At 60.9% G+C, this 67,828-nt stretch overlaps 1 protein-coding gene and 2 long non-coding RNA genes across 4 annotated transcripts; 1 reads left to right on the top strand and 2 right to left on the bottom strand.

Moving 5' to 3' along the window:
- Positions 1-20,435: 20,435 nt before the first annotated feature.
- ANKRD10 (ankyrin repeat domain 10) lies at positions 20,436-46,798 on the bottom strand. Of its 2 annotated transcripts, XM_070048377.2 has the most exons (6): positions 46,433-46,798; positions 44,983-45,135; positions 41,400-41,491; positions 31,347-31,582; positions 23,771-23,866; positions 20,436-21,850 (listed from the first exon to the last, which is right to left on the bottom strand). In XM_070048377.2, exons 1-6 carry the CDS (start codon positions 46,640-46,642, stop codon positions 21,381-21,383), a joined length of 1,257 nt encoding a protein of 418 aa, XP_069904478.2. In that variant the 5' UTR covers positions 46,643-46,798; the 3' UTR covers positions 20,436-21,380. The 2 variants fall into 2 exon arrangements, with proteins under 2 accessions (XP_069904478.2, XP_089159523.1); XM_089303397.1 differs by lacking the exons at positions 20,436-21,850; positions 31,347-31,582 and having other exon boundaries at positions 23,208-23,866; positions 46,433-46,792.
- On the bottom strand, positions 36,865-40,599 carry LOC149124495 (uncharacterized). Its single transcript, XR_016212671.1, has 3 exons — positions 40,461-40,599; positions 40,336-40,371; positions 36,865-37,025 (listed from the first exon to the last, which is right to left on the bottom strand). It is a non-coding gene; the product is annotated as an uncharacterized LOC149124495 (long non-coding RNA).
- A 449-nt stretch (positions 46,799-47,247) lies between the features above and the next one.
- Positions 47,248-49,968, top strand: LOC138843672 (uncharacterized). The gene is made up of 3 exons (XR_016212670.1): positions 47,248-47,355; positions 48,713-49,332; positions 49,374-49,968. It is a non-coding gene; the product is annotated as an uncharacterized LOC138843672 (long non-coding RNA).
- The last annotated feature ends 17,860 nt before the right edge of the window (positions 49,969-67,828 follow it).

Below are 67,828 nucleotides of genomic sequence, written 5' to 3'. Positions count from 1 at the left end.
GCCCCGGCGTCCTGAGGGTCCACCACGTGAACGTGCACAGGTGTCCTGGGGAGAAGTCCCGGGAGGGAGCGGACAGTGCCCCCTAGAGGCCTCCATTAGATCTTGTAAATGGCCCAGGTTTAAGGAAACCCATCCTTGGCCAGTGCCACGGCTCACTAGGCTAATCCTCCACCTTGCGGCGCCGGCACACCAGGTTCTAGTCCCGGTCAGGGCGCCGGATTCTGTCCCGGTTGCCCCTCTTCCAGGCCAGCTCTCTGCTGTGGCCCGGGAGTGCAGTGGAGGATGGCCCAAGTGCTTGGGCCCTGCACCCCATGGGAGACCAGGAGAAGTACCTGGCTCCTGCCATCGGATCAACGCGGTGCGCCGGCCACAGTGCGCCGGCCGCGGCGGCCATTGGAGGGTGAACCAACGGCAAAGGAAGACCTTCCTCTCTGTCTCTCTCACTCTGCCTGTCAAAAAATAAAAATAAAAAAAAGGAAACGCATCCTTGCGAAGTTGGCTTAAGGAATCTGGCACAGACTGACGGGCACAAGACGAAGCTCACGGGGCAAAGGTGGCCCCGCACTCTGAGCGCGGCCTCTGTCAGCCTCTGCTGGGTTAGGACGAGCACACCCCAGCCAGCTGACAAGGAGCTGATCCACGGCGGCTGTGGTGACAGGAGGGGCGGGCGTGGCCAGCCACCGAGCCGGCGTCGCACTCTGAGATAGTAGACGGCCGTGTTGTGTCGTGGCGGGCTGCTTCCCTGGTGATCCCAGCATCCTTTGCTGGAGTGTGGGTTTGAGTCCTGGCTGCTCCACTTCCAATTCCGCCTCCTGCTGATGCACCTGGCCAGGCAGCAGGTGGTGGCTCAAGAGCTTGGGCCCTGCCGCCCACACGGGAGACCCGGGTGGAGCTCCTGGCTCCTGGCTGCAGGCTGGCCCAGCCCTGCCTATTGAAGCCATCGGAGAGAACCAGGGGATGGAAGATCTCTCCCTCTCTGTCTGTTCCTCCTTCTCTCTGTTACTCTGCCTGTTAATGCTTGGACCCCTGCACCCACGTGGGAGACCCGGATGAAGCTCCTGGCTCCTGGCTTCTGCCTGGCCACCAGCCCTATGGCAGCCACTTGCAGAGTGAACCAGGGGATGGAAGACCTCATTCCCTGTCTCTCACTTTCTCTGGAACTCTGCCTTTCAGATAAATAAATCTCTAGACATACACACAGACACACACACATGCGTGTGCGCGCACACACACACATACTGCCTGCAACACTGAAGATTAAAAACGAGACAAATAAGTTGTAAGTCTGTAGGACGCACACACGTGGAATCACATGAACAGGCTGGGGAGATACACAAGGGTTTGACCAGGGTGGTCCCCTGGCAGGAGGCAGGAGGATGGGGCAGGGGCTGGCTCTCGGCTTGTTTTTCCTTCATTTGGAACTACAGGGGTATGTGATTTTTGAAAAAAAAAAATCATTCAAATATTAGACAGGTATTAAGTAACCAGTGAAACACTGAAAAATGAAAATAGTGTTTCCCAAATGTTAAGACGTGTCATCCTGTAGGAATTCATGAACAGACTGATAGAATAATCTAGAAGTCCAGAAAACAGGTGCATTTCACATCGGGCTAAGTGTATGATCAACTGAAGTTGCATTCCAACTGCCCCCACTTTGACGGCAGCAAGTCCCGTGGGATGGAGAATGTAAACTTGAGAAAGCAGCCACAGAAGTAGTAGAAGAGACGTGGGGGAGTTATCCGATGATCTCGGTCTGGAAAGAACTTTCTCACTTCTTTTTATTTTCTTGTCTGATTTTGTGTTATTCGAAAGGCAGAGCGAGGTAGAGGTGGCGCGTCTACCTGCTGGCTTACTCCCCAAGTGCTCCCAGCCGCCAGGTGTTGGCCAGGAGCCATGAACTTGAGCCGTCACCGCTGCCTGCAGGTGCACTTAGCAAGAACTGGATTGGAATCCGAAGCAGGACAGGAACCAGGCCCTCCTCTGACACGGGATGAGGGCGTCCCGAGTGCAGCTTAGCCGCTGCACCACACGCCGCCTCCGAGCAGCCACGTTTTAGCAGCACGAGGAGGAAAGGTGGCCCTGGCCTGTGCGTCCCCCTGACGTCCAGGGCGCTGTGCTTGTCCATGCGAGGGCCGGTGTCCAGCTCCCTGAGCAGAACACTTGGGGTGGCTGAGCTGCAGCGCATGAGCCTCAGGGGCACCTCACTTCTGGGTCTGGGGGTGCGCAGGGCAGCTCAGCACCCCAGGACTTTCTGGAAGCCAGTCATGACTTCTGGGGCCGGCAGTGGAGTCCAGGCAGCCGAAAGAGCCAACCGCAGAACACCTGCCAGGAAAGGGGAGGGGTGGAGTCTCCTGCCTGGCGCCCCCTGCAGGCGCCCCAGGGAGTGGCCTCCTGCTTGGGCCTCTCAAAGTGTGAACTCTGCCCAAGCAGTCAATAGCCTGAGGTGAGCCGGCCTCATTTGCTCATTTTAGAAGCGCTGAATGTCCACTCCCAGGACCAAACGTGAGTGGGTGGGTGGCAGCTCCAGGCCCGCTGTGGCTCTGCGTGGTCTTTCTGTGCACGGGGCTTCATGTATGCATGAAGGACCCCGTGTGTCCTTGTGTCCTGTGACCCCATGTGTCCTTGTGTTCTTGTGACCCTGTGTGTGTCCTTGTGTACCCGGGGACCCCGTATGTCCTTGTGTCCCATGACCCTGTGTGTCCTTGTGTTCCTGTGACCCTGTGTGTCCTTGTGTTCCCGTGACCCCATGTGTCCTTGTGTCCTGTGACCCCGTGTGTCCTTGTGTTCCTGGGAACCCTGTGTGTCCTTGTGTCCTGTGACCCCGTGTGTCCTTGTGTTCCCGGGGACCCTGTATGTCCTTGTGTTCCCGTGACCCTCTGTGTCCTTGTGTTCTTGTGACCCTGTGTGTGTCCTTGTGTCCTGTGACCCTGTGTGTCCTTGTGTTCCCGTGACCCTGTGTGTCCTTGTGTTCCTGTGACCCTGTGTGTCCTTGTGTTCCCGTGACCCTGTGTGTCCTTGTGTTCCCATGACCACGTGTGTCCTTGTGTTCCTGTGACCCCATGTGTCCTTGTGTTCCCAGGTAACCTGTGTGTCCTTGTGTTCCTGGGAACCCTGTGTGTCCTTGTGTCCTGTGACCCTGTGTGTCCTTGTGTCCCGTGACCCTGTGTGTCCTTGTGTTCCCGTGACCCTGTGTGTCCTTGTGTTCCTGTGACCCTGTGTGTCCTTGTGTCCTGTGACCCTGTGTGTCCTTGTGTCCCGTGACCCTGTGTGTCCTTGTGTTCCCGTGACCCTGTGTGTCCTTGTGTTCCTGTGACCCCGTGTGCCCTTGTGTCCCGTGACCCCGTGTGTCCTTGTGTTCCCGTGACCACGTGTGTCCTTGTGTTCCCGTGACCACGTGTGTCCTTGTGTTCCTGTGACCCCATGTGCCCTTGTGTCCTGTGACCCCGTGTGTCCTTGTGTCCCGTGTGTGTCCTTGTGTTCCTGTGACCCCATGTGCCCTTGTGTCCTGTGACCCCGTGTGTCCTTGTGTCCCGTGACCCTGTGTGTCCTTGTGTTCCCGTGACCCTGTGTGTCCTTGTGTTCCTGTGACCCCGTGTGCCCTTGTGTCCCGTGACCCCGTGTGTCCTTGTGTTCCCGTGACCCCGTGTGTCCCTGTGTTCCGTGACCCCATGTGTCCTTGTGTCCCGTGACCCTCTGTGTCCCTGTGTTCCCGTGACCCTCTGTGTCCTTGTGTCCCGTGACCCTGTGTGTCCTTGTGTTCCTGTGACCCCGTGTGTCCTTGTGTCCTGTGACCCTGTGTGTCCTTGTGTCCCATGACCCTGTGTGTCCTTGTGTTCCTGTGACCCCTGTGTGCTTCCTAGGCCATGGCACGTGCCCGCGTCTGTTCTTTCTCACTGATGAGACATTGCCTGGGACACGATCAGCCGTCAGGGACGGCAGGGCAGCGAGCCGGCAGTGCAGGAGAGGGGGTGATACCAAGCCAGACGCGGCCGCAAGTCACACCAGTGACAGAGTCTGGGCGGGGACAGCATCCATAGCAGTCAACCTCGCCCCGCCCCACCCCGGCTCACTCTGCAGGAAGCACGGGGATGCCAGAGGCCGTGAGGCTCGGCACGGAGGCAGGGGAGCCAGCAGGGAGCCTCCGGGCCCGGCTGCCGTCCTGCGGTTAGAACGGAGTGACCCTAAGCACTGATGGTGAAAGAAGTCCTCAGAGTCTAGGAGAACACACAAGTTCACAGCAAGAACCACGAGCGAGGGGACACGAGGGCCCGCGCCTCACCCCGCTGCAGGGCAAACAGCACGGGCAGGCGGCCGTCAGAGGGCGGCTGCGGCCAGGCGGGGACCGAGGCCCGGCAGCCCCGGAGGAGCCTGCCCGCCGTTGGCAGCTCCCCCGCGGCTGGCCTGCAGATCCTGCAGTGTCCACACGGCTGTGCCCCGAGACCGCCGGCTCGGAGGAGGTACACACACCAGCGGCAACACCCACCCCACCCACTCCAAGGTCCCACTTCATCTCCTACTGAAAATAGCCGCCGTAATGGCCCAGCCTCCGCTCTGAGAAGCCAAACACCGCTCACTGGAAGCTGTCGTCGCCCGCGGCCGTGAGGAAGGTTCTAGAAACACCACACAACCCAGTGCCTGGGATGCGCACGGGCTGCCTAGAGAAGAATGAGAGCCGGCCGCCGCACCTCCCCGCCGGGGCAGCATGCCCGCTCCTGCCCGCGCGGTGCCAGAGCTGCCCCCAGCCTCCCTCGGCACCTCACTGGCGGTGGATGGCGGCGCTGGCCGGGTCCTGCGGCACGGTGCTTCCCGGCGCGCTCAGCTCTGCTCCGCTCACGGTGCTTCCGATGAAGCCACGACCTGTCCTGTCACCCGAGGACGCTTCTCTCCGGTTCTGCCGTCCGCTGGGCGTGCCCAGTGCTTCCACAGCGGTCGCACACACACGTCCACGTCCGCCCTCTCCGGGAGCAACGAGAGTGCACGCTGCTGCCGGGCCTGCCGGGCCTGCCTGTCGGTGTGACCTGGCGCTGTGTTAGCCTCCACCCTGCACCGTGACTAGTGAGGTGGGGTTTCCACGCGTGTAAGCGCTGCGGGCTCTTGTCTCTCCGGTTGTTGCTCCGTGTGCATTCGCTCGGGTCTGTCTTGGTCGCAGCCTCAGCGCCGTCTGCTCCCGGCGTCTCCTGCTTCCCGGCTTGGCTTTGAACACCGTGATGGTGGGTTTTGATGAACAGAAGGTGCTCGTTTTAACTTAGTCCCGCTAACGATTGCACGTGTGTGTGTGTGTATGTGCGTGACTGCATGTGTGAGTAGGTGCACATGTGCATGAGGGTGAAGGTGCATGTGAGTGTGTGTGTGCAGGTATCTGAGTGTATGTGTATATGAATGTGTGTGTATGCATGTGTGAGCAAGTGTGTGTGTACATGCGTATGTGTGTGCATGCATGTGTGTGCGTGCGTGTATGTGTGTGCATGTGTGTGGGTGCACATGGGTGTGTATGGCTGCGTGTGTGCATGTGGGTGTATGTGTGGGTGGGTGAGCATGTGTGTGCGTGTGTGCATGTGGCTGTGCATGTGTGTGTGCATGTGGGTGTGTGTGCGTGTGGTGTGTGGGTGTGTGTGCATGTGTGTGCGTGTGTGCATGTGGGTGTGTGTGCGTATGGGTGTGTGTGCATATGTGTATGCGTGTGTGTGAGTGTGCATGTGGGTGTGGATGTGTGTGCATGTGGGTGTATGTGTGTGCGTGTGTGTTCATGTGGGTGCGTGTGTGTGTACATGTGCATGTGTGTGTGTGCATGTGTGTATGTGTGCACGTGTAGTATGCGTGTGCATGTGTGGGTGTGCATGTGGGTGTGTGAGTGCATGTGTGTGTGCATGTGGGCGTACGTGTGGGCGTGTGGGTGTGTGTGCGCGTGGGTGTACGCGTGTGGAAGGCTCCGCCCCTGCTCTGAGGCTTCACCCGAGGCTTGACCCACAAGGGCTCTCCGGTATTTTGCACACCTGAGTTCTTGGCCGCCGGGAACCGGTTTGTCAGATGGGCCCGAGTGCACTGCGCGGCCCTGCGTGAGGGAGCCGTGCCCGCGCCCTGCCCACGCCCAGCCGCATGGAGCGCCCCACGCAGCCGCGCTGCCTCCTGGGCGGGCGGCCAGCGCGGGCCTCGCTGTGCGGTCCACGCACGTGCGGGAATCAGCCTCCCAAATCCCGCGGGATGAGTGGACGAGAGCGGCCGCCTTCGCCCCGAGAGAAACGCAGCGCGAGAAGTCGGGGAGCGGGACACAGGCGAAGAGGGACGCCAGGCCCGCCCAGGGCGCCGCTTCACCCCTGCGTGTGTGCGGAGCCCCCGCCCGCGGGACTTCCCCCTGCGTGTGTGCGGAGCCCCCGCCCGCGGCACTTCACCCCTGCGTGTGTGCGGAGGCCCCCGCCCGCGGCACTTCCCCCTGCGTGTGTGCGGAGGCCCCGCCCGCGGGACTTCACCCCTGCGTGTGTGCGGGAAGCCCCCCGCCCACGGCACTTCCCCTCTGCGTGTGTGCGGAAGCCCCCTGCCCGCGGCCCTTCACCCCTGCGTGTGTGCGGGAGGCCCCCCGCCCGCGGGACTTCCCCCTGCGTGTGTGCGGAGGCCCCCGCCCGCGGCACTTCCCCCTGCGTGTGTGCGGAGGCCCCGCCCGCGGGACTTCCCCCCTGCGTGTGTGCGGAGGCCCCGCCCGCGGGACTTCCCCTCTGCGTGTGTGCGGAGGCCCCCCCGCCCGCGGCACTGCCCCCTGCGTGTGTGCGGAGGCCCCGCCCGCGGCACTTCACCCCTGCGTGTGTGCGGAGGCCCCGCCCGCGGCACTTCCCCCTGCGTGTGTGCGGAGGCCCCGCCCGCGGCAGTGTGCACGCACTCCAGGAGGCCCCCGCCCGCGGCCCTTCACCCCTGCGTGTGTGCGGAGGCCCCGCCCGCGGCACTTCCCCTCTGCGTGTGTGCGGAGGCCCCGCCCGCGGCACTTCACCCCTGCGTGTGTGCGGAGGCCCCGCCCGTGGCACTTCACCCCTGCGTGTTGCGGGAGGCCCCGCCCGCGGCACTTCACCCCTGCGTGTGTGCGGAGGCCCCCCTCCCGCGGGACTTCCCCCTGCGTGTGTGCGGAGGCCCCGCCCGCGGCACTTCACCCCTGCGTGTTGCGGCAGGCCCCGCCCGCGGCAGTGTGCACGCACTCCAGGAGGCCCCGCCCGCGGCAGTGTGCACGCACTCCAGGAGGCCCCGCCCGCGGCACTCACCCCTGCGTGTTGCGGCAGGCCCCGCCCGCGGCAGTGTGCACGCACTCCAGGAGGCCCCGCCCGCGGCACTCACCCCTGCGTGTTGCGGCAGGCCCCGCCCGCGGCGGTGTGCACGCACTCCAGGAGGCCCCGCCCGCGGCGGTGTGCACGCACTCCAGGAGGCCCCGTCCTTCCTCGGGGCAGGTTCCAGCCTGCCCGCCGTGTCTCGCCCCTCCGCCCTCCAGGGACAGCGGCGCGCGGGACGGTGGGGCCGGGCAGGACGCGCGCGGCGCTCCGAGGCCGGGGAGAGCCGGACGCCCGGGCGCGCAGCCCTCGTCCGAGGGCTCGCGGGGCCAGAGCCGCCGTCCCTCGCCCTCCGTCCCTCGCCCTCCGTCCCCGCCCGGGCGCGGTGCAGCCTCGGAGGAAGCGGGCGCCGCTCTGCGAGTGCGAGCGTCCAGTGCCGGGCGCCCGCGTGGTGCCCGGAGCGCGGCTGTCGCTGGCTCCATCGCGCCCGTGGCCGAGCCCTCGGGTCCGCGCTGACCAGCGGGGGAGAAGGCTGCGGCCCTGGTCCTGTGCGGCCCCGGGTGGCGGCGGCGAGGCCCCGGGTGCGGTCAGTAGCAGCTGTCCCCAGACCGGCTGGGCTTGGGCGTCTCCGAGAGCCCCGTGTGTCCTCCTCTTGACAGTGCGACCCGGGAGTCCTGTGCCCCCATCGCCTGCTGGTGGGTGACCGCCCCCTGAGGGTGGGTGACCGCCCATTGTGTGCTGCTCCCTGCTGGTGAGTGACCGCCCCCTGCTGGTGAGTGACCGCCCTTCCGTGGGAGCTGCCGCCCCCTGCTGGTGGGTGACCGCCCTTCTGTGGGCTTCCCCCTGCTGGTGGGTGACCGCCCTTCCGTGGGAACCCCTGCCGCCCCCTGCTGGTGGATGACCGCCCCCTGCTGGTGGGTGACCACCCTTCCGTGGGCTTCCCCCTGCTGGTGGGTGACCGCCCTTCCGTGGGAGCCTCTGCTGCCCCCTGCTGGTGGGTGACCGCCCTTCCGTGGGAACCCCTGCCGCCCCCTGCTGGTGGGTGACTGCCCTTCTGTGGGCTTCCCCCTGCTGGTGGGTGACCGCCCTTCCGTGGGGGCCTCTGCTGCCCCCTGCTGGTGGGTGACCGCCCCCTGCTGGTGGGTGACCACCCTTCCGTGGGCTTCCCCCTGCTGGTGGGCAACCGCCCTTCTGTGGGAGCTGCTGCCCCCTGCTGGTGGGTGACCACCCTTCCGTGGGAGCTGCTGCTGCCCCCTGCTGGTGGGTGACCACCCTTCCGTGGGAGCCTCTGCCGCCCCCTGCTGGTGGGTGACGGCCCTTCCGTGGGAGCCCCTGCCGCCCCCTGCTGGTGGAGGAGGCGCTGCCGGGTGTCCAAGGGGCCCTGGGGGCCAGGTTCTCCCATGGTTCTGGAAGCTGCAAGCTCCTGCCGGAGGGGCACAGCAGCCAGGTCCAGAGAAGGTGGTGCTGGGCAGAACCCGTCACCAGGCACTGCGTAGGGAGCCGGTCCTCTTCCCGGATACCTGGCGTTCTAACTGTTCCGAATGTGTTCTCCCTTCCACACTGCATATCCGCTCTCACTGTGTGTGTGCATACGCCCCGTGGACGGCTTCGTAAGGAGACACTGGAGTCCACAAGCATCTTCGACTTCCTGTTGCAGACAAGAGGCTTGCGGGGGAGGGGCCGAGTTTACCAAAGCAGGTTCAGGGAGCACCCCACCCCGTGCCTGCAGCCCCTCCGTCCACGGCACAGGAGGGAGAGGAGAGTGGGCACTGTACCCCCAGTGCACATCCCTCTGCCGGGTTCCCTGGAGCCAGCCGGAGCCCAGAGTGTCTCCTTGGTGGCTGCACCTGTGCCTGGCCGGGGCGCCCCCTCCTCCCCTCCCTGTGTGCTCCCAGAGTGGCTTCTGACCACTCCTGTGTTCTTGGGACGTGGGGGGGCGGTGGGCAGAGGCCACCCGGTGACCCTCAGGCCTAGGCCAGGGGATTGTGTCACCAAGCCCCGGGGAGCTCACCCCAGCTGCCGGGCTAAGTGATGACCCAGAGGGCGTCCATTCCCTGAACACGCGCGAGAGCCCCTGGCCTGCAGCCTTCTGCGTCCCTCCAAGCCGCACCTGGGATGCGGAGCAGGTGACGCGGGAGGAACCCAGGCTCTCCCTGGGCGTGCACGAGCAGAGCACGGTCGCTGGGGCCGCCGGCTCTGTGCCCAGATCTGTGGCGCTAACCGAGGGCTGGCTCCTGCTCCCGGGGGTGTTGGGTGTGGCGCCCCCAGGGCCTGCGGTGGGGGAGGTTCCACGGCCCACTCCCTGCACACCCCCAGCCTCCCCCTTCCTCGGAGACAGGTGTGCCGCGGTGCGCAGGTGCCCCCAGCTCTCTCTCCGGGCCTGGGCTCTCACAGTCTCCTGAGAGGACTGTTCAAGGCTGAGAGGAAGAGGGACCGTGCTGATAGCTTGTTGCCCAAAGCACAAATATTTTTAAGCTTCAGACCAATTTGCTGATCAAACATGATTCGCCCTCAACACCTCATTACAATTTCAAGCCAGTAGAAAACTCTCTGAGCGTGCAGTCTAGATGGCCACAGCTCCTGTGCTGTCCCTTCTGCCTGCTGTCCTCACCCACAAGCCCGGCTTGCCCCTGGCCACCTGGTGGTGGGTGGGGGCTGTGTGCAGTGTCCCAGGTCTCCTGGCAGTGGGCGGGGGCTGTGTGCAGCGTCCCAGGTCCCCTGGTGGTGACAGATGCCATGTGCAGTGTCCCAGGTCCCCTGGTGGTGTGTGGGGGCCGTGTGCAGCGTCCCAGGTCTCCTGGTGGTGGATGGGGGCCGTGTGCAGTGTCCCAGGTCCCCTGGTGGTGACAGGTGCCATGTGCAGTGTCCCAGGTCCCCTGGTGGTGGGTGGGGGCCGTGTGCAGCGTCCCAGGTCTCCTGGTGGTGGATGGGGGCCGTGTGCAGTGTCCCAGGTCCCCTGGTGGTGACAGGTGCCACGTGCAGTGTCCCAGGTCCCCTGGTGGTGGGTGGGGGCCGTGTGCAGTGTCCCAGGTCCCCTGGCAGTGGGTGGGGGCCATGTCCGGCGTCCCAGGTCCCCTGGCGGTGGGTGGGGGCCATGTCCGGTGTCCCAGGTCCCCTGGTGGTGGATGGGGGCCGTGTGCAGTGTCCCAGGTCCCCTGGCGGTGGGTGGGGGCCGTGTGCAGTGTCCCAGGTCCCCTGGTGGTGGACAGACTGGGCACCAGCCCCAACCCCATGTCTCAGCAGCAATAGCAGGGCTGGTGACGGTGCAGAGGAGTGCACACTGCCCTGGAACCTTTGACCCCAGGGCTTGGGTACCACTGAGACCCTCAGGCACGGGGTGGGTGTGCATGCCCCAGACGGCGCAGTACTCCGGAATGTCTCATACGGTCAGACACAATCCAGTGACAGGAGGTTTCTTCTTCACATTCTTCCGTCTCCCAAATTCGATGATATCCCTCACTAAGTGTCCCCCAAATTCATGCCCACCCCGAATCGCAGAATGCAGACGAAATTCATTAAGACAGGTTGTGCTGGAGCACAGTGGGTCCTGGTGTTTTATAAGGACACACAGAGAGGCACACAGGGAAGATGGCGTGGGACAGAGGGGCAGAGATCAGAGCAGCACACCTGTGCCTATGAGCTGAGGGTGCCCTAGGATGTCCCAGAATGGTCCAGGATGGCACAGAATGGTCCAAGATGTCCCAGGACAACCAAGGACGCCCAGGGTGCTGACGGTGGCCCAGGATGGCCCAGGACAACCAAGGACGCCCAGGGTGCTGAGGGTGGCCCAGGACAACCAAGGACGCCCAGGGTGGTGAGGGCGGCCCAGGATGGCCCAGGACAACCAAGGACGCCCAGGGTGCTGAGGGTGGCCCAGGACAACCAAGGACGCCCAGGGTGGTGAGGGCGGCCCAGGATGGCCCAGGACAACCAAGGACGCCCAGGGTGCTGAGGGTGGCCCAGGATGGCCCAGGACAACCAAGGACGCCCAGGGTGCTGAGGGTGGCCCAGGATGGCCCAGGACAACCAAGGACGCCCAGGGTGCTGACGGTGGCCCAGGATGGCCCAGGACAACCAAGGATGCCCAGGGTGCTGAGAGTGGCCCAGGATGGCCCGGGACAACCAAGGACGCCCAGGGTGCTGAGGGTGGCCCAGGATGGCCCGGGTGGCTGAGGATAGCCCAGCACGGCTGCCACCAGTGGCAGCTGAAACAATGAAGGGGCCCCTCCTGGGGCCATCGGGGGGAGCGGCCCTGCACACACCCTGATCTGGGACGTGGCCTCTGGGCGGCCTGCGTATGGATTCCTGTGGTGTGAGGCAGCCCTGTCCTTGGACTCTGTGAGCCCAGGGGACCAATCCACCCACAGATGAACCTGAGTGTGGGTCAGCGGCAGCCTGCGGGTGCTTCCTGTCCACTAGGGATGAGGACGGGGAGAAGCCCAGAGGGAGGCTGGGCGCCTGGAAGCCCGACCTCCCCCTCCTGGGTGGGTGTGTCCTGACCAGTTCCTGGTCCCCTGGGGCAGCTTCCTCCACCTTCCCACATCCGCCCTTTTGGGTGGGCCTCGGAGCCTCCCGCCTGCACTGCAGGCCCGTGCCTGGCCCACTGCACGGCTGTCACCACTGGTCAGTGCAGGGGGCGAGGGGAAGAATCCTCCCTGCTTGGTCAGAGGTCAGTGCTTCACTCCTTCAAAGAAAGCTTAAGCAAATGACAAGTTCACAGCCCACGGCCGCTCTTCTGACAGGTGCGGGCAGAAGCCGGCCCTTGGCGGGGGCGCGGTCAGTGTCCCCTGCTGGGCGGGGGCCCCAGGACGCACACAGAGCACCGAGACCCGCCGTGCTCTGGACCACGGTGCTGGGCCCAGGCGCCCTGAAGGAGCAGAGAGCGTGGCGCCCACCTTGGTGCCCCAGCCCCTCGCTTCGCGGGCCTAGGAGCTGGCAGTGCATGGAGTAGAACACCAGGGTGTCTGCCCCCCATTCTGGGGGACCCCAGCACACCGGGCCTGCAGCAGTGACCCTGACCCCACTGGACACTGTCCCCATGGCCTCCCGCCAGACTCCACTCAGGGCCTCCCTGGGGCTCTGTCCTCTCCTGCCCACCGTGATGGGACCTGAGCTGCAGCCAGCATCCTGCCCGGGTCACCACAGGGAGCCTGGAGGGCAGCCGCCTCCCCACACCAAGCAGTGGTCCAGCTCCGGCCCCGAGGGACTGTCTTCCCTCTAGGGCCGCTACATCCTCTGCCCACCCAGGCAGCTTTGACTCTGAGAAGCACCGGACCTAGAGGGCGGAGCCACGGCGGTGCGCACCTGCCGCTGCGCGCACAGCCACGCCCCCTCCACACCTGGCCGCTGTCCTCGCCGCTCTGGGCGAGCCTGGGTGCTCGATCGAGCCTGGGCGCGCCGCGGTGGGCGGTGTGGTGGCGGCCGCGCGATCGAGAGGGGCCCAGGGCCTCGTCCCCGGGACGACGTTCGTTCCCTCTGAGCGCAGCCCCCGTGGCCTGCTCCTCGCCCACCGCGCCCAGCTCAGTCCCCGGGCTGCGTTCCGCACCAGCCCCAAGACCAACCTCGGCCGCCGCGGGCTGGCGGACGCCGCCCTGCCTGCCTGCTGCCCGCGCTCCCGGGCAGAGGCCGGCCCTGATGCTGGTGCGGCCGGGGGGTGTGGCGGACGCCCCTGCCCGGCCCGCCCGGGCGGTGGGGCGCGGTGCAGGCGCGCACGGGGTCGGGGAGCTGGCGCTAGGCCCGCGTTCCACGTGGCCACGTACCTCGGTGGCGGTCTCCGCAGGTGGCATCTGAGGACGTTTCATTAGAAGGCGGTTCAAAATCCGTTTCTACGCGCAGGGGATTCTCCATGACTCCGGGGAGCCCGGGGCCGCGGGAAGGCCGGCTTTGGCAGGAGACCTGAGGGGTGCACGGGTGCTGCTGTCTGCCCCGCGCACCCTCTGCGCCCCTGATTCGCCATCTTCCGGATGCTGGCCGCTTCCCCAAGGCTGCAGGAGGCAGTCTGAAGCTGAAGCCCGAGCCTGGATCCCCATCCGGGTCTCCCACGTGGGCGGCAGGGCTCAAGCTCTCGGGTCATCCTCTGCTGCCTTCCCAGGGGCGTTGGCAGAGGAGGGGCCGGTTCGAGCCCCGGCTGCTCCACTTCCGATCCAGCGCTCTGCTGTGGCCTGGGAAGGCAGTGGAAGATGCCCAAGTCCTTGGGCCCCTGCACCCATGTGAGAGACCTGGAAGAAACTCCTGGCTCCTGGTTTTGGATCGGCGTAGCTGTGGCCGTTGCAGCCAATTGGGGAGTGAACCAGCGGATGGAAGACCTCTCTCTCTCTCTCTCTCTCTCTCTGCAACTCTGACTTTCAAATAAATCTTAAAAAAAAAAAAAGAATAGAAAGCAAGCAAGCAGAGGAGCCAGGGCTCAGGTCCTTGTGGGATGCTGGTGTCACGGGGGAGGCTGAACCCCCTAGGCCACCTGCTGCCCCTCTTGTGCTGTCTTCGATCACAGATCCAAGAACCAACATGTAGACAAGATAAGAACATTTGTTTAAGCGTACTTTTTCATCTCCTGCACACCCCGTGTGAGGCCTGAGCGGCGAGCGGCGAATGTTCACGGACACTGAAGCATTTCCGGACGCCTCTGCAACGGGTGGAACCCTGGCAGCTGCTAGTGTCACGGTGAAGGATACGGGAATAACACTCGGAGACAAAGCAGACATTTACTTGTTCCGAATTGCAGAGGCTTCACGGAGATCGAAGCAAAGGGATCTGAGATAGTGTGGTGCCCGTGCAGTTAATTCCTGTCGCAACAGTGGCCGGAGCCCCCGCTGGGGGGGTGCGTTAGCAGAGGAGGGGCCCGTTTGAGTTCCGGCTGCGCCACTTCCGATCCAGCTCTCTGCTGTGGCCTGGGAAAGCAGTGGAGGATGGCCAAGTGCTTGGGCCCCTGCAGCAAACAACTCTTCGTGGTGTGTGTGTGTGTGCGTGTGTGTGTGTGTGTGTGTGTAGAGATGTGAGAAAGTCCACGCAGAACGTTTGGGAGGGTGTTGGGCACAGCGGCCTGGAACCTTAACTGCCTGGTCGCGTCCTGGCTGCTCCACTTCCGAACCAGCTTCCTGCGAATGCACACCCCGGGAGGCAGCAGGGGGCGGCTTGGGTCCCTGTCACCTATGGGGGACCCAGATGCAGCTCCTGGCTCCCGGCCTTGGCTGGCCCGGCATTTGGTTGGGAGTGGGGGTGGGGGTGGGGCGGGGGAGAGGGGAGGAACCAGCAAATGGAAGATCTCTTTCTCTCTGCTTTTCAAATTAGATGAAAATCAATTTCAAAAGTTTTAAAAAGAGATAAGTGGTGTCAAAATGTTTGAAACCCATGCAGTTTTTCATAATACACTTTTTCCACGAACATTTTGAAGGCCCTCGTGATGTAAGCTATGCATGTTGTGTGTCTTGCATGTTTGTGTGTGTAAGTGCACACATGCACCTTGTCTTTTTTCTCTTTAAATATTTATTTGAGAGGCAGAGTTACAAACCGACAGAGGGAGAGAGAAAAACAAACATCTCCCAGCTGCTGGTTCACTCCCCAAATGGCCGCAACGACTGGAGCTGGGCTGATCAGAGCCAGGAGCCAGGAGCTTCTTCTGGGTCCCCTACGTGAGTGCAGGGGCCCAAGCACTTGGTCCATCCTCCACTGCTTTCCCAGGCCATCAGAGAGCTGGATGGAAAGAGGAGCAGCTGGGACTCGAACCGGCACCCATATGGGGGATTGGCGCTGCAGGCGGAGGCTTTAGCCGACACACGTGCACCTTGTCAACGGGGGTGGGAACCAGGGAAGCAGCGGTTTATCAGACACACACAGCACACACACACTGGGCCGGCGGGTAGCTGCGGCCCTACCCTGATGGTGCAGCTCAGGCGCGCCCCTAGTGGTCGTCTCTGGAACTGCCCTGGAAGGCTTTGTGCTGAGAGCACCCCTGAACTGTGCATAAAGGACCCGCGGGAACGGGTGTCCTTGCTGAGTCCCCAGACCCAGAGGTGCTGCTGAAAACCCCCTCCCCCGCTGAGAGCCCAGGGTGCTCCAGAAAGTTCGGCCAGGCGCAGTCGTCTCCGCTCGCCATGGAGGCTTGTTTTCTCGTATCCCTTCCGCCTTCGGCTTCCTCGCCCCGCCTGGGAAAGGGGGCTGTCCCGGGGCCTGCGGACAGGAGCTGAGACCCCAGGACGTGGGGGAGTCCTGTGTCTGGAGGCGGGTGCGTGGATGGGGCCCATCCGTAGGCACAGCCAGGCGGCAGGTGGCACGTGGCCGACAGAGGCCAGCAGCCGGCAGACGCTGAGAGAACGGAGGGCTGGGGTGAGATGAGCAACTCCCGGAGTGCAGGGACCCCGCGGGCACAGCTGGGGCAGGGCCATGGACGTCGTCAGTGAGTGGGACCAGCCTCCCCCGCAGACAGCCGCCAGGGCCCAGGACTGCTCCGCGGGAGCAGGGGGGAGGAGGGAGCACGTGGGGCCCAGGGTGGTGGCCCCCGTCCTCAGCTCTGGGGCCCAGGCCGCCCCACGCAGGCCCTGTTCTAGGTCCCAGCCCCCGGGGCCGACCGCTCCATCCTGCGCCACTGGGCGGAGGCCCGGGCTCCCCGGACGCGGCTCCCTGCACAGCTCAGCCTGCAGGGAAGAGGCGGAGGAGCCGGGCGAGGCGCAGGGCAGCGCCCGGGGGGCCGCAAGCTGCCCGGAGAAGATGCTCGAGCCCCGGGCTGGACTGCGCCTGCGCCTTGTCCAGAAGAGTCTTGCAGGGGCGGCGTGGGGGAGGGGCGGCGCTGGGCCCGTTCTTGCATTCTCAGCTCATCTGGCAGGCAGCAGGACACTTCTTGTTTTTTTTGTTGTTGTTTTAACGCGCAAATCTTACTCTGCGGAGGGACTGCTAGGGTCGTCTTGCCACGCACTCAACCCCTTGTGGCCGAAATGCTTTGTCACTTTTCCTCAACAAAACAATTTCAAAAAATGTTCCCCGGGCCGGCACTGTGGCATAAAGCTGCTGCCTGCAACACTGGCATCCCACATGGGCGCCGGTTTGAGTCCCGGCTGCTCCACTTCCGATCCAGCTCTCTGCTGTGGCCTGGGAAGGCAGCAGAAGATGGCCAAGTCCTTGGGCCCCTGCACCTGCATGGGACACCTGGAAGAAGTGCCTGGCTCCTGATCGGTCCACATCCGGCCACTGCGGCTATTTGGGGAGTGAACCAGTGGATGAAGACCTTTCTGTCTCTCCCAGTGTCTGTAACTCCACCAAATAAATAAGATCTTAAAAAGAAAGAGAGAGAGATTCACTCTACGTTTGCCAACAAACATGAACTCCCCGAATAGCCACACAGGGCCGGCGCTGTGGCTCACTGGTTAATTCTCTTCCTGCGGCGCTGGCATCCCATATGGGCGCTGGGTTCTGTCCCGGTTGCCCCTCTTCCAGGCCAGCTCTCTGCTGTGGCCCGGGAGGGCAGTGGAGGACGACCCAAGTGCTTGGGCCCTGCACCCCATGGGAGACCAGGAGAAGCACCTGGCTCCTGGCTTTGGATCGGTGCAGTGCCAGCCGTAGCACCCATTTTGGGGGTGAACCAATGGAAGGAAGACCTTTCTCTCTGTGTGTCTCTCTCACTGTCTAACTCTGCCTGTCAGATATATATATATATATATATATATATATATATATATATATATAAAGGAAAGAAAATATCCACACAGGGGATGGCAGCAAGTGCCATCTCTCGAGAACACACAGCAGTCTGGCGCACGATGCTTTCTGAGCCTGATTAGTGATGTCTGCCGTGGGCAGTGGCAAGCCCTAGGTGTTTATCAACCTGTTCTCAAAGCTTCATGCTTCCTCACGCTGGACAAAGATACAAGCACTTGTGCGAGTAATAATGTCTCGAGTAACATGCCAGCATGCCTACATAGAGAATGGCTAATTTTGGATGCCCCTCCCCCTTTTTAAAGGTTTATTTTATTTGAAAGGCAGAGTTACAGAGAGGAAGGGAGAGACAGACAGACAGGTCTTCCATATGCTGGTTCGCTCCCTAAATGGCCTCAACGGCCAGAGCTGCGCCGAACTGAAACCAGGAGCCAGGAGCCTCCTCTGGGTCTCCCACGCGGGTGCAGGCACCCGAGGACCTGGGCCACCCTCCACTGCTCTCCTAGGCCACAGCAGACAGCTGGATCAGAAGTGGAGCAGCCCAGACTCCAGCCAGCACTGCAGGTGGCGGCATTATCGGCTACGCCACAGCGCCAGCCGCCACAATTTATTCTTAAAAGGTTTCGGTTCACCAATCTTTGCTGAAACTACAGAAGTTTAGGACATTTCCTGTTCTTGTTGTCTGTGAAAATACGCCCCCAGGGCCAGCACTGTCAGCTGCCACTCAGTGGGACAGGCTGCCCACAAACAAGCCCACACGCACAAAGCCCAGGTGGAGAGAACCAAAGAACCATGCAGAACCCGACCAGCGAAAAGGAACACAGTACTGAGCTCCCACACCCAGTACTGAGCTCCCACCCCCTCACCCCCACAGCAGTGAGCCCTCACCCCCTCCCAGCACTGAGCTCCCACCTCCCTCACCCCCTCACCCCTCACAGCACTGCGCCCTCACCCCCCACCCCTCACAGCACTGAGCCCTCACCCCCCCCCCCTCACAGCACTGAGCCCTCACCTCCCTCACCCCTCACAGCACTGAGCCCTCACCCCCTCACCCCTCACGGCAATGAGCCCTCACCTCCCTCACCCCTCACAGCACTGAGCCCTCACCTCCCTCACCCCCCTCACCTCCCTCACCCCTCACGGCAATGAGCCCTCACCTCCCTCACCCCTCACGGCACTGAGCCCTCACCTCCCTCACCCCCCTCACCTCTCTCACCCCTCACCCCCTCACCCCTCACAGCAATGAGCCCTCACCCCCTCACCCCTCACAGCACTGAGCCCTCACCTCCCTCACCCCTCACGGCAATGAGCCCTCACCTCCCTCACCCCTCACAGCACTGAGCCCTCACCTCCCTCACCCCTCACGGCACTGAGCCCTCACCTCCCTCACCCCCCTCACCTCCCTCACCCCTCACGGCAATGAGCCCTCACCTCCCTCACCCCTCACAGCACTGAGCCCTCACCTCCCTCACCCCTCACAGCACTGAGCCCTCACCCCCACACCCCTCATGGCAATGAGCCCTCACCTCCCTCACCCCTCACGGCACTGAGCCCTCACCTCCCTCACCCCCCTCACCTCCCTCACCCCTCACGGCAATGAGCCCTCACCCCTTCACCCCTCACAGCAATGAGCCCTCACCCCCTCACCCCTCACAGCACTGAGCCCTCACCCCCTCACCCCTCACAGCACTGAGCCCTCACCTCCCTCACCCCTCACGGCACTGAGCCCTCACCTCCCTCACCCCCCTCACCTCCCTCACCCCTCACGGCAATGAGCCCTCACCCCCTCACCCCTCACAGCAATGAGCCCTCACCCCCTCACCCCTCACGGCACTGAGCCCTCACCTCCCTCACCCCCCTCACCTCCCTCACCCCTCACGGCAATGAGCCCTCACCCCCTCACCCCTCACAGCACTGAGCCCTCACCTCCCTCACCCCTCACGGCAATGAGCCCTCACCTCCCTCACCCCTCACAGCACTGAGCCCTCACCCCCTCACCCCTCACAGCACTGAGCCCTCACCTCCCTCACCCCTCACAGCACTGAGCCCTCACCTCCCTCACCCCTCACAGCACTGAGCCCTCACCCCCTCACCCCTCACAGCACTGAGCCCTCACCCCCTCACCCCTCACAGCACTGAGCCCTCACCCCTCACCCCTCACAGCACTGAGCCCTCACCCCCCACCCCTCACAGCACTGAGCCCTCACCCCCTCACCCCTCACAGCACTGAGCCCTCACCCTCCACCCCTCACAGCACTGAGCCCTCACCCCCTCACCCCTCACAGCACTGAGCCCTCACCTCCCTCACCCCTCACGGCAATGAGCCCTCACCCCCTCACCCCTCACAGCACTGAGCCCTCACCCCCTCACAGCACTGAGCCCTCACCTCCCTCACCCCTCCCAGCACTGCGCCCTCACCCTCCCACCCCTCACAGCACTGCGCCCTCACCCCCTCACCCCTCACAGCACTGAGCCCTCACCTCCCTCACCCCTCACGGCACTGAGCCCTCACCTCCCTCACCCCCCTCACCTCCCTCACCCCTCACGGCAATGAGCCCTCACCCCCTCACCCCTCACAGCAATGAGCCCTCACCCCCTCACCCCTCACGGCACTGAGCCCTCACCTCCCTCACCCCCCTCACCTCCCTCACCCCTCACGGCAATGAGCCCTCACCCCCTCACCCCTCACAGCAATGAGCCCTCACCCCCTCACCCCTCACGGCACTGAGCCCTCACCTCCCTCACCCCCCTCACCTCCCTCACCCCTCACGGCAATGAGCCCTCACCTCCCTCACCCCTCACGGCAATGAGCCCTCACCCCCTCACCCCTCACAGCACTGAGCCCTCACCTCCCTCACCCCTCACAGCACTGAGCCCTCACCTCCCTCACCCCTCACGGCAATGAGCCCTCACCTCCCTCACCCCTCACAGCACTGAGCCCTCACCCCCTCACCCCTCACTGCACTGAGCCCTCACCTCCCTCACCCCTCACAGCACTGAGCCCTCACCCTCCACCCCTCACAGCACTGAGCCCTCACCCCCTCACCCCTCACAGCACTGAGCCCTCACCTCCCTCACCCCTCACAGCACTGAGCCCTCACCCCCTCACCCCTCACAGCACTGAGCCCTCACCCCCTCACCCCTCACAGCACTGAGCCCTCACCCCCTCACCCCTCACAGCACTGAGCCCTCACCCCCCCACCCCTCACAGCACTGAGCCCTCACCCCCTCACAGCACTGAGCCCTCACCTCCCTCACCCCTCCCAGCACTGCGCCCTCACCCCCCCACCCCTCACAGCACTGAGCCCTCACCCCCTCACCCCTCACAGCACTGAGCCCTCACCCCCTCACAGCACTGAGCCCTCACCTCCCTCACCCCTCCCAGCACTGCGCCCTCACCCCCCCACCCCTCACAGCACTGCGCCCTCACCCCCTCACAGCACTGAGCCCTCACCTCCCTCCTCCTCCTCACCCCTCACCTCCCTCTCACCCCACCCACCATGCCGCTTTGCCCGCCTCCCCTGGAGAAACAGAGACATGTCGCAAGCAATAACCGGGTTTTATTCAGTTCATAAAGGAGTTTTAAAACAAAATGCTAGCAACACTTCTAGACCGTTGGTTTGTCCATCTGACATTTCTCTATCGGCACTGATTTTATTACAAAAACCAGAGAAGTAAAAATTCATTACAATATTTGCACAGTGTGCCCACTAGTTGCCTAAACAAAGTGAATTTCTATAAAACCATGAACTCAATGCAAGTTTAGAGAGAAAATCCTGCCAGTAACTGGACGTACATAGTGGTATATACTTCAGAGCAGAAAGGCCCCAAACAAAACAAGAGAAAAAGAAAGCGTTAAGTCAGAACAGTTAAGTATCTCCTCCTGACAGTTCCTACCAGGAGGGACTTCCACCACGCGAGGGGGCCGTTCCCCGTGGCAGGAGGTCCAGGGACCGAGGAGGAAAGTGGCAGAGAAACAAGTCAGAAGCCGCCCCGGCCCCGGGCAGCATCGCAGCCAGCAGCCCGGGACCAGGCCCACGCCCACGCCCAGACCCGGGGCGCTCAGGGTCCCAGTGAGCGACACTGGGAGAGAGGCGTCGTGTTTCTTCACACCAACCACGCCGAGAAGCCCGGGTGGGGCCGCACCTCGCGCAGGGAGGCCCGGTGTGTCACCTACGCCACAGGCGCCGGCACGGCGGGCTGGGCTAGCAGGCGCCGGCCTCTGGGGACCTCCAGCAGCGACCCCTGACTTTGACAAAAGGAGAACCAGGGACAGCGTAAGGAGAAACGGTGGAGGCCGGCGCCAGGAAACCCGGACCCCGAGGGCGCACGTCGGGACGCGCCCGGGCCCGGCCGACACTGGCGCCCGCGCAAGCACGCGCGGGGAACCTGTGGAACCAGAGGCTGCCGCTCAGAGAGGGAAAGTATAAGAAATGGTGCTGCGGGCTGGCTGCCCGGAGGCCCGGCGCGCCGGCCGCCGGCCCGGCCTTAGGAGCCGTGGGACAGGTGCATGGTGCCCAGCACGGCGCTGTCGTAGCGCTGCGCCACCTTCACGGAGTCGGAGTGCTCCAGCACGCTGTTCAGCTCGGGCATGCTCTCGGCCGTGTCCCCGAAGCCGTGGTAATGTCCGTAGTGCAGGTTCCCCTCGGGGTCCTCCACCCAGCAGGGCCTGCTGGCCACGCAGCCGCTCGGGCTGCCGTTGAGGTGCAGGGAGCCGCACATCTCTGCGCTGCCGCTCCTCTCCGGCTCCTCGCTCCCGTCCACGCACACAGAGCCCTGGCCGCCGGCGAACGGCCGGGCCGGCGCCAGCGCGGGGCTCACCCCGGGCGGCCCCGCTGAGCAGGGGCCACTCCTGCCTTCCATGCCACCGAGCTGGGCCGTGGAGGGGAAGTCCGAGTGTCCGCTGATGACACAGCCGTTTGTCAAGACATTCGATACGGAGCTACTGTTTTTCATATCTGCATTAAGAAATACACCTGTCACCAGAATTCAGAACCAGCACAGGAGGAAAAAAACCCACAAAACGTGCGTGAGGAGGTTGGAAAACACGAGCCAGGAGCGCGGGGCAGCCGCACGGGAGGCCACACCGGGGAGGCCCCGTGAGCAGTTCTGAAAACCAGCCCTGCGTAGGTCCATCCTCGAAGTGGAAGCGCGCACAGAGCGCGGGTCCCAGGGAGAAGCACGAGGCCGTGCGGCCGGCGCGGGCCGCTCTTCTCCACGCGCTCCTCGCAACGGGGCAGGAAAGGGGGCCGCGTTCTCCCGCGGGGACTCCCGCGCAGTCCGCCGGGGGCGTCTTCCGAGCCCCGCCATCCCAGGGACCTGGACAGCCAGCTTCCTTCTCGGTTTACTTTCAAAAGCCACGCGTGTAGTGGGGAAATGCGGATGGGTGAACCTGTGCGCGCACATACATCCCGGAGGAGGGAGACGGCTTACGGGGGACGAGGCCAGCCCCACGCCTCTGGGCAGCGGGACAGCCTGCCCGGGGCCCGGGACTGCGCAGGCTCAGAGGTGCGGACAAAGCGACCTGGTGCCTGGTGACAGGGGCTCCTATCTCCACCCTGCGCTACTCGGCAGGCATGGCAGCGCTCGGCTCGGACAGCCTCGTCCTGACCACGCCCTACCACCCCACCCCTCACCCACGTCTCCCAGCCCCCACTGGTCTCCTGGCCAAATTCAAGACTTTACAAGTGCTTCAAGGGCCGAACGTAAAATGGAAAGGGGAAATGGAACTGGCTGTCCCTGGGGAGCGCTCTACATCCCTCCTCCGGGACAGAGGGGTGGCTTTTCCTGGGTGCCGGCCCCCGCAGTCACCTGTGCCCACCGCCACCGCGCCAGAGGTCGGCCGGCCACCCCCTGCCGTGCGCACGCGCCATCACCGGCCCCGGCGGAGCCGCTCCGCTGGGCCGCAGGCTCGGGCTGAGTGGGCTGGGGGCTCCGGCCTCCACCGCCCCCGGGCTAAGGGCAGCATCTGAACACGGTTCTTAAGGAACGCATGATCCGTCACCGGAGACACAAACAGCCCTGAGGGCCTTGGGAAGGATCCAGAGCTGACTCTCGGATGCCGGGCCCTGGGACGCAGGGACGCAGGGCCGGGGCCGAGCTACGGGTGTGAGGGCGCAGCCCTGCTGTCCATCTTCGGCGGGGTCAGACAGCCCCCACGACAGCCGGCCATTCGTCAGCGGCGGAGCAGAGCCGAGCACGGGGCCCACCGGCTGGACGGAAGCCGTGCTTCACGCCACCCTTCCTCTCCGGGGAGAATTCAGCATGAAGACGGATAAGCAAACTGCTTAAGGAATGGGGCTGATCTTCATGCCAGGAAAACGCGCGAGGAACCCCACGAGGCCTCTGTCCCTGGGGAGGCCCCCAGGGGAGCATCCTTCACCGCCCCGGGCGCTGGGAGACACGAGCCTGGGATCTGGGAAACACGTCTGTCCACTCTGCCTGGCAGCAGCCACAGCCCAGACGTGTCCGCGGCCGACGCTCCCGGCTCCGCGCCGTCCGTGCTTACGAACACTGGGAGCTGCGCACCTCAAGACTTCCCAGAAAATCAAAAAAAAGAAAAAAAAAGAAAAAAAAAAAGAAAAAGAAAAAAGAAAAAAAGCAAACCTCATCACAACCAAACAAGGCACATGGACGGCCGAAGCTGCGCACCAGGGAGGGCTGCGCGTGCTTTTCGTCTCCACAGCGAGCACCGCAGCCACTCCTCCTCGTCTACACGCGCCGGGAGCACCGCAGCCCGCGGCGCCCCGCTCAGAAGTAGTGGGCGTACTGGCTGCGGCACCGGCACGGGGTCTGCATGGCGGACACAGTGTATATCTCTATGTCCTTGGGGGCCACGGCGCCGGCGTGGCAGCGGGCAGGAACCTGTGCACCCCCACCTGTTAGGGCGCCACCCTCTCTGTCGATGTGCATCCTGTCCGCTTCGTCTTCCGCCTCGCCGTTCGCCAGCGGCATGGCGCAGTCCAGGCCCGGAGCTGCGTGGAAAACAGACAGCGTCTTAGACCACGGGAAGAGCCGCCCCCGCCAGCCCTGGCCCCGGCGCCGCCAGCGCGGCATGCGACTGAGAACCCGGCTCCCCACACAAAGCCACGAAATCCCAGGTGCCTGTTCTAGAATTTACCGGGCGGCAAAGTCCCAACACAAAAATGGTTACATAACCGGGGCACAATTCTGAACAATTTTTTTTTCAAATTCAGCATTTTCCAAAAGTACAAGGCTTTCAAAAAATTCAAGGATGACGCACATTGTGAAAAAGCTACGCGTGGAGTTCAATCAGTTGTTGGTATCAAAACTGTCTTTAACTCCAGTCTTCCACAAACCTCTGGCAATGCCCTCACACCGAGACAATCCTCAAATAACGTAAAAAGCATTAAAAACACCTTGAGGTTACCAGAACACCCTGGTCTCCTGAGCGGAGACGCCGAGGTCCAGCCCTATGCTGGCACCAGACCCGGGCTCCCGGACACTGACAATGGGTGAGCCAAGTCTGATTTGGCAGACGTGGCGCCGGTGCTGCACACGTCTGTTCCAACACGCCCGCACCTCCTCTCCCCACCCCTCAGGCAGCCTGGCCTTGGGTGCGTGGCCTCTGTCCTTGGCAACAGCAGCTTTCTTAAACCAACAGGGGTCCGGGAAGTCCCTGGCGCACCTTGCACGCTTTGCCCGTGTCTGCTCCAGGTGACCCGCAGGTGGCTGGCGCCACAGTCCCCAGCCCGAGGCCCTCGTGGTCTGGGCTGCTTCACCTGCCTTCCCTGCCCCAGTGTGCACTTCTCGTTTTTGTGCATTTTTAAAAAGATCTTTATTGTTTTTAGAAAAAATTTAGCTGAAGGGCAGAGTTACGGGGTGGGGTGGGGGCATATCTTTCATCCACTGACTCACTCCCCAAACACAATGGCCACGGCTGGGCCAGACTAAAGCCAGGAGCTTCTTCCGGGGCCCAAGCACTTGGGCCGTCTTCTACTGCTTTCCCAGCCCATAGCAGAGAGCGGGATCGGAAGCGGTGCAGCCGAGACTTGAATCAGTGCCCATATGGGATGCCGGCACTGACAACACCAGCCCATTTCTGGCGCTTAAATACCTAGAAGCATTTCTGGGCCAAGTAACGCAACAATGACAACTCAGCACAGCAGACATCAGCTCGGGGAGGCGCGAACTGCGCAGCTTTAATCGGCTCTGGTCTTGGAGGCACAGCGGCTACATGATCCACACCCAGGATGAGAAACCCGGTTTCTGTGAGGCTGGACAAACGGGGCTCAGGATTCGTGCGGCTGGGAAAGGCAGGAGACCCCCAGGTAGAAGTGTTCCTGAGACGCGGGTGCTCTGCACAGAGGCACCCATGGCCTGCCCCCCGCCCCCGGCATCCCCGGACCACACAAGCGCCGGCTGGCCGCCATGGTGAACGAGACACCTTACCCAGTGGGCCAAGGCCAGGCTGGGGCTCCAGGCGGCCGGCTGAGGAGCAGCAGGGCCCCGCGCCGCATCTCTAACCCCAACGCCTGGGTCTGCCTTGTATTCAGGTGCCAGCGTCCCTGGAGTCAGGGGCAACCAGAGGTTGTATGTGCAATCCCACGCCTCTGAAGAGATCAACATACAAAACAGGCCAGCGCTGCGGCGCGGAGGGTAAAGCCGCCACCTGCGAGGCCAGCTTTGTGCGTGTTGGCCGGTTCGAGTCCCAGCTGCTCCACTTCCGATCCAGCTCCCTGCTAATGGCCTGGGGAAGCAGTGGATGGCTCAAGTGCTTGGGCTTCTGTTTGACCCAGCCCTGGCCATTGGGGACACTTGGGAAGTGAACCAGTGTGTCTACGATCTCTCTCCAATTTTGACTTAAAAAACAAAAAAGGATCCACACAACAAACTCCTGACAACTATGACGTGAGGGTGCAACACACACACAGAGACGGGCTCACAGAAGCAGGGCTGCTTGTCTTCTCGCTGGGCCCAGGGCCTACAAGCACGCCCGTGTCCACGATGCCCACTCCCCAACCCAGAAGTGGACAGCAGGGCAGCCAGAGCTGTCCCAGCCAGGCGTCCAGCAGTGCGTGGGACACCGGGCAGAGCCACTAGGGGGCAGGAGAGCTGGGGGACACTGCGCAGAACCCACTCCCACGGGGAGGAGCTGCTGCACCTCCCGTTCTCACCAAGGCAGGGTGAAACCCCAAGGCTTCCCGGGCTCAGCCACCCAGTTCTCCGACGTGGGAAACTCGTGAAATGGCCCCAGTCTCACCTCCGTAGTGTCCCGTCCCCACCACGGGCCAGCCCCTGCTGTCCTGCTGCCCAGCACCACAGCCCGGAGGCGCTCGGCGGCTGCAGGAAGCTCATTCCCAGCTCCTGGCTCGGACCCAGCCTGGGAACCCGAGTAGAGGCTGGAGCCGTGAATTACAACTGCCTCTCACATGTCCAGAACACCGGATTAAAACCCAGCCTGCCTCCTGACCCCCAGACCACGCTGCCGGAATTCATCCTGCAGACGTCTCAGGACGGCCAGGTGCCTCCTGCACGCCGACTCCCACCCTTCGGTCCTGGGAGGGCTTGTTCTCTCCCCACCTTCCCCTTGACAAGTGAGGACGTCACCTGCAGTGACCCGAGCCGTGGCCTGGATGTGCCCGGCCTCCCGTGCCCTCAGCAGTGAGGACAGTGGTCAGCCTGCCCCCGCCCCTTCCTGGACCTCGGGGGCCAGTGTATGCTGTGACCCCGCTGTCTAAAAACACAGGTCTCACTCACCAGGGGGCTGCTGCACCACTGCGGTGACCCCATGGCCCTTGGGGCACCTGTCACAGCAGCCTGGGTGCTGGGAGCCACCTTGGTCCATCTCACAGGGATCCAGGGCACAGGGGCAGAGACCTGGCTACCCGCCAAGACCACGTGCAAATGTGTCCAGGGCTCACGAAAAGCACCCAAGTGTACTGGCCTTGAAAGCAGGTCAGCCCCATGTGGAGACGTGCCCCAGCCGGCATGCACTGGACCTGGTCGCTGTGACCCCTGCAGGAGACGCCCGTTCACCCGTGGCGGAACCACGTCCACAGCCACCCCCAGCGAGGCGGGGTCAGGGAGTATCGGCCTTCCCCGAGGCAGTCCCTGGCGGCACCGGAGTTCCCATCAAGGAAGCAGGGAGACAGGGCCCTCAGCTTACTGCCAGTAGCTACAACTGTCCTGGGAGGTTCCACAAGCGACCTTCGATGGGGCTGGCCTCCTGCCAGGGCCTAGGCCTCAGCCACGCAGGGGCTAGGGTGGCTGAGCAGGCAGGTGCAGAGGACGGCCCGGCGTCCGGGAAGAGGCTCCAGGGGTTCTGCAGTTAGCAGGGAGGGAAGCTGTGAGACAGGAACGCAGCCTCCGGGCTGTGCAGAGAACCACGTGGGCGCACGGGACGGGTCTGCCGCCCAGCAGCCCCGGTCCAAGTCAGACACGGCTCTGGAAGGGCCAACCAAACCACAAGCGTGTCCAGCCTGGCCACGGTTCTAGAAAATTCAACAGCTGCGCACTGCTGCCCTGTGTCACTCAAGGTCACTGCCGCAGAAGGGACGGATGAGCAAGTCTTCAAGCCTGCCAAGGCCAACGGTGACACGACAGACAGGCCTCACTGTCTGAACCCACCCCGGAGGAAAAGGGATTTACTGCACACCCAGTCTGCCTGCGGCTCCCCGTCCCTGCCGCCCCGGGCAGCTCCTCCCGGGATGAAGACACACGGGGCTACAGCGTCTGTGACCGTGTCCCCAGCACCCTGCAACGCCTGAGTCCGACGCTGGACCTGACGCTGCGGTCAGAGGGGACTGCCATTCTCCTCTGGCCGGGACCCCGATGACTGACGCGCTGGGGTGGAGTTGCTCCTGAAGACGGCCCGGGGACGCTGGCTGACCTCAGCTGACCTGCACACAGCAAGTGCAGCTGCTGCCCTGGGCTCCTCCCCACGGCCCCTCTGATGAACAGAAAAGCTGACAGGATCATGCTTTCTGTACAAAATCCCACGCTGGGCCAAGTACGACCCGCAAACACTTCTCACGAAGTCACCCGCTCTGGCCGCAGTCCGGCCCTCGATAGCCCACACCCACAGGGCCGGTGTGCACCACGGCCACAGGTCATGGCAGGCACCCACTTCCAGGCAGCAACACAGCGGCCATCTTCCGTGTCCGTCTTTTCCCAGGGAAAATGGCTTCGGCTCCAACTACCCGAGTCGAGCGTGAGTCGTGAGTTGCCGGCACAGATCCACGCCCTGTGGGCAGCGGTGGCATCGGCCGCCGGCCCTGCTGACGTCGGCTTAGTCTGCAGGACTGCTGGAAGTAACTGCTTTTATGAACACAACTCCACAGTGAGATCAGTCTAAGCGGTTCTTAGATGACAGCGGGCCAAAGAGGACTTTTATTAACGAGGCCTGAGTTACACAGCCTATAGACAGGACAGCCCAGGACTTGGGGAACAGCAGCACCCCAGTGACAACTGGAAATCTGGCCAATGTTTTAGATGAAGTCACTTCAAGAAGTACTGTGTGTGTATGTTACCAGGGGAAGGAAAATACTTAATACTTACTCCAGTGTGAGAACCAAAGGCCAACAAGAGGAAAAGTGAGGCACACAGATTCACACAGCGAATCAAGTAAAAGAGATTACAAAGTGACTGAACAAACTACAGCAAGTGATCCTGAAAGTCAAAGCAAACCCTGACGAAGGCCACGTGGGCAGAGCAGCGGGGCACAGGGCACAGCCTCGCGGTGCGCACATCCGGGCTGAGTCCTGCTCTGGTGGTCAGAGCACCCGCCACCCCTCAGGTGCATTCGAGGGGCGCTTCACCCTTCCATGTCTGCAGTCACCTGAACAGAAACGCACGGCCCCAGCGTCTTCCCCGAGGCCAGCACCCCAGGCTGAGGGCTGAGAACGTGCAGTGGGGAAAGCTGCCGGGCCAGCGTGATGTGCAGCCAACAGGGCCTAACTGCCGGCACAACACGGATCCCTGCTCCGAAGAGCCAGCCTGTGCGGTAACCAGGCTTCGGGAACTAGCAGTTCCTGGAAAGCTTTGCAGGGTACCTAAGCAATGGCATACCGGCCAGTTCTACCGACCTCAGCTCCCCGGGCATGTTTCTGAGTCTGACTAGAACGTGAAGTGTCGGGGCCAGCTCTGGCAGCCCATCTGGGTGCGGGTTCAAGTCCCGGCTGCTCCACTTCCAGCCCAGCTCCCCACTAATGGCCTGGGCGGGGCCGGCCAGAGAGCAGAAGATGGCCCAAGAGTCTGGGTCCCTGCCACCCACTTGAGAGCTGCAGGAAGCTCCTGGCTCCAGGCTTCTGCCTGCCCAGCCCCGGCTGTTGCAGCCATCTGGGGAGTGAACCAGGGAATGGAGAATCGGTGTCTGCCTGCCTCTAACTCTTTCAAATAAATAAATAAATCTTAAAAACAAAACAAGACAAAACAACTGTCACTTTTGTAAAAACACTAAAGAGGATTTAAGGTTGATCAACAATAAGGGGGACGTCACAAATGTTTAAAGCATATTTATCCCATGAATCCCCACGCTGGACACAACTCATGCATGAGGTCAACCCTGAAGTATCAGAAAAACCCCAATGCATGTCGCTGCGTGGCAGAACCTCTCCTTTGAGAAGGGCTCTGCCGGAATCCACACTCTTCCATGTCATGCTTCTGACTTTCATGGCATTTAAAAAAATTCTTTTATTTATTTGAAACGCTGATTTCTAAAAAGAGGAGGGCAAGCAAGTGAGCGAATCTTCCACCTGCTGGTTCACTCCCCAAATGGCTGCCAATGGCTGGGGCTGGGGCTGGGCTAGGCCAAAGCCAGGAGCCAGGAGCCAGGAGCCAGGAGCCAGGAGCCTGTTCTAGGTCTCCTACATGAGGGCAGAGGCCCAAGTACTTGGGCCATCTTCCACTATCCTCCCAGGGGCACTAGCAGGGAGCTGGATTGGAAGCAGAGCAGCGAGGAACTGAACAGGTGCCCATATGGCAGTGGCTTAACCTTCTATGCCAGTGCCAGCCCTTTATGGCATCTTTTTCTTAAAGATTTATTTATATACTTGAAAGAGGAGAGGCAGAGAGAGAGAGGTCTTCCATCCTCTGGTTCACTCCCACACAGCCACAACGGCTGGAGCTGTGTCCAACTTTAGCCAGGAGCTTCCTCTGGGTCTCCCACGTGGGTGCAGGGGCCCAAGGACCTGGGCCATCTTCTACTGCTTTCCCAGGCCACAGCAGAGAGCTGGATCGGAAGTGGAGCAGCCGGTGCCCACATGGGATGGCGGCACTGCAGGCGGTGGCTTTACCTTCTATGTCACGGCGCCGGCCCTATGGCATCTCTCTAGAAATTATTATGCTCACAACTTATGAAAATCCTGAATTCAATCAACCATTATTTAAGGCTATAGATTCACTTCTATGTAAAAGTCACCCAATCATCAGGTTTTTGAAAGTTCCAGGATTTAAACAGTTGTGAAGCTACAGGCAGCATTTTGTTAGCTTCACAGGGGACAGCGTCCTGTGTGGACGTGTACTCCAGTGGAGCTCGTGGGGCGAGCAGTGCACGAGGGCACTGTGGACCCAGGTCCAGCTTGTATTCAACCCAGACCCCTCCACATCTTCAAGTGACGGACTCGGCTATACTCGAGCTGTGTAAGGCTGAGGGGCACACCTTCCAGCTGGCTCTCGGCAGGGCTGTCCCAGCGACCAGTGTGCACACACTGTCTCACAGATGGGAACAATTTCCCGCTTGGCAAAAGCGGCTCTCGTAACTGGAGCGCGACCAGCGGACTTTCTTACATGCGAACTCCAGAACTGTCCTGAAAAGGAAAGGGGTCAAGGAACACTCACAACTAAAGTGACGGGGCTGCTGCCGTGGCGCGGTGGGCTAAGCCTCCACCTGTGACGCCCACATCCCACCCCATACGGGGGCTGGCTCGTGTCCCGGCTGCTCCTGGGGCCCCTGCACCCACACGGGAGCCCGGAAGAAGCTCCTGATCAGCCCAGCTCTGGCCGTTGCGGCCATTTGGGAAGTGAACCAGCAAATGGAAGATCTGGAAGCTGTCTGTCTGCAATTCTGCCTCTCAAATGAATAAAATCTTAGAAGAAAAACCTAACTAACCTTAGAGGTGTAAACCTGCTCCATCAAATGTACCTGGACCTTGCTATGGACATAGACACACCTACTGGGGCACGGAGACCACCTGAAAACGCTTTCCTGCCAGACCACCTTCGCAAGGACAAACAAGACCAGGCACAGGGGCAGACGTTTTTAATAGTTACAGTTCAACCGAATACAGTGAGTGAAGAACACGCTTCTAATCCGTGGCAGGTAAACGTGGGTACGCATGGTGACACCGCAGCTGTCCACGCTCCCCCTGTTTAACAGGCAATCCAGGCCCGCACCAGACTCCCCCAGGCCTAACTGGTGACCTGGCGCGAAGTTCACCACTGAGAAGAAAACGGTTAGAGGGATCCCGCACCGCACACCCGCCGGGCGCTCACCTTCCGCCCTGGCTTTCTTCGCTCCCACAGGTTCCGGGTCTTGCAAGCACCTCTTCCGATTTGCTCCCCCGCCAGCGTGGTGAGGAAGCACCTCCTGACGGCCCCCATTCAAGAGGCCGTCCTGGCAGAAGCGGCTCAGGTGACGGTTCTGCAGGCTCAAGAGAAACTGGGTGCACTCCTGGAAGCCCTGCGTCTGAGCAATGTCCGCTGCCGTCAGGCCACTGGCATTTCTCAGGCTGCGCGACACAAACACAGCGAGTTACAGCCGGCGGCAGGCGCCCGCTCTGCTCCTGCTCAGCTGACTAGCTAGCTATCTGAGGGCGACAGGAGGAGGCGAGTTTACAGCAAGGCTGCATTCAGTACGTGGTCCCTCGCCCGTAACTAACTCCTCTCACATACATTTGATTTCTCAGCAAGATTTGGGAGGCAGTAATTAAAAAAAAAATCAATATGCTAAACTTTAAAAAAGCCATCTTCCTATTTAACGTCTCAAAATAATGCTTAATATTAGTCTGAAGGATCTGAATTTAGGCTAACTTCAGACTTAACCTGCCACTAAATTCTCTATGATCTGCACTTAATTGTAATAACCCACTCTTTCAGCTTGAGTAAAATCATAACAAACAAACATGTACTGAAATTGTCCATGGCATTCATACTGGCTTCCTAAAGAACAGGAAGTGGCGGCTCACCAGCCACCAGCGCTTACGGCAACTTGTGACACTGTAAGTGGAAGGACCCCCGAGGCTGGCTCCGGCAGCCACCACACTGCAGACCACGCAGGCCAAGCGCCCTGTTCCGCTCTGGGAGGAACATCCCCAGCACAAGGGGAAGGCCTCTCCAGCCAGGCCTGGGGACGCACGAGGCTCCCCCCAGTCCGGAGAACCGCCCACCTGGCCAACAGCACTGAGACAGACTCCGCCCTCTCTCCAGGACCTAAGTGACAAATCCAGACACAGAACAATCAGCTGACCTTGCAAACCTCACTCAGGGCACCGGATTACACGTGAGGAACAAAAGCAACTCCAAGCTGCAGTCCCTGGAAGAACGCACACCGTGGAAGCAATGTGCAAAAGAGCGCCCACACCTGCCCCAGCCGCGGGCCTGTTCCACGCCGGGGAGACAGCAAGGTTACCAGGACGCGAGGCTGCCGTCCTCGGGGCTATGTCAACATAAAAACACAAGAGGCCGGGAGTCAGGGACACAGGCTCCGTCTTCCACCAGGGGAAGGCTGTGATTCTGTGGACAGGCACAGCTCCGTCCTCCTGCCTGCCACAGCACCCGTGAAGCCCCAGGCTCAGAAACAAGAAGCCTGCACGCTCTGGACACCCAAACACAGGTCTCCGGCTTCTAAAGCGTGAGACAGAAACGCTCCTCACCTGGACAACGTCCAAACTCAGTTCGACAGGCACAGAAGAAACACAACTTGACAATCCCAGAAGCCAATGAAATCTTGAAGACACACAGGGCTGTTAGTGACCAAAACCGACTGTCACTTCTCAGGAGGCTGCATGGCTGTGAATTCTGATGAACAGCAGCCCAGCAGTTCATAATGCGCTTATCGCGGTACACGAATCACACGAAAAGGCAGCTCCACAGTGTGGGCATGAATGCATTACACGTGTCCAAAGTAAGGTCGACTCGTTAGGGAGACACAGCACACCCAGGACACGGTGCACGGCTGGGGGACTTCCTGTGAGGGGTCCTGGGTTTCATTTTCTGAAGGGGCACAAAGGAAAACAGCCCATCAAGACCCTCGCTCTGTGAAGAGCAGGGTGCCACATGGGAAGCTGACCGAGCACACACGCAAAGTCACCGATCCAACTCCCTGGGGAGGCCTGGACTCACGCTCCAGAATCAGACGGTGTCGGGCAAACCAAGGCACTGACCCAACAATGGCACCGAGGAGGGTTACTCTTAGGGACTCAGAGGTAAACAGTGGCAGGCACATGTTTCAAAAGGCCTGGGCGGCCACACGTGCCAGTTCACCGAGGAAAACTCAGGTGCCAGCCAAGGACTCTAAGTGCCCTGGGGGGAGTGTGCACCTCCACCCAGGTAACCCTCAAGGTCTCCCTGCTGCACCTGCCCCCACCCCACCCAGGTAAGCCTCAAGGTCTCCCTGCTGTACTGCCCCCCCTCCACCCAGGTAACCCTCAAGGTCTCCCTGCTGCACCTGGCCCCCCCCAGGTAACCCTCAAGGTCTCCCTGCTGCACCTGCCCCCACCCCACCCAGGTAACCCTCAAGGTTTCCCTGCTGCACCTGCTCCCACCCCCCCCAGGTAACAACCCTCAAGGTCTCCCTGCTGTACCTGCTCCCACCCCACCCAGGTAACAACCCTCAAGGTCTCCCTGCTGCACCTGCTCCCCATCAAAGCAGCGGCACTGGAGCCAACCACATTTCCAGGTAGTTTTGGGTACTATGTTCAAAACAGCCTTTCTACCAAGAAGAGCTCGTAAGCCATCAGCGCACCTGAGCTACATGAGCTCTGTTTGGAGCAAGCCGGCCAGGCAGGTCCATCCCAGGAAAACAGAACTCCCCTTGGCTTCTCAGGCAAGCTTGCTGGAAGCAGTACCGGTCTGATGGCAGAAGGTGGACCAGGAGTGAGCGAAGGGCCAGTCCAAGATGGTGATTCTGCTCCAGGTCTAGAGGCCCCGCCTGCATAGCACTGTCAGGAAGTGTCCTCTCTCTGTGTCCAGCACCCCACCCGAGGTCTCGGTCCTACCCTGTGCCGCGTCACCAGGAACGGGAGGGCTCCGAGGCCAAGCTAACAGCATCTCAGCTGACCCTGGGCTGCAGCCCTGTTCACACCTGACGCCGGCACACAGCCAGCACCAACATCTGTCCCTGTCCCACTCATCTGCACCCATCACCTCCTCTCCACGCCTGTGTCCTCTGCTCACACTGCCCCCCCCACCGGGTGTGCAGTGCTACCGTCCCCAGGGGTGGCCTCACATCCTGACTTGGCAGGTTCCCACAAGCCTCCACTTCTGGGGAGTGGGGCTGGCCTGGCGGCCAGGCCCGAGCTGGCCCAGCCCGACTCCACCTTCCCATCACCACAGACCCTGGGAGGCAGCAGTGCTGACTCATGACTGGGAACCCATCCACACGCAGACCTCCACGGTGCTCCCGCTCCTGGGCCTGCCTCAGCCCAGCCCTGGCTGCTGCAGACATTCGGGGAGCGCACCAGTGAAGGGAGTGTGCTCACTCGCTCACGCTCTCCGTAAAACAAACGAAAAAAACAAAACCCCTCTGCTTAAGGCCACCGAAACCTGGATTTCATACTCTTTTATAGGTCATGAAATACTCTTTGCTTTCTGTCCAACTATCACAGTTGGAAAACCCATCCCAGCTCACGGCCGACCACACGGCACAGTGGCAGGGCAGCCACCCCTCTTGATGGGGCTCTCCTGAGAACCATCTGGTGATCTGAAGCGCTATTCAGGTCAAGCAGCCCACCCTAAGCCTTACATACAGACACGTGCAGGGGGCTCCAGAAGCCCCTTGGGCGTCCAGGGTGCGCGTGGGCAGCCGGAGCTCCTCGCCAGGACCGCGCTGTGTGCTTCCATCTTTACACCGTTCTCATCCGTGCGTGCCTTGCTGTTAAGCGACACTTCAACTGTGGAGTTCTGATGGCTGAACTAGCAACCCTGGTTAAAACATACCACACTTCTGACTGCAACTATGCAGGTAGTGTTCCAAGGTTAAGTTACCCCTGCTTTATTTTCCTGCCAACGCAGTGGGGTGGGCACACGGAACACCGAGGGGCAGGTCTGTGCTACTTCCCACGGGCGTCTCGGACTTGGCACCCGGCTCACCCTTCGTCCCCATTCACTGAGAGTCCTGAGTGACCAGGCACAAACACCGCAGCCACTCCCGGCGGCCTCAGCCGAGACTAGGAATGAAGCTGACCTACAAGGCAGTACTGACGCTGTCCCAAAGGGAGACTTAAAATGGAGGAAGAAACTTTAAAACTAATCTGAGGGGAAGACGTTGTGGCACAGTGGGTTAAGCCCCCGTCTGCAGACCAGCACCCCATAAGGCTGACAGCTGGAGTCTCAGCTGCCCCACTTCTGGCCCAGCTCCCTGTTGATCTGCCTGGGAAAGCAGTAGAAGATGGCCCAAGTGCTTGGGCCCCTGTACTCACGTGGGAGACCCGGAAGAAGCTCCTGGCTCCCGGCTTCAGTCTGGCCCATCCCTGGCAGCTGCATCCATGTGGGAGTGAGTTAGCAGAGGGAACATCTCTTTCTAGTAAAACAAACACAAAAACCCCGAGGGGCCGGCACTGTGGCGCAGCAGGTTAAGCAGCCACCTGAAGCGGCAGTATCCCATACGGCTACCGGCTGGAGTCCCGGCTGCTCCACTACTGGTCCAGTTCCCTCCTAACCTCCTAATGTGCCTGGGAAGGCAGCAGCAGCAGAGGTCCAAGTCCCTGGACCCCCGCACCCACAGGGGAGACCAGGAAGAAGACCCTGGCTCTTGGCTTTGGCCTGGCCCAGCCCTCGTCCTTGTCACCATGTGGGGAGTGAACCAGTGGATGGAAAGATCTTTCTCTATAACTCTGTCAAATAGACAAATAAAACTTGAAAAAGAGAGAGAAAACTAGGAGGTACGCCGGGCGTCCACGTGGCCTCAGACTCCGTCTTTAAGCAGAGCGGAGCGCCCCGGCAGGACGCACGCCCTGCACACACTGGCCCAGCCCCAGCACGGCTGCTGGTGACCGCGGGCAGCTCCAGGCCCTCTCCCTGCTCCTGACGGCCACCGGAACTGGCTCTAGACCACCGAACCAAACTGGCTGCACGTTATTATGGAACCATGATGACTGTGCTTCTTTGCACCTAAGTTCTGGCTCCCGCGCGCCCACCAGGAGCGGGCACAGCGGTCGGCCACTGGGCAGGCAGGCCACCCGCTCTCTCCCCGTGGTTCCTAAGGTTCTCTCCAAACAACAGCACCGGAACACAGGACGCCCCGGCTAACCTGCGCTATGGACGAGACATTCTGCTGAGTAACTGGCAGTGACCACACGCGGGCTGAACACAATGCAGCTGTGCTGCAGTGCCAGCCACTGTTCCGGAGAGGACACCGTGTAACTCACTCTACCCGGGACTTCGGAAACAACTCCTCTCCCCACCAACAGCCTGCCGCTTCCACTCACAGTGCCACAACACAGAAGCCGTTCTCATATGGAGTTTTGGTTGGTTTTGTTTTGGTGATTTTTTAAAAAATTTTTTTCAATTTTGTAAAACCACAGATCAGGAAACTCCTGAAATGCAAATTTTTTAGAATTCAAGCTGTCACATCACCTCCGTGATGTTTTTTGTTAATGCCATGTGACAATAAAAAAAGAACCACAATTTTTATATAAATATTTCTGTTAAAAATCTGATCTCAACTTAGCTATTGTTAGTTAACAAATAAAAAGGTAGATATCATAAATTAGGGTAAGCAAAGCATGCAAATCTAAAGACTCTATATCTGAATTCCTAGATTAGCATTAAAACCAATCACCGCAACAAATACCTCAACAGTATGCCTTGTGTGCAGAAGGGAAGCGATACTGAGCATTCAATGCCACAACCGTAAGGTTTCGGAGAGGCACCTGTGGCAGTCAGCAGTTCTATATGGAATGCTCCCCCTCGCTAGGGTTACGTGAAAAAATCAAGTCAATTCGAATTACGTAGCTGTAAGACATTGACATGTGTGGTTTTTACAGATTCAGAATCTTCTGCGTGATTTAAAACGGGCAATGGTTCATACATAGGAAACTTAAATATAAGGGATCACATATTTGCAGGCAACATTTGGATTAAAACTACATATACACATACAAGGTGCAGAAGCACAGGTACTGTGCCCGACCAGGAAGCGACGGCTTGGAAACACTGCCCTTTAAATTCTCTCCCGTAATTCCTCAGCATGAAGCCAATTTCAATAGGTCAATATTTCAACAAGTTTAACAGTACGGACTGAAAACCATCAACTCACGATTCTGGTTACTTTAAAATTTGGAATGCTGTATCTCAAATACATTAGTAACTATTCCTAGATGGGAATAAGCAAATACATGGTATCATTAAAAAAAAAAAGAAGATAAAAACATCACCAAATGTCCATTTGTACAGACAGAACATAAGCAAACATCTGAAACATCTTCAAAAAAGAAATACATGTGTATTTTTAACCCTTTGGTATCCAAACTCTCAATTAGAAAGACTTTCTTAAATATATTCTCTAGTTTAATTATATGAAGAAGCTATTTTTTTTTTTAAAGTTTCTACCTGAATAGATTTGGTGCCAAGTTTTCATTTCAATCCCAACACCGCTGAGGACAGTTTCACCTTGCAAGTAAATCACAATTATGTTTGTGTACATTAAAATCCAAGAGCACCACACCTGGGAGTTTGGTAAGTACTTCCCACGCTCCTGTTACAACTCAGCACGGGAAAACACGTCTGGATTCAGAAACCACCGACAGCAGTATCTACCAAGGCAGTGGTTAAACCCCTCTTACACGGACATCATGTAACGCGTATGAAAAACGACTGAATTCTAACTACGCTCGCCGAACTCTCACACGGCTGCTCCCCGCGCCCTCGCTCGGGAACTGTTAACTTTCGGAAGAGAGCAGCAGGAAACGCGCGGTCAGGGCAGCCTGCTCGGAGGATGGCCAGGGTTCAGGGCAGCTGGACGACCATCCCGACGGGCAGCAGTGAATACACAAGCGACCACAGGGTTCCAAAAGTTAAGTCTGGGTCACACTCTGCCAAGGGCAGTGGCGAATGGGTTTCTGCCACTCGGGGAACACATAGCTCCCGTGCCGCGGGCAGAGGTGGGCTGCCACATCCAGCCCCTCAGGCCCGACACTAAAGCAACTCCACCTCAGCACTGCCTGCAGCACCCACGTCCGTGAGTGGCGCACGGCAGCCGCCCGGGCCTGTTTGCTCCATGAGGAGGGAAAGGGTAAATCCTGGAGTCCCTGAACTCGCTGACGGAAGGCCACACAGGTCTCCTCCAGCGACCCAATCACCAGTCATGGTCAAGTTTCTCTTGGGATCCAATGAAGTTAGGACACACACAGCCCAGGGGCGACCTGGTTACCACGAGCCAACGGCTTCTGAAGAAACCAGAGAGGCACAGACCGCACTGCTGACGCTGGCCTCTGCACAGGTGCTACCATGGACTGGCAGATCTGAGACGCCAGTCATGCCGGTCCCATCCGCAACCCTGCTAAGTCCTTCCGTCTGCACTCAGGGCCCAGGGACAAGCACGGGGGATAGCCCTTCCCACTTTCTCTCTGAAAAAGTAAAGCAGCAGCCAAAACCCGTCCGAGCCAAGACTACAAAAGTCAATTCTCGGCTCAACACGAGCGGTGGGCGGGTCTGTCATCTGCAGCCGCCCATCACCAGTCTTCAGGCGTTTTTCCAAAACTCACGCCGAGACTTCACCGCAGGCTGTCCACGGGCAAGCGAGGCAGACACTCCCACTGCGACCTGCGCGCGGCGGCAGGGTGACGAGCACTGAGCACCCCTCGCGAGAACGACTCCCCAGGGCCTCAGATCCTTTAAAGTACACAAACACGGGGCTGCGTCCACCCAAATTTCAATCCTTAGAATGACGGCAAGTAATGCAGAACCTCGCACGGAAAAGAAAACTTGGCACCAAAACTCAAGATTTAAAGTAAGAGAAGAAAAAAAGTCCGTTCACATACTCACGTGTGGTGCTAGAGAATTTACTAGGGCGCACGGCAGCCGCATTGTGTCACGCCACACGGACGCGCCTACATCCACAGTGAGCCCTGTGACAGCCCGTCCCAGCCCAAGACACTCAGTACACTCGCCCCCATTATTAGCTACCTGATGACCAAGAGAGCACAATTTCAGACTGCGGCCGCTTCACACAGCAGATATATGAAAGGCAAAGTAGGAATTAGAGCAACGTCATTAATCTGAAAACACTGATAATGAGGAAGCTTTTACTCGACTCACAGGACAAGGAAAAATGTATATTGTCTTCTAAATAGTACAGCATGTAATGTAACAAATTAAGAATCTGGTTCCTTTCGAACTGGAAAAAAAAATAACTTCTAGTAAGAAAGTTAACTGTCCCCCTTTGGTCTTCAAAATGGAAAAGGCCCGTCGCCTGCCGGGACAGGTACGTCACAGGGCTGCCACAAAGACCCAGCACGCTGGAGGGGACCAGACTGTCACGTGCCGGAAGACCACACGGGGACGCTGTGGAAGCAATGACAGCTTCGCTCCCGCTCACTGGAAAAGCAGACATCTTATCTAGATGTTAAATGCAAATAAACACACATAACAACAGCATTCTACAGTGATCTCTGGTGTTCTAGCTCCAGGCCAAAGACTTTTGTCATCTTAAGAACTGCTTTTAGCTACGTAGCTCAGGCCAAGTACTTCTAAAAAAAAATCTGGCCGCTCAGTCCAGGGAGGTCAGCACAGTGCGGTCCCGAGGGGCGGCTGATACTGAGAAGGAAACCGCCTGGCCCAGAGGCCACACTCAGCCACACCTGCTGGGAGAGACACGCAGGCTCCTGGAACCAAGGACAGAATGATAAATAAAAGACTCTCATTTTTTAAAAAGATACCTCCTTAAAAAACACACAAAAAAACTGAGAACACAGTGTACAGTGTTAGATGTCTACTGGCACAAAAGATCAAGCTACCCCTTAAAATGAGAACCAATATCCTTTTAACAAAATCTTCAGGATTGATTATTGTTTAGAAAAGTAAGTTTTAAAAGTTCTTCTAATTAGCCATTATTTTAATACATGACAAGCAATGTTATATATGATTATTTTAAAATCAAACCTTCTGTTAAAGCAATTAAAGATTTGAATTTTTAATCTAAATATAGCTGGAAAAAAAATAAACCCAGCATCTATAACTTTGCTTTAAAGCAACTCATTGAGAATCTCCTCAAAGTTTTACAACTGTATAATCAATGTCCATATTAGCAACTGTTTTACATTACCTTCAGGCATAACTACATACGGAGTCACAAGGGTCCCTGCAATGTAAGAGTTAACACGGCCACAGTTACACCCCAACTCCCTACCGAGCAGCGGGCAGCGGGGCTGAGCCCAGTGAACGGCTCACCTCACGCTCGCCGACGCCGGGACCACCGGCAGCCGCTGGCCGCTCCGCAGCCTTAGCATCGTGTCAGTATTTAAGCGTCAAAACGACGAAATGGAAACCAAAGGGTTAAACTAAGTTAGTCTGGTGGGTTTCATTTCTCCCAAAGCCCCCGATTTTCACATTCCCAATTAGAATCAAGTGGTTCATAATGAACGTCTAGGAATCATCTGCAACACTTAGGGTCGAGTCATCAGTCACTCTGGTTATCACGGCTCTACAGCTTACACAACATGTAAGGTGACAACCGCATCCACCGTGTTAATGCTGCCAGCTGCAGGAGAAACATCTCACAGTGTGAATCTTTAAGAGAACGTTAATACAAGTGAATGGAACACCTGGAGTACAGTAAGCACACAACGTTACGGCTAGCTAAGGGTTCTGCGTACAAGAGCCCGTTTCTGAACTAGTGTTTCCACACTGAGCCGCTGTGTCCGACCACAAGTGAGCTGGCTGGGGATGCCAAGAGTCAGGCCGGGAGGCAGCGCCGCCTCCGGGCTTTACCGCCCGCGTTCCGGGCCTGCTAATGGGAGGGAATCAACACCAGAAAGGCCAAGTGTCTTTACGAATGCTGTGAACCCGAGAGGCCTGGCGAACATTCTAAATCCAAGCCCCTGGTTTCCCGACTGGAACTCAGCAAGGAGAGGTCTGAAGCCTTGCCCTGGGTGACGCAGTTAGCGGCAGTCAGCGGTGCCGGGTTCCAAATCTACTTTGTGAACCCTCTCCTGAGTCCCGGGAGTCCCAGGAGCCCGCTTCTCCAGGTCATCATCCACGCGGCTCCGCTAACACAAGCGATCTAGCGGGAATGCTACGGCTCCAGGAATTGTGCTGGCGCTAAATTCTGCCCTTACACAGGACCCCCGGACCACCCCCGCGGCGGGAGGGGCGCCTGGAGACACTTACTCGACACGAGCCCCGCTGGCCACCAGGGCGCTGATGCAGTCCAGGCTCCCGGAGCGAGCCGCCTTGTGAATGGGAGTCTCGCCCTCACAGTCCTGGAACACAAGAGCAGAGCCACACTGAGACCCCGCCACGCCACGCGCAGGCAGGAGGCCGCGCCCTCGGCATGGCGCAGAGCTGCAAGCACACGGGGGGGGGGGGGGGGGGGCCAAATCAGGGACACCCCCGAACTCCTGCAGCTGACGGGGGTGACAGCCCAAGCCCTCAGCGGCGCTGAACAAGGCACTTGGTGCTGATCTTGGCAAAAGTGCGTCATTAAAAAAAAAAAAAAAAAGACATTAAAATAGTAACCAGAGCCAAGAAAAGGACCTACCGGTTCCACTCTCATCTACCCCGCTCCTCGGGGTCTACCACAGGCTAGGCCGGGCCATCTTCAATGCCTGAATTTGAACTGAGCCCACATTTTCAGGGACGGTTAGAGGAACACCAGGGCCCAACAGCAAGCTCGGCGACAGGCTGGGGAGACTGGGCTTCACGGTCACCCCGGACAGGGGAACCCGCGCACGGCATCCCAGAAATGCAGCTTCCACAGGCTGTCAGGTCAACGAGGAAGGGTCAAAGACACAAGCAAGCAGGAGCGGCCGTCTGCGTGAGGAAGCCTAACCGCAGACCGTGCGCCTGGGAAATTCTGAGGCCGAGCAGCGCCGTCACGGCGGGAAGGTGGCGGCACCGCCACAACCACGCGACGAAGGGACGGAGTACAGCGACTGTGCCCGAAAGAGCGCCCTCGCCACGCCGCAGGTGAGCACGGACTCCTCCCCGAGGTCCGAACAGTTGAGACCGAGCGCCCGACAGAACAAGGAGAAACACAAAATCCACGTGGCCATTCACGGATCTAGCTAGCAAATTCACTGTTTTGTTTTTGTTTGTTTTTTTTTTTTTCCTCTTCCAAAGCTAAAACCTAGCCCCATTCTCCCAAAAAGGAAGGAAGTACTACTTAATAGGGGCAAGTAAAAATCACACAAAAACATGGGCAGGAAAACTACAGCTGCTACTCCAGAAGGGGAGCCAGGAGGCAGAGAAAGCCGAGATGACGCACAGGTACACGGGGCCAGACGTGTCCTCAGACACGGGGCTCTCTGCCAGCAGCAAGGCGGCTTCTACAACGGTAGCCTGTGGCTGACCAGACACTGGACACGCCTGGACTCCTTCACCAACTCCTGAGATTCGCGAGGCACGCCGGGTATGGCACAGGGCGGCCGCCCCACAGGGCCTGGGCTCACCTCCACAGCAGGGACACAGAGACATGAGCCCCACCACTGAGTGTACAAGAAACACTCAACACAAACGGCCTTTAAAGCTATCCTTGGGACAAAACGAAGCCACAAGGGTTTGTTATTCCACGAGAGATACTCGGGAAGCTCATCAAAAACACAGAGGACCAAGTACACGTGGGTTTCAACAGTCTTGCGTGGAAACCCGCTCCTCTTCTATCTCTCCCTCCCTAGAACTTTCTGGGTTTCCCCATATACAGAACGACGCTGGGAGACTAACAGACGAGGGTAGAGCAGGCTTCCTGCTCCTCTCTGTGCTCCACAGGGAGAGCAGGCCACACGGGCCACACACACTGCGCCCGCAACAGGCCATCGGAGCGCCGGCGGGGCCAGGGCACACCCAGGCAGCGCAGGAAAGCGGCTTTGATTTCCATAGAGCAGCGTCCAGTGGCAGCAGAATTCCAGAGGGGCTCTTGAAGAGACAGATGGCGGACGCTCACCCAGCCTGGACAGTCGAGGTGAGCCAAGAACAGGGCGCGAGCGAGACAGCACACCGGACGGAGCTCAGGCATCTTGGGCCACCTCAGAGACGCCGGACACCCTGCGGGAACTGGCAGGAAGGGACCCTGATGCCTGTCAGACACACCCAGTCCCAAGAAAGGAGATGTCCCCCGACAGCAAAGAGCGAGAAAGGCCCAGATCTGGGTGCTGCCAAGTCCACGCGGGAACAGAAAAGCCGCCGCCTCCGGGGTCCCCAGCGTGTGGGGAGCTGAGAAAAGGGCCACTGTGACCTCAAAGGTCGTGGGGTGCCCATCGCGGGAGAGGTCCCACTACAGGGCCAACAGTGCCACCCCAACTTAGGTATTTCCAACCCGCGAGGGGCTGCAAGGAGAGCAAAGTGGGGCTGGAGCCGCCGACCCCTGACCCCCGACCCCCGAGAACTCGGGACTGCTGGAAAAGGTCTCATCAGACGCTGCCTGATGAAAATGAAACTCCGATGAGCACTGCTGAGCAAGCCCCTCACCGGCAAGGCGACAGCCGTCGGCCAGAACCCGCCCCCAGCCCGCGGCGCCCCTTCTCAGGGGTGGACAGACAGCTGATGGCCAGCACGGCCCGGGCGCCCTGAGGCAAGGCTCCATGTGCACACGGGGAGGCAGGCGTGCGAGTGGAGATGGAGCGGTGGGGGAGCCCGGCCAGCCCCCGTCGCCCCAAGTTCCAGTCCAGCAGCAGAAACACGTCTGCGAGCCGCGGACAGCTGGCCTGCAAAGGCAAGTCACCGACGACTGGCCCACTCAGGTGCCAGCAACGCGAGAACCTAGCACGTTTACATTCACGTCCAAACAGCCGCGCACTGAACACGCAAGCGCGGGCCCTGCCAGAGTCCCAGATCCCTGGCTTCAGCCTGGCCCAACCCCAGCACTGCAGACAGCGGGGAGTGAACCGGCAATGGAAGACCTCTCTCTCTCTCTCTCTCTGCCTTTCAAATAAAGAAAGAAAGAAACCTTCACATACGAAAACCAGCAGTGGGGCTACCGCTGTGGCGTGGCAGGCAAAGCCACCGCCCCGCAACACCAGCATGCCACGCGGGTGGGGCGGCTCCACCTCCTGCCCAGCCCCCTGCGAATGGCCCGGGAGGGGCAGTGGGCAATGACCCAGGCGCTCGGGCCCCTGCCAGCCACGTGGGAGGTCCGGATGAAGCTCCTGGCTTTCGGCTGGGCCCAGCCCTGGCCACTGCGGCCACCCGGGGAATGCACCAGCAGCTCTCTCCCCCTCTTTCCAATAAATAAATATTCAAATGAAAGCCACACGTGCTGCCCCATGCAAGTGTGTGGCCTGGGCCGCCGCAGGCTTGGACTCTGCGCCCACTGAGGTTCGCACAAGACCAGGCTCAAGGGCACACCTCTCAGGGTGGCGCCTCCCCCACTCCCTCTACACCACTCTGCCCGCCCACAACACGCCCGGGGCATCTGAAGCAGGGCTGTGGCTCACTGGGGAGCTGGCTGCTCGGGGCAGCCACACTCATCCGGGGAGAAGCAGCCGGGCTCCGCGCCAGACGCCTTCGGCGACCAGCTGTGACCTTGGACCCATGAGCCTGGAACAGGTGAAAGCGCCTATAAACGGAGAGGGGCCATTCTCCAGAGAACAGCAGAAGCACCCGCCCCGCCCCGCCCTGCCCTCGGGGAGCGGCAGCAGGCGCTAATTAAAGCCGCCCCTGGAGATGGGGCCCGGGAGTCAGCGCCACTAGAAAAGGAAGAGCACGCGCCACTAGAAAAGGAAGAGCACGTGGCACGGACCCCAGGGGACCTGCTTACTGGTTTGTTAACGTTGGCTCCCGCTTGGATCAGCCAGACCAGGCACTGGGGGTGTCCGCCGAAAGCCGCGCTGTGGGCCGGGGTCTGGGCGAAGCGCGTCGTGCAGACGTTGAGGGCGGCTCCGGCTCTCACCAGCTGGACCAGACACTCCAACTTGGAAGGCAGCAGGGGGGGGGGCGAGAACACAGAGACAGGAGGGTAAGCCACCCACGGCGCACGGCCCAGGGCCCTCTCGGCGGCCACTCTCCCAGCACCGTGCAACTCCGACAAGGCGTCTGGCTCAGGACAACGGGACACCTGGGCGTGAGCCGCCGGACCCGGTGGACACCAGTTCCCGTTCTCCTACGACTGAGAAGGCCAAGGACGAGAGGGCGGCGCGCAGAGAACCAGCTTCTTCCTGCGCACGCAGCGAGGTGTCCAGCGGCCGGACTGCCCACGGCGCACAGGCATCCTTGCACCTGTCACCCTGCCACACGGGGGTCCCGGGGATGGTCACCCTGGCGCACACCGTGCACCACGGTCGGGCTCCCCAGAGACCTCGAGACAGACTTGCCCGCGGAGACCACAGCTGCACCACCTTGGGGGGGGGGACACAGGGCCATCCCCGTACTGTCTAAACACAGCCCTGTGCAGCCAGGCCCACCGCTGGCCAGCTCGGACAAGCCGGCCCACGCGTTCCCGAGCCCGCCCGGGGGCCGGCTCCCCAGGGCCCGGGAAAGCAGCGGAGGACGGCCCGGCCGCCTGGGCGCCCGGCTTCCGCCCGGCCCGGCCCTGGCCGGTGCGGTCAGCCGGGGGGTGCACCTCCAGATGGACGCCCCCCTCACTCTGCCTTTCCAACAACACAGAGCTTGGGGTGGGGGCCTGGCTGCGAGTCCCGGCACCCGCACGCGGCCAGGTCCCTACGACACTTGAGGACGCTACCCCGGGGGCTTCTGCGTTTCCACTCCCTCGGTGAAAAAGCGCAAAGCGTCCACTGGCCACAAGACAAGGTGGAGCCTAGCCCGATAAAAACGGCACGGGCGGGCGGCCCCGTCCCCCCGCGACAGCTCGGCTCCGCACGGCCTCCCTCGGCCCCGGCCCTCAGAGACGACCCCAGGGGCGCAGAGGCTGCCGCAGCGGCCGCGGAGGAGGCGGACGGCCCCCGCCGCTAAGCGCAGGGTCCGGCCTGTCGGCCGCCGGGCTCCCGGGAGCGATCCCCGTTTGAAACGAGGCCCGCGCGCCGCCGCACATGCGCGCTACGCCCCGCGGCCGCGCCAACGGCGCCGACCCCGCTTCCGCTCCGCGCCCCCCGGCCGCGCGCATCGCCGCACATGCGCGATGGGCTCCGCGGGGCGCCGGCGCCTCAGAGTCCACTTCCGCCCCGCGCTCCCGGCACGCCCCGCGCCCCCCGCCTGCCCTGACCCCCGCAGGAAAGCTGCGGAAGATGGCGCCTTAAAGCGCCCGCGCCCACCTTGCCGAAGTGCGCGGCCCAGTGCACGGGCGTCCAGCCATAGAAGGAGTCCTCGGCGGCCAGGTGGGCGCACGGCGTCTGCTGCAACAGCGAGCAGAGCGCGGCCAGGTCCCCATCGCGGCAGGCGCGGTGCAGCGGGAAGCGGAGCGACAGAAGCTCCTCGCTAGAGAAGCCCGCCTCCACGCCGGCGCTCGCTCCCGCCGCCGACATGGCCCGTCACGAAGAGCGCGCGGGTACCGGGCCGAGAGGATGCGCCGGTGAGGGCCGAGGCCGCCGCCGCGAGAGCACAAAAGAACGAGGCCAGCGCCGCCGCCGCCGCGTCCACCGGCTGCCGAGTCGAGCGCGCACTGGGGCCGGGGCGGGGCCGGGGGTGGGGCCAGGGCGACGGGGCGGGGCCTACCTGGAATAGGCGCCGGGAGCGGCCGCGACGGGACCAGCAGTGGGCGGGGCCAAGGCGGCGGGGGCGGGGCCTGGCTGGAATGGGCGCCTGGAACGGCCTCGACGGGGCCGACATGCGGGCGGGGCCAAGGCGGCGGGGGCGGGGCCTGGCTGGAATGGCGCCTGGAACGGCCTCGACGGGGCCGACTTGGGGGCGGGCCCAAGGCGGTGGGGGCGGGGCCTGGCTGGAATGGCGCCCGGGGCGGCCGCGACGGGACTAGCGGGGGCGGGGCCAAGGCGCGGGGCGGGGCCTGGCTGGAATGGCGCCCGGGGCGGCCGCGACGGGACTAGCGGGGGCGGGGCCAAGGCGCGGGGGCGGGGCCTGGCTGGAATGGCGCCCGGGGCGGCCGCGACGGGACTAGCGGGGGCGGGGCCTGGCTGGAATGGGCGCCGGCACCGCTGGGCGGGCGGCGGCCGTTTCGCCCTGAGGAGAGGCGGAGACCGCCCTTCCGAGAACGACTCCGGGCGCCGAGGGAGGGCGGGAGGTGGGTGTCCCCGCCCCGCGGGCAGCGGCCCGCCCGCGTGTCCCGGGCCGTCGCGAGGCGGGCTTGTTCGTCCCGACGCGCGCCAGAAGAGATGGGTCAGCAAGGAGGGGACGTTTTAGAGGAAAAGGCCGCCAAACCACCAGTGCAGTGCCGGGGGCACCGGGAACAGCCTGGCCGCACCGGACCGGCCTTCCGATGCTGCTAGTCCTCCAGAAGCGCCCCGTGGGGGGCGCTGGGAGAACTGCGGCCAGGACGCGTCCAGCGCGGTCGCGGGTACCCGGGTTCTCGGCCGGGGCCCCAGCTCCGACCCCGGCCAAGCGCGGGTCTCCTACAGCTGCGGGGCGAGGGGGCCTGCATCTCTTACCTGCAGACTGAGCTGGTTGGAGACGGGGTCCCCGCACGTGAGAGAAGGGAAACTGAGGACTCGCGCGTGCAGACGAGGGCTCGGCCAGGGTGGACTGCGGAGGAGCACGGCTGGGCACGGGCCACGCCGGCGGGCGCGGGTTGAGGGCCGCGGGTGTCCGGCTTCCAGGGAGGAGCCGGGCTCTCGGCTCCGGGAGCGTGGGAACTGAGGAGTGCGGGCTGTGCCGTGCAGGGTGGTGGGATGTGGCTGGCTCAGACATCTCCCCGCTCCTCGCCCTCTCTCCCTCCCCCTCCCCCTCCCTCGCCCTCGTCCTCCCCCTCTCCCTCTCTCCCTCTCTCTCTCTCTCTCCCTCCTCTTCCTCTCCCTCTCCCCCACCCCCTCACCCTCTCCCTCTCTCCCTCCCTCCCTCCCTCCCTCCCTCCCTCTCTCCCGTCTCTCCCTCTCCCTCTCCTCCTCCCCCTCTCCCTCTCTCCCGTCTCTCCCTCTCCACCTCCCCCTCCCCCTCCCCTCCCCCTCCCCCTCCCCCTCCACCTCCACCTCTCCCTCTCCCTCTCTCCAGCCTTGCCATTCTCCTTGGGTCCAGGGCAGCGCCCAGCCCGTGTGAAGTCCTCAGTCCACATCTGTTGAATGACATGAAATGGAAGAGTATCTCAAATAACTTGGTAGACAGCTGCCCCTTTCTGAAGCGGAGCGCTGCAGGCCCGCGGTCTCAGTGGTAAAGACGCTGAGATTCTAGACTCTTAGTGATTGTGCTGTGTCTTACTTGTGTTTAACAAGAAGCGGTGAGCACAGATACCCCTTCAGACACAGGGGCCTGGGTTCCACACAGAACCAAGGCCAGAGCTGCCGTCTGGTGTCAGGCTGGGGAGGGGAAACAGGCAGGTGCCCCTCCTCAGGGGACCAGGCGGGGGTGGCCATCCAGGCAGACCTGGCGCGAGGATGACCCGCAGGCGGCTTCCTGGCACCCTGACCTTTACTCTGGTAACCATGCAGCCCTTTAAAGTGTCTCCAGCCGCTTCCCAGATTTGCCCGTGCCGTGACCACAGAGAACGTTCCCAGCGATCCTGGCTGTTATTAAATGTGCTTGGGCAGACCCACCTGTGCGCCCCGGGCGTCGCTCGCCGCCACCCAGCACAGCTGTCAGGCTCCAGGCCACGGCTGCCGCCTGCCGCCCGCTGGACCGACCCTCGGACCCGGGCGCCTGAAGGCACTCGGACTTCCCTGCCCCTGAAATCACCCCTGTTGTACTGATTCCTGGAGAACGTTCCAGAAGCAGGAGCTTCAACCTGATTGGAATCTCCACGACCTGGGAAGAGTCCTCATAGCCACCGTGTGTTCTGGTGGGACTCGGGCTGTGAAGTCAGCATGGCTCTCTCAATGGATTCACCGCGTGAATGCGGGAGCACCAGGGCGCAGGGAGCGAGAGGAGCGGACCACTGCGTCGCAAGGGCCCGGACCCCACGAAACGCCTGGCTGTGTGCCCCCCCCGCACCCCAGCCTCCCGCCCGTTCCGACGTGAAAGCAGCCTCCAGAAGGGACTGTGGGGCATTTGGGGAGGCAGCCTGGGACGGCACAGAAGCCCAAGGAAGCAGCGCAGCCCCAGCGTGGGGGAGGCCCCGGGGGCTGCTGCTGGGCCCATTAAAGCCATGGGGAGGCCCCGGGGGCTGCTGCATCTGCCGCCAGGGAGCGCCGTCCAGGTGTCCCTTGCGGGAGGGACTTTCTTTGCCTGTGTGGCCGAGCTTCCCCATGCAGTGAGGGAGACAGTAGCTACCCCGTCTAGGTAGAGGGCATTGACAGGGTCAGGGGAGATGCCGGCAGCAGGTGTAGGTTGCGGACTGTTCACCAGCAGTCTATAGAAATCTCAGCTAACAGGGCCCAGCCAGTTTAGCCACCACCTGTGACGCCAGTTTGAGCCCCAACTGATCCACTTCCAATCCCGCTCCCTGCTAGTGTGCCTGGGAAAGCGGTGGAAGACGGCCCACGTGCTTGGCCTCTGACGTGGGAGACCTGCACAGAGTTCAGCTCCTGGACTTTGGCCTGGCCCAGCCCTGGCTGTTGTGGCCATATGGAGAGTGAACCAGTGGATGGAAGATCTCTCTCTCTCTCTCTCTCCCTCTCCCCCTCTCCCCCTCTCCCCCTCTCCCCCTCTCCCTCTTCCCCTCTCCCCATCTCCCTCTTCCTCTCTATATGTAACTCTGCCTTTCAAATAAATAAATAAATGTTTTTTAAAAAAAGATAAAAGAAAGAAATTATCAACTCCCAACTTGACTCTCACTGGCATTAAACATGACAATAGGTCTGATCTGATTTCATCATCATTTAAAAAAAATCATCTATTATTTTTCACTTTATGTTTCTGTGTGGGAGCAAACTGTTGAAATCCTTACTTAATGTATACTAAGCTGATCTTCTGTATATTAAGATAATCGAAAATGAATCTTGATGTGAATGGAAGGGGAGAGGGAGTGGGAAAGGGGAGGGTAGTGGGTGGGAGGGACGGTATGTGGGGGAAGCCATTGTAATCCATAAAGCGTACTTTGGAAATTTATATTCATTAAATAAAAGTTAAAAAAAAAAGATAAAAGAAATCTGAGCGACCAGGTCTTTCTGATTTTAGCTCTCGCCATTAAGTTCTTTGTTTTTCTCCAAGGCTGGATCTCAGTGGTTACGGCCCCCAGGGACTTGATTGCCAGACACTGGCACCACTCTGAGTGCACACCTGGTGCCGAGTGCCCGCAGGGCTTCCTCTTGCCCTGCTCCTTGGACCCGTGGCCCCTGCAGAGGGAGGGGCAGTGCCATCTACAAAGGCCACCGATGACACTGCATTCTGACCTTGGTAGGACACTGCTTTCCTAGCCCTTCACCCCAAGAGTAGGGTGGCCCTGCCGTTAGTCCCCACTGTGTAGCAGAGGAGCCTGGGCCCCCGACACTCGGGTCAAGACGAGGAGGCGCTCCTGGGCAGAGGACCGAGATGCGGGCACGTGGCCGCTGAGGCCCGCGGCCACTCTGCTGGCCCCTCACTGCAGCCTGCCTCTGCGGAGCGCTGGCCCAGAAAAGCCGGGGTGAGGCTTGAGCGTGAAAGCAGGGTGGGAGGGGGCGAGGGAGCACAGCCAACGGCGGCGTGGATCTCAGCGAGGCCTGCGGGGCACAGCCGCTGAGTGACACAAGCAGGTCTGGCCTTTAATGACGTCAGCTGCCAGAAACGCCGCGGACCATGCAGCTGTTTGCCGTCGGTTACCCAGGGGTCCATGTTCAGAGCCCCACCGGTGAGGACACGCTGAACAACACGGCAGAGGGGCCGAGGGCGTGGTGGGCAGCGCACCGCAGGGAGACGCGGACACTCAGTGTGGTGAGGTCGCTCCAACAGTCCTTCCTGCCTTGCACCTTGCAGGCCCCGCCCATCTCTGCCTCCCTCCCCCAGCCTTGGGACTGGTGTGCGCCCATCTCTGCCTCCCTCCCCCAGCCTCGGGGACCCATGTGCGCCCATCTCTGCCTCCCTCCCCCAGCCTTGGGACTGGTGTGCGCCCATCTCTGCCTCCCTCCCCCAGCCTCGGGGACCCATGTGCGCCCATCTCTGCCTCCCTCTCCCAGCCTCGGGGACCGGTGTGCTGCCACTGGCTCCCAGTCCTCGCTCAGCCTCTGCCGGGAGCAGCCCTGGCCGGATTCACTGCAGACTTTCCCAACCGCCAGCCCCAGGCCCTGTCTCCAGCCCGACTGTATTCTGGCTCTCAGGAGTTGGCCACTGCTCCTCTTTGAGACGTTTTGTTCTCGTGGCTTCTGCAACACCAGCCGTCTTGTCGGACCTCTCAGTGGTCCAGGCCCCCCGGGCAGGGCCTAGATCCTGCCTGGGTCGTCCGGATTCTCTCCCTAGGCAAGGTCATTTAACCCCACATCTTCAGATGCTATTTATATGCTGCTGATTCCGGAATTTGTGCCTCCAGCCTGGCCTCTCCCCGGAGCCTGGGAACCATAAATCCGGTGGCTGAGTTAATATCTCCTTTTGGATTCCTTGGCGGCGTCGCCACTTGGGTCCCGGATGAGATTCTTGAGTCACTCTCCCCGCACCTGTCACCCCTCCCACACACGGGTGTTGTTCTCCCGCTCCGTAAACGACACCGGTGGGTTTCCAGTGGCTCCGGTCCAGCCCCCTGGGATCAGCACCCCTGACTCCTTCCTGCAGCCCAAGGCCGGCCCCCGGGGGGCTTCTCCTCCCACCCCCACCCGCACTCTCTTGCTTCACCCGAGGCAACAGCCTCCCAGCCGCTCCCGGGCAGCAGGCAGATCCAGAGACTCAGCTCCCTGATGGGCACTGTGACTTCAGCCCGGCTTTTCCTGGCTTTCCGGTCATGGTCACACGGGCCTCTTTCTTCTTTTCTGGAAATAAGTTCCACGTGCTGGGAAGGGTCTGACCCAGGACTCACAGCTGCCTGCCCGTCTGTCCGGCCTCAGCTCAACGTGGTCCCTGCAGAAACCTTTGCCCCGGGCACTCACTGGACTCGGTTTTCCTGTGCCTCCGGCCGGCTGCCCTTCTCACACTTGCCACTGCGGTGACCATCTCGTTCACTGCCCTGGCCGCACTCGGCAGACATGCCCCAGACGTGTCCATTGATTGATGTAACGAGTGGCGTGCAGTCTCGCCCAGCCCACAGCGGAGTGGCACCTTCAGGAATCGGGCTCTCCGCTGCTTGTCCCCCGGCCCGAGCATCCTTGCGAACCTCTTCAAATGGCTGCCGGAGGGCGGCACCGGCTGCACAGCCCAGCCCACGAGCTGCCAGCCCCTGCGGCTTTCTGGGCACCATCCCCACGCTGTCGGTTGGAGCTTAGTTTGAGTGTCCCCCAGGCGCCCCTGTGCTACTGGCTTGGTCCCCAGAGCCCCTGTGCTACTGGCTTGGTCCCCAGGCGCCCCTGTGCTACTGGCTTGGTCCCCAGAGCCCCTGTGCTACTGGCTTGGTCCCCAGAGTGTTGTGTTAATGATGTGAGGAGTCAGATGGGTTAATAGATATCAGGGAATCCCAGTGGAATATTTTCTTTAGCAAGAACAAACAGGCCGCCCTCCTTCCCGGGACTCTCCAAATTTACCAAGAGTAGCAGGACACTCCGCTCTCCTGAGCCCGCAGCTTAGTTATCTACCCGACCCTTCGCAGGCCAGCCAGGACGCGGAACTGTAAATGAGGTCTTCTGATGGTTTTGTCCCCGCCTGGTAACCGAATGCCAATCTAGTCGTCAAGTTTTTTGGTTTATGTCCTTTGATATTGTACTTAAAGCTGACAGCCACCAGCCCCTTTGGGTTTTCCTCTCTGGGGAGCCCCTCTCCAGGCCGCTCTGGCTGGAGGCCTGTCGCTCCCCGTCTTCGTGGAGGAACAACATAGGACCCTGTGCTGTTCTTTTGTCTGCTCGGCCCTCCCCGGGTTTGCTGCTGGTTCTTCCCGGGTTGGCTACCGTCCCTTCCACCTCCGTGGAAGGGCGGTTCCCCCTGCCACTTTCCCCACTTCCGCGGGGGAGTGGCACACCGCCGGCCGGCTCTCTCGGGGGCTGCACAGGTGTTCCTTCAGATAGATGTTCCCCTTAGATGTTCCTGGTGCATGTTGTCTCTCTCCTCCTTTATAGTCCTCTTCCGCCAATCCCAACTCGGCTGCCCACACGCCGAGTACGCTGCTCTCCTCCAATCAGGAGCAGGATCAGCTCCTGGAGGTCATCACTCAAGTTGGCAAGAGGCAGCTGTGTAGAAGCTGTTTCTCCCTTCTCAGCACCATATTGTGGGAGAGCAGATGCATAGAATAAGTCTTAATTCCAGTAACTCAGTCCAGTCCGAGTTGCTCCCCACAGATCCCCCTTTCTTTTTATTTTTGGCGTTGATACGCGCCTGTCTTCGGTGCCCCGTGGCACACACTCTGCTCTGCTTGCTAGAGTTGCCCACAGGTGCTTACAAGTCCTATCAATCAGGCAAACCGAATCCGGGTCCTCTCTTCGCCATGTTGTGAGGAGGTTTTTAGGCGCTGATGTGTGCCTGTGTTCGGTGCCCTGCAGCGCATGCTCTGCTCTGCTAGAACTGCCTGCAGGTGCTTACAAGTCCTATCAGGCAAACCGAATCCAAGCCTTCTCATTGCCATATTGTGGGGAGACTTATTGGTGTTGATTCGTGCCTATCTTCGGTGACCTGCAGCTCATACGCTGGCCGAACTGCCTGCTGGTGCTTACCGCTTTACTAATCAGGCAGACCGAATCCAAGCCTTCTCATTGCGGTATTGTGGGGAGACTTATTGATGTTAATTCGTGCCTGTCTTCGGTGACCTGTGGCGCATAAGCTGCTAGCCGCCCACAGGTGCTCACCACCTCCCTAATCAGGCAGACCGAATCCAAGCTCTCTCATTGCCATGTTGAGGGGAGGCCTTATTTTTCTCTATTTCTCTATCTCCGGGCATTCCTATTTCTCCTATTTTACTTCTATCTACCAGCATTCCTATTTCTCTCATTTTACTTCTAAACTTCTGTTTCTCTTATCCCTGCGGCTTCCCGGCGCCCGCCCCGAGGCTGCTTCTCGGCGGCTTCCCGGCTCTGAGCCGCTTCAGCCCGTGCTTCTCTCATCTGTGCGGCTTCCCGGCGCCCGCCCTGCGGCGGGCTCCTGGCTTTGCGCGGCTCGGCTTCGCGCGCACACTCCGCGGTCTCCACGCCCTTCGTGTCCGCACCACGGCTTCGCGCCAGCCCCGCGTTCCCTATCTATTCACGCCCCGTGCTCTCTCTGCATGCGGCGGCTTCCGCGAATCACACAGCGTAGCTTACGTTTCCGCCACCACCGGCATTCAGTCCAAGTTCCCCGGACTAACCTGGTGAATTCCAACCTGGCGGCCCACGTCTCTGCCTCTGGTTCCAGATCTTCGCCTTTTGCTCCCCGGGCTGACTTGAAGAATTCCAAGCTGGCTTACGTCTCCGCCTCGGCCTGCACTCGCGGCTCCATCCTCCCTAACATTTTTCTCTACCTGGTATGTTTCCCTAAGTTTTCTTCCAACACTATTCCTCCCTCATTTCTCCTGGCCTCTCCCCACAGTCCGTATCCGAGTCTAAGTTTCTTATAGGTTTCACTTTCACTTTCAACCTGCAGTCTGTATCTGAGTCTAAGTTTCTTCTTGCTTTCACTTTAAATCCTAACTTCTTTCCCACAGTCCATATCCGAGTCTATGCCTAGGCTTTCGATAGCTTCTTCCGGCACCTTTTCCATCCGGCTTTCCCTAGGCTCTTTGCTAGTCTCTCTCTCCGGTAATTTCCACTTCTTCCTGTTTCTTCCCTCCTAGGCTTCATATCCGAGTCACGGCACCATTATGTCGCTCCCCGTCTTCATGGAGGAATGACACAGGACCCTGCGCTGTTCTTTTGTCTGCTCGGCCCTCCCCGGGTTTGCTGCTGGTTCTTCCCGGGTTGGCTACCGTCCCTTCCACCTCCGTGGAAGGGCGGTTCCCCCTGGCCACTTTCCCCACTTCCTCAGGGGAGTGGCACACCGCCAGCCAGCTCTCTTGGGGGCTGCACAGGTGTTCCTTCAGATAGATGTTCCCCTTAGATGTTCCTGGTGCATGTTGTCTCTCTCCTCCTTTATAGTCCTCTTCCGCCAATCCCAACTCTGCTACCCACACGCCGAGTACGCTGCTCTCCTCCAATCAGGAGCAGGATCAGCTCCTGGAGGTCATCACTCAAGTTGGCAAGAGGCAGCTGCGTAGAAGCTGTTTTCTCCTCTCCCAGTGCCATATTGTGGGAGAGCAGATGCATAGAATAAGTCTTAATTCCAGTAACTCAGTCCAGTCCGAGTTGCTCCCCACAGAGGCCCTTGGTTCTAATAAATACTTTTAAATCTTTTTGACGTCCGCTTGGAAATTCTTCTTCCATGTGACACAAAGAACCGAGGTAACACTACTTCTCCAGTGGAAACTCTGTTCAGTGGTGCTTACAGCTGGGGCTTTGGGGAGTGATGAAGTTGGACGTGTTACCAGAAAAGCAAGGGTTCTTGTCTTCACGCAAGAAAGAATTCAGGCGTGAGACAGAGAGTAAGTGGAAAGCAACATAGCAAGGTTTATTAGGGTAGGGACATCTGTAAGAACGGATGGGTGTCGCTCCCCCTCTTCGTGGAGGAGCGACACAGGACCCTGCGCTGTTCTTTCGTCTGCTCGGCCCTCCCCGGGTTTGCTGCTGGTTCTTCCCGGGTTGGCTACTGTCCCTTCCACCTCCGTGGAAGGGCGGTTCCCCCTGGCCACATTCCCCACTTCCGCAGGGGAGCGGCACACCGCCGGCCGGCTCTCTCGGGGGCTGCACAGGTGTTCCCTTAGATGTTCCCCTTAGATGTTCCTGGTGCATGCCGTCTCTCTCCTCCTTTATAGTCCTCCTCTGCCAATCCCAACTCGGCTGCCCACACGCTGAGCACGCTGCTCTCCTCCAATCAGGAGCAAGTCCTACAGTTTATTGGTTGAACTGGAGGCAGCTGTGTAGAAGCTGTTTTCTTCTCTCCCAGCGCCATATTGTGGGAGAGCAGATGCATAGAATAAGTCTTAATTCCAGTAACAGTATAGTCCGAGTTGCTCCCCACAGATGGGCACCTCTCCAGACAGGACCTGAGAGAGAGCACCCGGTTTACATTTAGGCCAGGGTTTTTAAGGGGATGGGTTTTGTCTTCCCACCTCTTCTCCTCCTGGAACAAAGGACTTTTTGTATGTAATACTAAAAATTCCTGAGTTTTCCCCCGAAGTTATCAGACAGGAGGAAGCCTGGCTGCGTCTCCCTGGTTAGAGGAAGGATGGGCAGGACCCCGGGAGATCAGGATGGGGCCGGGTGTTTGAAGTGCAGGTGCTGGGCTGCCCCGGAAGGTCATCGGGATGACCTGGGTGTCAACTCCTTAGGCCTTTGTCACACACACTTAAGCTCATTTCTGACTTCCTACCTAACGGACACTTCTGTTGGGACGGAGCCTGGCGACTCCACCCTCTCCACCATCTCCACAACAAGGAGAAATGGAGACGGCACTGCTTTTGTTGTATGTATTTCCATTTTTCATTCACGGCCAAGCATTAAAAGGATTGTCTTTGAGACTTTCTCTCGGGGAGACTCCTCTGTTTGGAGACTAGTTCCTGCTTTTGTGTTGTGCAGTTGATTTGGTGTTTGATTCTGGATGGTCAGCCAATGTACCCTGTACGATTTCCGCTCTCCCAAATGTACAGAGGTGCGTGTTGTGGGAACGTGGTGACTTTGGTGGGTGTCCGTGGTCCCTGAGCAGGCAGTGCGACCTCCCACTGCAGAGTGGAGTCTCCCGTGACTGCCTGTCAGTGATGCTGGCCAGTGATGCCACCCAGTTCTGTGTCCCTGCTGACCTCACGTCCGCCGGCTTAATTCTCTCTTCCTGTGAAGGACTTGGACTTGTGTCTCGGAATTCCACTTGGACGCATCTCTGTTTCTGAGCGTCTTTGTATTGTTCGGCAGCTGCTCCCGCGACACCGTCTTCTGGTGTCAGCATTTTACCACTTTGGGGGAGGTGGCAAAGCCTGACACCCACTTATGTCCACTTTGCTTTCCCACTTTCAAACCCTGTGGTGAAAAACTCCCTAGAACTGGGGTAGCATCGCAGCCAGGTGGGGGTCACAGCCCGGGAATGTTAGGTGCGGTCAGCTGCTCTCCAGAGCTCTGTCTGGTAAAGCGGAAAACCTGTGCCCAGTACACAGCACCGCCCCTCCCCCCTGTGCCCAGTACACAGCACCGCCCCCTCCCCCCTGTGCCCAGTACACAGCACCGCCCCTCCCCCCTGTGCCCAGTACACAGCACCGCCCCTCCCCCTGTGCCCAGTACACAGCACCGCCCCTCCCCCCTGTGCCCAGTACACAGCACCGCCCCTCCCCCCTGTGCCCAGTACACAGCACCGCCCCTCCCCCTGTGCCCAGTACACAGCACCGCCCCTCCCCCCTGTGCCCAGTACACAGCACCGCCCCTCCCCCCTGTGCCCAGTACACAGCCCCACCCCCTCCCCCCTGTGCCCAGTACACAGCACGGCCCCCTCCCCCCTGTGCCCAGTACACAGCACCGCCCCTCCCCCTGTGCCCAGTACACAGCCCCGCCCCCTCCCCCCTGTGCCCAGTACACAGCACCGCCCCTCCCCCTGTGCCCAGTACACAGCACCGCCCCCTCCCCCTGTGCCCAGTACACAGCACGGCCCCCTCCCCCTGTGCCCAGTACACAGCACCGCCCCTCCCCCTGTGCCCAGTACACAGCACCGCCCCTCCCCCCTGTGCCCAGTACACAGCACCGCCCCTCCCCCTGTGCCCAGTACACAGCACCGCCCCCTCCCCCCTGTGCCCAGTACACAGCCCCACCCCCTCCCCCCTGTGCCCAGTACACAGCACCGCCCCCTCCCCCCTGTGCCCAGTACACAGCACCGCCCCTCCCCTCCCCCCTGTGCCCAGTACACAGCACCGCCCCTCCCCCCTGTGCCCAGTACACAGCACCGCCCCCTCCCCCTGTGCCCAGTACACAGCACCGCCCCTCCCCCCTGTGCCCAGTACACAGCACCGCCCCTCCCCCCTGTGCCCAGTACACAGCACCGCCCCTCCCCCCTGTGCCCAGTACACAGCACGGCCCCCTCCCCCTGTGCCCAGTACACAGCACCGCCCCTCCCCCCTGTGCCCAGTACACAGCACCGCCCCTCCCCCTGTGCCCAGTACACAGCACCGCCCCCTCCCCCCTGTGCCCAGTACACAGCACCGCCCCCTCCCCCCTGTGCCCAGTACACAGCACGGCCCCCTCCCCCCTGTGCCCAGTACACAGCACCGCCCCTCCCCCCTGTGCCCAGTACACAGCACCGCCCCTCCCCCCTGTGCCCAGTACACAGCACCGCCCCCCCCCCCCCCCCCCCGTGCCCAGTACACAGCACCGCCCCCTCTCCCTCCCCCAACTCCCTGCTGCCTCTGTTTCCGTGAATGTGACCACCCTAGGTCCCTCAGGCAGGTGGGGTCCCCCAGCATCTGTCTGTGTGACTCCTCATCCTAGCACTCAGTGCTCTCAAAGGTCACGTGTGGCAGTGTGTGTAGCATCCGTGTTGTACCACTGCCTGTGTGCCGGATGTTCCGTGGTCTGCTTACGCCACAGTTGGTTCATGCATTCATCTGGCAGTGGATGCTTGAGTTGCTTCGACCGCAGGCTGCTGTGAACAGTGCTGGCCGTGAACGCCATTACACGTGAACACTACTATGTGAGTGTGCACTTTTGTACGAGGTCGTCCCACTGCTTCCCCTAGGCGCACTGGCTGCCACACGGACGACTACAGTCTGTAAACACTGTCATGCACTCTGTTCTCTGTTTCCTCCTGCAGCCTCAGGGCTCTTCCGGTGATGTCTCTGATTGGAGAAGAACCTGCAGGGTTTCAGAGCGGGTCTGCTGACTGGATTCCCAGCAAGGTGTCGGTTTCCTGTCAGTCCTGAGGGCTATGTCCGCCAGTTGTAGAATTCACAATGGACAGTTCTTTCTGAACTTGGAAAATGCTGTGTCACTTCCTCTGGCCTCCATGACTCGGGAGAGAAAGCTGTCATTTTAATAGTTTTTTCCTTAAAGTTGTTCCTTTCTGGCCGGTTGAAGATTTTCCTTCCTGTCCCCTGGGCTGACTGAGGGAAGGTTAGCTCTTCCCCCTCGCCTCCCCGGCCCCTGGGGCCCTGCTCATTCCTTCTCATCTACTGCCCGCCACGGAGGGTGGGTGATTCCCATCATCAGTGCCTGAGTCCACGGTTCTTCCCATGGTCACCTCCACTCTGAAACGAAACCTTTAAAATCTCATTTACATACTTCCAGTTCTGTGAAGGCCATTCGGTTCCCACTTACACACCGTGTTGGTTTCAAGAGTGTTTGCAATTGCTTGTTGAAGCTTTCTCAGGAGTGTGGCTTCCGAGTCTGGTCAGCCGATTCTGGCCTCTGCTTGCCTCAGCACTGGCCGCTGTGTTAGTTTCCTGGGGAGGCTTGCAACCCCGGAAGCTCTTCCACAGCTCTGGGGGTGGCAGCAGGCAGGGATGGGTGGCAGGCAGGCAGGGACGGGGTGGCAGGCAGGCAGGGACAGGGTGGCAGGCAGGCAGGGACGGGGTGGCAGGCAGGCAGGGATGGGTGGCAGCAGGCAGGGACAGGGTGGCAGGCAGGCAGGGACGGGGTGGCAGCAGGCAGGGACGGGGTGGCAGGCAGGCAGGGATGGGTGGCAGCAAGCAGGGACGGGTGGCAGCAGGCAGGGACGGGGTGGCAGCAGGCAGGGATGGGTGGCAGCAGGCAGGGACGGGTGGCAGCAGGCAGGGACGGGTGGCAGCAGGCAGGGACGGGGTGGCAGCAGGCAGGGATGGGTGGCAGCCGGCAGGGATGCCGTGTCTCGGGCCGCACCTATGCGGAGGCTCCTTGCCTTTTCCCTGTGGTGGCTGCCGGCATCCCTGGGCTGTGGGCTGCACTGGCCCGGGCCCTGCCTCTCCTCTAGCTCGAATCGCCCTCCCTCTCTCTTGTGAGGACACTTGCCGGTGGAGTTAGGGACTGCTGGGTGATCCAGGATGACCAGACCTGAGTCCTCACACTTGCAAAGATCTTACTTCCAAACAAGGCTGCATTTGTGGTGCCCGAGGCTTAAGCGTGTCTTTCTGTGAACCCGTTTAACTCACCACAGCACCTGTTGTTTGTCTTCCTTTTTGTGCTCCTGGGTCCTTGCTGTATTCGGTGATGTTTTACTGTACCCTCCACATTCGATTTACTAATGTACTGAATCATCATTATTTGAAAGGCAGAAATACAGAGACAGGAAGAAATCTTCCATCTACTGTTCTCTTCCCAAATGCCCACAACAACTGGGCCTGGACCAGGCCAAGGCCAGGAGCCTGGAACACAATCCAGGTCTCCCACAGGGTGTCAGGAGCCCAGGTACTTGAGCCATCACCTGCTGCCTTAGCAGGAAACCGGAAGTAGGAGCAGTTCCCAGACGTGAGCCCAGGCGCTCGCTCCCACATGTGATGTAGGCATCACACGCAGTGTCTTGGCTGCTGTGCCGAACACCCACGGCCTGACCGCGACCCTTTGAGCACCATGTGAGACTCTGGGTCTTGCTGGGTCTTTGCGCCGCAGTCACACCGCATACACAGCGTGTAGGTGTGGGTGGGGGAGATGTTCAGTTCCCTTCTGGGCCCCACCCATGCAGCCCCTACCAGCCAGGCCCACTGTCCCTGGGAATTCAGACGTTCAGCACCTGCCAGGCATCCAGCTTGACTTCGCTGCTTTTAGCTGTTTTTCTGTGTCATTTAGACTGGAAACATTTTTACATGGTCGAATTTTGAAATCATTGGAGTTTCCGGTTTTGAAAGTTGCTATCGTGAGAGATAAGGTTCAGGGATAGAACAAGAGGAGGGAAGAGTCAGGCGCATCTGTTCAACCCATAGCAAGATGACGGGATTTTATAAAAGATTGATTTGAAATGTGGAGTTTACAGAGAGGGGGAAAGAGAGAGAGAGAGAGAGAGAGGTCTTCCATCCATTGGTTCACTCCAAATGCCCGCAACCACTGGAGCTGTGCAGTGCAAAGCCCCCAGGGCCAGGAGCTTCATCTGGGTCTCCCACTTGGGTGCCAGGGGCCCAAGCATTGGGCCATCTTCTGCCACCTTCACAGGCCATTAGCTGGGAGCTGCATCAGAAGCAGGGCAGCTGGGACGGACCCTGACCAGCATTCCAATATGGGATGCAGGTGTCCGAAGCTGCAGCTTAACCCACCGCACCACGACATCGGCCCCCGGAAGGCATGTTTCACGTTTTGTCCTGCCGGGGAGCCTGCTGTGTCGAAGTGCTTCATGGGAAACTGATCCCAACCCAGTATCCCGGGTGGCAAATGGTGACTTGAAACGCTCCGGATGGGAAGACCTAGACTGAGTGTCGCTCACCGCTCACCACTCCCCAGCCCCGCTCACTTGGCGCTGAGCATGGGGGTGACACCTGCCTCCCACACTGCTGTGGGGACACGGGGCGTCCTGTGCGTGGAAGCAGGTGACAGAGCACACCGCGCATGGCCGGCTGGGAGGTCAGCAGGAAGCGGTTACACTGCGATGCCCGTCTCCTGCCCCGCCTGCTGATACACCGTCACAGGATGGCTCCGCCTCTGTAGGAGGTGTGGAGAACGGGGAAGCTCCACCAGGGGCCTGCTGGGTGGCCGGCGAGTCCTGTGTGCTCTCTGCCTCTCCTCACAGGCGTCCAGGGGTGTCACAGAGGCCCCACCTCTGTTGTGCGTCAGGTAGAGGGGAGAGAGATGTGTCCCGTGAGAAGGGCCCGGTGTCGTGGCGCAGCCAGCTGGGACGGGATGAGCCGATCGGAGCTGCTTCCCCGACATGGGGTGCTGGTGTTGCAGGTGGCGGCTGAACGACCGCGCGGCCGGCAGCAGACTGGTTCATTCTGACAAACTGGAACTTCCGTGCACTGACAATTACTCGGCAATGGGTCATTTCCTGGGCTTAAAACACTTGTTTTTCTCTGTAGGGATCTTGGTTTCCATCAGGGTTGACACACAACACATGGGGCGGCTCTCGTGCTGGACTCTGCTGGTGAGCAGCCTGGCCATGCACAAGGTCAGCCCAAGGGTCCGTCCCACACCGCGGAAACCCAGCGAGCAGCACACACAGTGCATGCATGAATACATCCAGGCACACACACACACGCACATGCATACACACACATGTGCACACACACGCCCCATATACAGACGTGCATGCACAGCTTCACGCTGTTGGTTCCTAGGAGAATCCTGGCTGCTATGCAGGTGCCCAGGCCTCTCCCAAGCTCATCTGTCAGACAGTAGCAAGCTTTGGATGCTGTTATCTTTGCGGCTTGATAAGCTTTTCCTTGCTTACGGCTGGGTTAGGGAACCTTTTCTGCCAAAGGGCCGTTTGGGTATTTATAGCAGCATTCGCAGACCATACACAGCCATCAGCTTAAACATTAGCCTGCTACAGGGGTATTGCATTTCGAATCCTGCCTGCATTTGCCTCAGCAGGGCCAGACCCGGGATCAGGCCCCCAGGCTGGGCGTTTGCCACCCTGGTTTAAGGGAAAAAACCCACAGCGCCTCCCACCTAATATTAAATGTTAATTTATTTGGCACCCCTTGGGCGAGACAGTTTTCCTTGGTACTGCGGGCGAGCAGCGTAGCCAGAGCGGCTCTGGCCCGAGGGCGGCGCGGCGGCTGGGTTCCCGGCGCCGGCGTCACTGCGGGCCCAGCCTGCTCTTGTAGTACAAGGCACTCAGCACGCTCTCGTGCAGCCGCTTCCTCTTCTGGAGACTGTTGCCTGCAGGGAGAGAGGAGACTCTCCTGGAGCCCCGTGTCCCCGCAGGCGCTGGCCGAGCGGGGCCGTGAGCCCTGGGCCCCGGGCTGCAGCTGAGCAGTCCTCCCACCGCTGCCTTCCTGGGACTGTCTCCTGCGAGGCCTCCCGCAGGCGCAGGGTGGGTCCTGCTCCCATGGTGAGCGTCAGGCTCTGTGCCACGCACCCCGCAAACGTCTCCTCCGGCGCCCCAACCTGATCGGGGCGGTGCTTGCCCACCTTGAAGAGGACGACCTGGGGCTCAGGACAGGTGTCGTCGGCTGCTACAAGCCAGGAGAGGAAGCCCTCACCGGAACCCTGAGCTTGTGCCCCCAGAGCGGGTGCCCCCATGGCCCATGGAGAGCAGAAACTCGGCTTCCGTTTCCCAGGTGGACTCTGGGGGCTGGGGGAGGGAGCCAACCCTCGAGAGGTTAGGTCCGGAGAGAGCATTCTGGGTGGCAGTGCTGGCCTCGCCCTGGTCACCACAGAGGGTGCTGAAATGCAGGGACAAGCCAGGGAGGCAGGCTTGCGGGGCAGATGCGACTGGCAGTGAGTCAGAGCACAGAGGGACACTGGCAGGATCCCGGGAGACCCCCCGAGAGGGGGACCAGCAGAGCAGTGGGGGGCAGGCCGAGGGGGCCCGAGCAGAGGGAGGGTGTGGCCCCGGGGGCGCAGTCTTCTCGCCTGGTGCCTCAGTTCCCCACATGCTCCCTGGGAACCCACAGGGAGCCCGAGCCTGGGGCTGGGGGGCAGGTGGGTCCCCTCCCGTCAAGGGCAGCCAGTGTGGAGCCTGCCCTGCCCTGCCTTGCAGGTCCGTCTGTCATCCGCCCCCGGAGCAGAGGCCCTGGGGTAACTGTCAACCTTGCCCTGTGGCCTTTGAGTTACTGGACGGAGATCCTGTTCTCATCTCAGAACTGCCAGGCCCCGGGCAGGGACTGGACAATGGCCCTCATGAAATCCACATGGGAACTGGCAGAAAGAGGCCACCCAAAGAGCCGCTGCTTGTGTGTGGGGGGTGCTGCGGAGGGGCGCTGCAGGCCACGTGGCCCGGGGTGTCGTGGCCCAGACCTGGCTCTGGCCCCGCAGAGTCAGAACGCGGGGCTGGGGGCGTGTCTCGGAGCAGCTCCGGCCCATGTGTGACGACCCCTGGCACGGCAGGGAGGGCTCACGACGTGCCGCCGGTCTCCGTCTTGCAGGCTGCTAAACAGGACGGAGGGCCCGCCTGCCGGGTGGTGGAGGGTCAGGGGCTGGGTGGGAGCGTGCAGACCCCCGTGAGCTCCGTGAGGCACAGACGGGGCCTGGCACCTGGAGGCGCTGGTCAGCATCAGATGAGTGTGGTCTGAGCACGCCAGATGCTGGTGCTCCCCCCCACACACCTGGCCCCCCAGGTGTCTCCTCCCCACACCTGTCCCCCCAAGGTGAGCTCCCCCCCAACCTGTCCCCCCACAGGTGAGCTCCTCCCCCCACCTGCCCCCCCACAGGTGAGCTCCCCCCCAACCTGTCCCCCCACAGGTGAGCTCCTCCCCCCACCTGCCCCCCCACAGGTGAGCTCCCCCCCAACCTGTCCCCCCACAGGTGAGCTCCTCCCCCCACCTGTCCCCCCACAGGTGAGCTCCTCTCCCCCAACCCGCCCCCCCAGGTGTCTCCTCCCCCCCACCTGCCCCCCCAGGTGTCTCCCTCCCGGCACCTGCCCCCAGGGCCCCTGCCTACCTATGGCCCTCCGAAGACTGCCGATGATCTTCTCCAGGGCTGCCAGGCTTTTGATCTGGTAGAGCGTCTCTTTCTCCTCTTCTGTGGGGAGAACGGGGGCCCAGATGACGGCCGGTCCTGGCTAGTTCTCCCTGTTGGCAGGCTGGCCCCAGGCCGCAGCCCCTGCCCTGCAGGCGCCGCAGAACCGTCTCATTTCAGGCCCGTGCCAGGCTCCGCACACTGTGCCGTCACTACCCGGAGCACAGCGGGCCACGCCGGCCGGCCGCTCCGTCTCCTGGGACCTCGCCACGGAGCAGCCGTTAGACGGCGGCAGGTGTGGCCGAGAACCCAGCAGGAAAGCAGCGGCAGCCACACGTAGTTCCATCCTGCCTCCTCTTGGTGTGGTCACCTCGGTCCAGCCCAGCACACAAGCGAGTGGGCTCCCGCAGAGCGGCCGGCCCTGCAGAGCCCTGGCCCTGAGGAGGCGGTGCCCACACTGTCAGCTGCCAGTCTGTGCTGCTTCTCTCTTGGGGGCACCGGGGGGGTGTCTGCTGCACCCTGGGATGTGCGCCCTTGCTGCCTCTCCCCCAGGGCCGGCCACAGCCGGGAAGCCCGGGGTGTAAATGCCCCCGAGTCCTCTGCCTGGCTCGTCTACACTGACGTGCAGCCACCCTTAGCCTTTCTGAATTAGCCGGCCTTGGCAGCTTCCTGCTCACAGCCCGGTGCCTGTCTGTCTTTCTGGGCCAGGCCCGGGGACACGCCTGGTGGCCCTCAGGCCTCAGCCGTCGGCCGGGCTCGCGACGTCGTGCCCTTGTGCTGTGTTCCTTGCAGCTCTCTCTCCAAAGCAGAAGCAGGAGTCCCAGGCCATCCGACCCTGCCTTTCCTGGCGTTGGCCCTGCTCTGGGTTTCTTGCCGTTGAGTGCTGCTGCTGTGCACGGCCTCCCCTCCCCCACCGTGTGCTGGCCCTCATGTCGTCTGGGCAGGGCTCTGGGCCGAGGCCACCGTGGCAGCCGGGCTTTTGCCCTGGCTCTGCCCTGTCGCTCCATCAGGTCCCTGCAGGGCCCCCAGGACTGTACTGCTCTGCTTGCCCAGCGCGTGCAGACCCTGAACCCCACGAGGCGGCGGGACAGGCTCTCGGGCCACGTCAGCAGGCAGCCGGCACACGAGACAGAAGCCTAGAATCCCTTGTGTGAGGGTGTCTTAGCAGCTGACGTCTGGCAAAATGAGAAAAGGCCTCCGAGGTGGATAACTCAGAACGGTCGGTCGGTGAGCTCGCGAGCACGCGCAATACGCTCGTTCACTGCCGGCTGTGAGAAATGGAAACGGTGACCCCTCTCGGATGGGCAGATTGGAGAAGTGTCGGGCACTCGCCCTGCGGCCCCCTGGGGACAGGTGCTCCTGCTGGGCACGTGGACTGCACAGCCTGCTCGTGGGGCACAGCCACGCCTCCAGCCACGCCGGATGCGTCTGAGTGACTGGCACGTCGCGGCACCGCCCACGTCTCCAAACCCAGCCGCCCTCCCAGCCCATCAGCACAAGCTGCGTTCCCCAGAACTGTGTTTCCTCGTCACTGCTCCCCCAGCAGCATGGTTGGCACTCCTCTACCTGGAATTTGCCCTGTGTGAGTTTCCGACACAGGGGAGCAGGCGTGGGCTCTGGGCACACACGATGCCACTTCCTAGGGGGGGCCCGAACATCGTGGCCTGTGCCATCCTTGGAATTCCAGAACCAACCCCCCATGGATACGCAGGGGCATTGGAGGCTACCCAGACACCAAACACAGCACCAGCTAGAGTATGTTTGTCCCACTACACAGTTGTGAGAGTCACAAAGCTGCAGACAGCCGTGCAGTGATGCCCAGGACACGCTGTCAGTTAGACTAGAGAAAGTGTTTGCCTTAGGAGAGCTGCCCACGTCCTGTTGCAGGGTCCCTACGTGCAGCTCCTGCCCCGACTCCTGAGTCCAGCCGCCCACCAGTGCAGACCCCTGGAGGCAGCAGGTGACGGCACAACTGATTGATTGGGTTCCTGGCACTCCCATGGGAGACGGGAGACCAGGATTGAGCTGTGCAGCTCCTGGCGTCAGCCCCTGCCTGGCCAGCCCTGGCCTGTGGCCCTGGGGCGGTGAGCTGGTGAGTGGGAGCTCTCTGCACTTCTGTTTCTCTCTGCCTCTCAAATAGATAATTTTTTTAAAAAAATATTTGTTTATTTATTTGAAAGGCAGAGTTACATAGAACAAGATCTTTCATCTGCTGGTTCACGCCCCAGATGGCTGTAACAGCCAGAGCTGGCCAGGCCAAAAGTAGGAGCCAGGAGCTTCATCCAGGTCTCCCATGTGGGTGCAGGGGCCCAAGGACTTTTGCCATCTTCCACTGCTTTCCCAGGTGCATTAGCAGGGTGCTGGATCGGAAGTGGAGCAGCCAGGACATGAACTGGCTCAGGCCTCCCAAGCCCCAGAGGCTGCTCACGACGGAGGCGGTGGGGCAGACTGAGCGCAGAGTTCTGGGCCCCCCAGAGCTGCTGGGGGCTGGGACGTGCGTTTAATCCACTCTCCCCCTCACCCGACACAGCGTGGGAGCCGTGACCACACCGGGATATCCTCACCTGTGTCCTCACCTGACACACGCCCCCCTTTCTGGTTCACAACCCTCGGGACAGAGAAGACGTGGCACCCTGTGCCCTGTGGGGTTCCCGCGTCTCCCCCTGGGCCCCTGCACATGGGAGCCGTGACCACACCGGGATGTCCACACCTGTGTCATGTGACACCTCCCCCTTTCTGGTTCACAACCCTCGGGACAGAGAAGACGTGGCACCCTGTGCCCTGTGGGGTTCCCACGTCTCCCCCTGGGCCCCTGCACACTGGTCTTTTCCCCTGCAAACTCATCTATGACTGGGGGAGGCTTTCCCCCTCCTGGGGAGCCCCTGGGGGACACGCGCTCCCCTGCCCCCAGGGAGAAGCGACTCAGCCTAGACTCAGGGCCCTGCTGCCCAGCTCCGGGCTGTGGTTTCCCCAGAGCGGGTCCTGCGGCCTCCAGCCAGGCCCTTCCCCTTCCCAAAGGAGACGCTTCCGTCTGCGTCTGTGCCCCCTCTGTCCCACAGCCGCCTG

The sequence above is a fragment of the Oryctolagus cuniculus genome, chromosome 9 (genome assembly GCF_051225735.1).
Source record: "Oryctolagus cuniculus isolate XC-2025 breed Fujian yellow rabbit chromosome 9, ASM5122573v1, whole genome shotgun sequence".
Taxonomy (NCBI): Eukaryota; Metazoa; Chordata; class Mammalia; order Lagomorpha; family Leporidae; genus Oryctolagus; species Oryctolagus cuniculus.
The sequence above is the reverse complement of the archived record's forward strand: the minus strand, read 5'-3'. Positions and strand labels throughout refer to the sequence as shown.

Bases quoted from the DNA above. Each gene is read 5' to 3' on its own strand.
- ANKRD10 (XM_070048377.2), bottom strand. From the start codon at position 46,642: ATGTCGGCGGCGGGAGCGAGCGCCGGCGTGGAGGCGGGCTTCTCTAGC. The intron at 41,492-44,982 runs GTAAGCAGGTCC...CTTGTGTTCCAG, and splicing joins GAGCCAACGTTAACAAACCA to GACTGTGAGGGCGAGACTCC. The intron at 23,867-31,346 runs GTGAGCGCCCGG...TTTTCCACGCAG, and splicing joins GAAGAAAGCCAGGGCGGAAG to CTCCGGGCCTGGACTGCGCC.